The sequence below is a fragment of the Emys orbicularis genome, chromosome 10 (genome assembly GCF_028017835.1).
Source record: "Emys orbicularis isolate rEmyOrb1 chromosome 10, rEmyOrb1.hap1, whole genome shotgun sequence".
Classification (NCBI taxonomy): domain Eukaryota; kingdom Metazoa; phylum Chordata; order Testudines; family Emydidae; genus Emys; species Emys orbicularis.
Window position 1 is genome coordinate 29,609,162 of NC_088692.1, and position 72,089 is coordinate 29,681,250.

The window sequence follows — 72,089 nt, forward strand, 5'->3', positions numbered from 1 at the left end:
TAATGCCATCCTGGGATGCATAAACAGGGGAATCCCGAGTGGGAGTAAAGAGGTTATTTTTAATAGTGAGAGTAATTATTCATTGGAACAATTTACCAAGGGTTGTGGTGGATTCTCCATCACTGACAATTTTTAAATCACGATTTGATGTTTTTCTAATTGATCTGCTCTAGGGATTATTTTGAGGAAGTTCTATGGCCTGTGTGATACAGGAGGTCAGACTAGATCAGTGGTTCCCAAACTTGTTCCGCCACTTGTGCAGGGAAAGCCCCTGGCGGGCCAGGCTGGTTTGTTTACCTGCCATGTCTCCAGGTTCGGCTGATTGCGGCTCCCAGTGGCCGTGGTTTGCTGCTTCAGGCCAATGGGAGCTTCTGGAAGCGGCGAGGGATGTACTGGCTGTCGCTTCCAGCAGCTCCCATTGGCCTGGAACAGCGAACCGCGGCCACTGGGAGCCGCGATCGGCCGAACCTGCAGACGTGGCAGGTAAACAAACCGGCCCGGCCCACCAGAGGCTTTCCCTGCACAAGCGGCGGAACAAGTTTGGGAACCACTGGACTAGATGATCACAATAGTCCCTTGGCTTTGGAATCTATGAATGTCTGTACACACGCACAGACACCCACAAACCCAGGAGTGCAGGGAAGGCAGAGAGAAAGACATACACACACAGAGAAATATATAGATATATTAAGAGACTGAATAACATATGCATAGGCAGACATATAGATAATCCTGACATATATATTTAAGAAAGATATATAGAGTCAATGGAGATTGCTGCTCTATAAATACCTAGAATGGACGGATGGATGGATCCAATTTCATACAACTCTATTTATCTCATTGATTTCTGCTGACAATGTAAACTACAAAAGTAAGCCTTAAATGGTTTCTACATCTCAGCAGAAGGCTAAGATTATTAAAAAAAATACAGCTATGTTTTAGAGATGAGTGAACACTGCAAAAGAAAATATTTCTTTGAATGTAAAAGTTAAATTTGACAACCATATTCATAACCACACTGGGTCAATAATAGAAGATCATCAGTCTAACATTTCATTCAAAACTTGTGTGAAATTCCCTGAATAAATTATTGTGAAATATTGTCTAAGCACCATCATAGTTATTTACTAATTTATAAACGGTCCCCTTTTCATCAGCAACTTTACACTAATTAAAAACAATTACAAAATCAACAAAATTGGTTAAAATTAAAGGCCATAAAAAATGCAGAAGTCTATGTAGCTCCATGCAGACACAGCATATATAGGCCAGATGCTGTGTCTGCATGGAGCTACATTGACTTCTGCAGGATCAGGGTTCAAGATAGTAAATATTATAAATATCATGTAGGCTGCTTTGCAATGATATATATACATATGGATATGTATACATATACACACAGTAATGGGATATGCTCCTGCTGGATACCAATAAGAAACATAGACTTTAATGCAAACAAGAAGCAATGTATGTGGTTTAATTAAGGCACAACTTTATTCACTTAACATATTTGGGAATATCCAGCAACAAGTTACACAGTCCAGGTTATTATTATTTCCTTAATTGCTTTCACTTGTTGGGGCTGCTGTCAGCTCTCCATCTTCCCAACCTGGTCCCAAGCCTGTCGCTCGTAACTTACCACCCTCCCCCTCCTTTCAAGGGTGTTGTGATAATTGGGCCTACAAATTTACCCTAATTGTGAGCTCAACTCCGGGAAAGTGGATAAAAGTTTATTAAATGTTTCCATCACCTAGAACAACACAAAGCCTTCTGATATAACTCAAAGACTGCGTTAAGATTATGCCTGGTAAAGAAGAAAAGTGTGGGACAGGAAATCAGTGCACCAAAACTGCTGTGTTGGACACCAGGCCTGGTTGGTGGACAAAATAATGAGATGGGATACTCTATCCATCACATCATTTGGGGATTCTTAAAAGAAAAGAGAGTTTGGGAGAAAATATGGACAGACAGATGTGAATCCTGGCTGACTGAAAGACAAGAGAAAGGGAAGAAGCAGATGTCTCAGTCAAGGCTGCCATCCCCATCATCTCCTGAGACCCAGCATGACACTACTATGTATTCTTCATACTAATCTTGAGAGATGTCCTAACCAGACTGGGTCAAAGCCAGGGACTCAAATGACATTGGCTCTGGCTAACCCCCCCCAAACCACCTCAGATGTGACACTTTGTCTTCTCTTGTCCCCCACCTTTTCATAGAATCATAGAATATCAGGGTTAGATGGGACCTCAGGAGGTCATCTAGTCCAACCTCCTGCTCAAAGCAGGACCAATCCCCAGACAGATTTTTACCCCAGATCCCTAAATGGCCCCCTCAAGGACTGAGCTCACAACGCTGGGTTTAGCAGGCCAATGCTCAACCCACTGAGCTATCCCCCCCGCTTTTCCTTTCTTACCTTATTTCTTCTCTTTCCTATCCCTCTCTTTTTAACTTCTGCCTAATAGAAGTCTGGTTCAGTTGGCCAAGGCTGTATATTTTGAAACACTGCTGTAAGCCTGTGACTAGAAAGGCTATAAAAAGCAATGCCCTAGACAGCCCAATGCTGGTACAAGTTTTTCAGATCTTAGAGCATATGTCTACACTGAAATAAAAAACCTGTGACTGGCCTGTGTCAGCTGACTCAGGCTTGCGGGGTATGGGCTACTGGGCTGTATAATTGTGGTGGAGATGCTTGGGCTTGAGTCTGGGAGTGCATTGTCTTGTTTTGTCTTCTGGAAAACGGGATCAGACTAACAACAACAACAAAAAAAAGGATAGTTATTTCCATATAAATATCAGAGAGACACAAGGTGGGTAAGGTAATATTGTTTACTGGACCAACTTCTGTTGGTGAGAGAGACAAGCTTTCAAGCTTACACAGAGCTCCGTGTGGCTTGAAAGCTTGTCTCTCGCACCAACAAAAGTAGGTCCAATAAAAGATATTACCACACCTATCTTGTCTCTCTAATACCCTCAGACCAACAGGGTTACAACACTGCATTTATATATTAATACTGTCAACCCTACTCCTCTTTTTTGTCCTATCACTGCAAAGACATTAACAGGCTACTTCACTTTGAATGGTCTCTTACAATATGTGTTAACTGCTTATGCTATACAATTTGTTTCATCTTGCATTTAGCTGTGACCCTTGAGTACCTTGCCCAGAACTGAAGAAAAACTCCAAGTAGCTCAAAAGCTTGTTTCTCCCACCAACAGAAGTAGGTCCAATAAAAGATATTACCTCACCCATCTTGTCTCTCTAACGTACTGGGACCAACATGCCTACAACGGCACTGCAAACAAAGGCTTTTCCTTCTAAAAACTCTTCCCAGCTAAAGGGAAAGGAATGTTCTTCAAATTACCAGTTTTACTTAATACTTTACATTTCAAATGCATTAACCTTTTTTCCTCCCCCACCCCTGTATCTTTAAAAAAAGGTTTAAATTATTTTTAATGGTGTGTTTGCCATGGTACTAAGCAAGCAGAGCTTTTTGGTGGGATGTTTACACAACAAAGAAAAATCCGTGGCTGACCTGTGCCAGCCAACTCAGGCTGTTTTACTGCTGTGTAGACTTCCGGGTGCAGGCTGGAGCCCATTCTCTGGGACCCTCCCACCTTGCAGGGTCCTAGAGCCTGGGCTCCAGGAAGAGCCCAGAGGTCTACACAGCAGCCCGAATCAGCTGGCATGGGCCAGGCATGGGTTTCTCTTTGCTGTGTATACATAACTTCTATGCCAAACCCTGAACCTTGTTTAATAGTCTTTAATGTTGGACTGTGACAGGGCCACACTGACACCTTTGACACTTTGGGTCCATATATTCCATCTAAATTAATACAACAGGAGGTGGAGGCTTGTTGTGAATGGGGGGCCAGGGGGTGGAAGGATCAGAGAGTGAGTGAGGGGAGATACTGAGACTTGGGGGCTGGCTCAAGGCTGGGAAAGGGGTCATGGCAGAGCTTATCTACTCGCTGACCAAATTCCAGATGACATGGTGGTGGCTGCAAGTCCTGCTCTCAATTCTGCCCCCCTGAGAAAAATCCCACCCCACCTTGGCCAACATGCAGCAAAAAACACAAGGCTGTAAAACTCTGTAGGGCTATAATATATTTGCATATAAGGTGTATTTACAAATCCGAACGCTACCTGCTTACGTTTTCCTTTATACTAAGGGGCTTCTTTTGAACACTTCTCACTTCAGCAACCTCATCTGAGTCAGTCAGTTCAAGGGGTCTTGGAAAAGGAACCTCTTAAGATTTTTCTGTGGGAAGCTGTGGAGGAGGCTGTAGCAGGTGTCTAAAGACTTTTCACTTCTGAGAGCAGCAGGGTTAGACTCCGTTTCAAGCATCAGAGTTTTTGTTTTGTTTTGTTTTTTAAACTGCTTTCTGAGTCAATAAGACCCACAGAGAGAAGTATCTCTGACCCATTCTGGGCATGTCAGCCGATGTCCTAGATTTTAATTAGAGGTGAGCCAGTCAGTTTGGCTACTGCGTAACATTCTAGAAACTGTGGACACTTGACTGCATGCTGTGATTACATCCCATCTGTCCCTGAATTGTTTCCACTGGCAAAACAATTGCATTAATGGGTAACTTCCCATACAACTGAATCTCTGTATAGTCTTCTAACTTTCTACTAGCACAGTCTTTAGACACAGTCGCTATGTAACAATGTGAAGCACGGAAAGGCAAAATATTGACCCCATAGTGGCCAGAGAAGATAGCTTAGTGGCCTAAGCATCAGGTTTGTCCTAACTAGACTCTATAGATTTAAATCTCAGCAGGGTGGACTCAGTTCTTTAACCTCTGAAACAGATATTAGCTACAAACTCAAATAGTTAGAAGTAGAATTTGTTGCATTCTTTGTTTGAATATATTCATTCATAAATTTAGCCATGATGCTATTCACAAATCATTCAAGAACCATCCTGATTTCTTTCAATATGTTAGCTATTCCAAATATTCTATAGCTGATGCTAACAAATGTGTGTGTACTGTTTACTCCAGTATTTGTTGTTTATTATTCATTGTTCATAGTGTATGATCTGATGGCTGAAATTTTTAAAACTGAAGAACAACACGTGATAAATAGCCATCGATGAATAATGAACAGCACAGTCCTTAATACAAATTTTCAGAGGATCAAGTCTTGCTGAAACTAAAGAAATGTTAAAGACTTGTGAACATTTTCATGCATAAACTGGTGGCTATCCAAATATGCATGAATGACAAATAACAGCATAGGAAACTCACCACACTTATTCATGAAACATTTGTGACTGTCCCATCGTACTGTTCACCCAGATCTGGTTAGCAGTGTCCTGCGCTATCCAGTCACATACTATACTTACCAATACAAATATCACAGATCAAAAGTGATGTTTGGTTTATTTAGCTCTTTGGATTGGCTCCCTCCCCACACCTTCCATGTAGTATTTCCATTAAGGGTATGTCTACCCTGCAATTAAAAACCTGTGAGGATCAGGCTAAGGGGCTGTTTAATTGCAGTGTAGACATTTTGGCTTGGGCTGGAGCCTGGGATTTAGGATTGTGAGGTGGGAAATTTCCAAATCTCGGGCTGTAACCTGAGCCCAAGGTCTACATAGCAATTAAACAGCCCCTTAGCCTGAGCCCCGTGATCCCGAGTCAGCTGGCATGGGCCAGTTACAGGTGTCTAATTGCAGTATAGACATAGCCTATGCGATGACACTCAATAGGTGGCCCACAGAGGGAATGAACAGGTAATTATCAAGTGATCCATCCCCTGTCGCTCATTCCCAGCTTCTGGCAAACAGAGGCTAGGGACACCATTCCTGCCCATCAGACTCTAAGGGTTGGGAATTTAATCCCTTAGAGTCAACAACAGATTATTTTAGTCCAGCAGCAGTGGCTCAAACATGCCTGTGTGCCAGCCTCATAGATGGCAGAGTACCTCTATAGTAGGAAAATTAGGATGCATTAACTGGCCATAATTGTCCTACACACATGCACCAACGTTGCAAAATCCCATGGATGGGAGAAAAATATGATCATAGTCATCAATTGCTGCATAATCTAAACTTTCATCACACATAAGAGCTTGATTACCATTTACACTAATGCTACATCCTGCTCGTAAAAAGGGACCAGGAAGTGTGTAAATGCCCACTTTAAGGACCACTTATACTGGTAGAATTGTGGAAAGGGGCCTTAGTGTAAATGAGAATCAGCCTCAGTACTGTTTTATAGTAAAGGGTATTTTTGTCTGGCCTGGTAAATGTTCTGGACAGCTTTGCAAGGCTGACATATTATGTGTGTAACTGTTTACACCACATCACAGATGTGATGACCATTTGGATTTGCATGAGGGAAAGATGTGATTGGTTCACAAGTTACCTTTCCACTACTAAAAATGCAAAATGAACTAGCAGAAACTGAATATTCGCTGATAGATTTCCTTCTGCCAGTCACAGGTTAAATACAAATGTCAACAATAGGATTCCAGCCTGTCTTCAATTTCATTTTCATCACAAAATGGTCAGCACAAACCACTGACTCAAAAGATAAATATTTAAAATAAAAAATAGGATTGTCAGTCCTGAAGAATGTGTACTTTGTAAAACCAATTAAATAAAATCCCCAGTACAGATTTTACAGCTATGATATACCAGTAGCATTTCTTGTACACTTCTGTATTAAATCAAATCCTTATAGGAATTTGCTCATAACTGATTTTTGAGAGATGTAAGCAATGCACAATAGGATAAGCACAAAATTTCATCTTTCTCCATGAACAAAGTAGTATGAAAAGCAATTACTTGAGGTTAGACAATGACAGAACAATAATCTTAACACTTTGAGAAGAATAGTGATAACCTCATTGTCCTTGAAAGAAATAAAAGATCCGTAGTGTGGGTGTATTGTACTTTATGTGGATACAATATTGTACCATCAGGGCCGGCTCCAGGCACCAGCCCAGCAAGCAGGTGCTTGGGGAGGCCAAGGGGAAGGGGCGGCACGTCAGGCTCTTTGGCAGCAATTCGGCGGCGGGTCCCTCGGTCCCTCTCAGAGGGAAGGACCTGCTGCCAAAGAAGAAGCAGCGCGGTGGAGCTGCTGCCAATCGCGATCACAGCTTTTTTTTTTTTTTTTTTTCTTCGCCGCTTGGGGTGGCAAAATCCCTGGAGCCGGCCCTGCTCAAATAGCATAATGCATGTTGCACTTTTCCTCCAATTCTGTTCATTCATTCAGTGATGGCTCTGTCTTTTCCCCTCCTCTTTTTCTGTCTCATAGAATGTGTGTGTGTGTATGTGTGTGTAAATGTATACATATAAACTAGTTCCACAACATCAAAAATGGACAGAACAGTAACCTGAAAAATCTGTGCAAACAAGGCTAAAGGAACCATCTACCTTCCATTGACACCAGTACATCTATTGTGTGACTAATGCTATTCCCATCATAACCTAAACAACATAACTAAGTACACATCTTTATATTTATTACCATGGTATATGCAGTGTATGCCTATGTGTTTAGCATAAGCATGCCCCACACTAGCAGAAATTTTCATAACATCCTATTTCCTACAACTGACAGCACGTGATACATACTTTCTGCAGAAGGTGTAGTGCATCAGTTATCGAAATCATACGCCCTGGTTAGCACCTATAGGATTTAGATTAAAGTCATTCCAGAATATTTCAACCCTTGAGGGAGATATTTGTGTATAAAAAAAATCAAACACTTTGGTCCTCAGCGCCTACACTGATCAGATGAACCCATTTGCAATCCTAGACATGTGGAATAAACATTCAAAGTTATGTGTCAAAAGTGATTTGGAAACAGTTGAGATCGATGGATTTAACAGTAGTCAATATTTTCTAAGAATTTTAACAAAACTCTACCAGTGTATAGATAAAACATGTCCTAATTACATGATAAACCATGATAGAATAGCTCTCAGATTGTTCTGGTCTACTTAGTACATGACATCCATAATTAACAAGTGGTTAATTACATGTGTACCTGAAAGCAGTTATGATCTCTCAGGCTATAAGGCTGTTTATTCTCATTTACAAATTTGAAATGACTTGGCTTGCCTTTTTTTTTTAATAGGAAAAGAATCTTGTAACAAAAGGTTATAAAACATGTATTATTTAACCAAGAAAAGGAACAGCTCTGAAAGTAAATAGGTACTTAAAGCCACATCTCTGTGCAGTGTATTCAGAGTAGAGCTCAATTCAGTGAACTGACAAACAAAACTAATTTTGTCAACTAGATAAAAATAATGTATCTATTTCTAGTTTTGTAGGCATATAAAACAGGAGAAACCTGTAGCATGGATAATTTTGTTGTGTCAACATTCTATCCTTTGTTATTTCTTTAATTAGGCTCATTTCTTCATGCACTGCACAGAGATTTTAGTTTAATTATCATTATAGTTTTGAAATGTTTACTTTTTGCTATCTATTTATGTATCTATTTATATCTGACCACCTTAAAACACTGTAATCGGGTAATTAGCAAGGGTCTCTGCTCCTATCTCTGCTTTCTCCTACTGTTACTTTTGAAATTTTAATGTCTTTATTTTAAATTTTGTGGACGCTAACTCAAGAACTAAATGTGGCATTCTGTTCAAAAGGTAACTCTAATCTGGAGGGAGGAAATTCCATAATCGTGGGCCGAATGCTCTGTCTCCCACATTATCATGACTGACAGTCCCACTGTACCAAGAGAATGAAGCCATCATGGAAGGTCATTATTACCTGAGAAACTGCTTCATACTCTGAGTGATCTGGGTCAATCCCAGGGACAATTTAGGAGATATGGACTGAAAGTTTAAACTTGATTCAGTGGTAAAGAATGATGTAGTGAGCAGAACACTGGGGTTATTTTTGTTGCTTATTACAAAAGAAAGCTACTGCATTCTGGATCTATTAAAATTTTGTCACGCTTAGGTATGGTGCATTGCACAAATCAAGCATGGAGATCATGGATGCATGGGCCATTATGTATAGACTCCTAATGACCTAGGGGTGGAGTGGGGTTATTTTTAGTAGTTGTACCTGTTTAGCTTTCTATTAGCAAAAGGGCCCTGAGGCTGTAGAGCTTCTTGATAGCTGGAGGGGAAATGCCTGCAATGGAAGGTGATATTTTGGGGTGGTGAGATCTTTCAAGTTCTTTTTCTGTCTTCCCACCATATTTTCTGTGTTTAGCTCTAGCCAAGTGCTATTCATCTAGGCCCTGATCTCTCCCAAGCACTAGGAGAGCAGTAAGACAGTGTTTTTAGCTGATGTAAAGGAGAAGTAGAGGTAGGTCAAATGGGTGTTGCTGGCACTTGAGTTCATGTTGCTTCATTATCTCCACCATGAGCGTCACGTACTAGATGAATGCACAGAAACTCCACATGCAAGACTTCTGGAGACAGAGAAGCTATGGACACATCCAATGAGTACAGTATTGCTAATATGAATTTTATCTTGTACATTTTGCTACGAAATATGTTTTACAAAATGTGATAAAAATTTTGTTAGGATTTAAATTAAGTCAGTGATGCTAAGTTACTTAGGTGCTTTTGAAAGTTTCACCCATGGAAGCCTAAGTCCCAGAGCCTTCAATGATACTTAGGGCTTGTCTATATGAACAGCTAATGAGCGGCAAATTGGGGTGTAATTCTATTTGACACTAGCCTACCGCACACTAACTGTCTGCATGGATCCTGCTACCATGCACTAAAAGTTTTACAGAACACTTTGAACTATCCTGATTTGAAACGGGAGTAGATGAAAGCATGCTATGGACAGGGCCGGCTCCAGGGTTTTGGCCGCCCCAAGCAGCCAAAAAAAAACCCCAAAAAACAAAAAACGCCGCAATCGCGATCTGCGGCGGCAATTTGGCGGGAGGTCCTTCGCTCCGAGGCGGAGTGAGGGACTGTCCGCCGAATTGCCGCCGACTAGCTGGACGTGCCGCCCCTGTCCGGAGCGGCCGCCCCAAGCATCTGTTTGCCAGGCTGGTGCCTGGAGTCGGCCCTGGCTATGGAACCTGCGCCTGTTAGCAGGGTCCACACAGACAGTTAACATGTGACAGGCTAGTATGAGGTGGATTTACATCCCAGCTTGTCACGCACTAACTCTTTGTATAGACGAGCCCTTAGGTTTAAGTGCCTAAATCACTTTTGAAAATGGGCCTTAGACTCCTAATTCATTAAGGCACTGTTGAAAATGTTACCTCAAATCAATTGTTATTCTCCAAGATAAGTGTGAAAAGTTAAAGAAACAGCAAAAATGCTGAAAAGCACATTATTATTTTTTTTAAATCAATTCTTTCTATTTTAAATAGCTAAGGTGCTATTAACAACACAGGAAATTATGACATTTACTTTTGAAAATTGTATGACTTTTAACCTGACAGTGTGCCTTGTCCCGGTGCTGCCAAAGTCTCTTACTGCTGCCTACAGAAATGTGAACCAAAGTGTGGTTCAATCCTATATCCCTGACAATATATTTAACAATGTTCTACGATATGCTAGCTGACAAGTTTATACGTTGATGAATATTACCCTACGAAAAAAACACTATCAAACTGAATTACTGTGCTAACATGAGCAAATAAAATTTATTTAGAGAGGGAACCCTTAGTGGGATTATCTAATTAAAATTATTCAAACTTGCCTTGCAGTATAAATATTTTTGAAGAATGACACTGGGTAGTGCAGTATCTAGTCAGTGTGAATTTATTAGCTCTGAGCTTTAACCCTAGAACTGTCAGCCATGATTGGAAAAATAATGTTCAAGGTTTTTCAGTAAGAAGTGATTAAGTGCATTAACAAAGTGAGGACATCAGTTCCCAAGCTACCTAACATCAATTAAAGGAGGCCAAATTAAATCGATGTTCTAATTCCACAAAATTAATGGTAACTTTTTTTTTTAATAGATGTTACAACATTTCCCTGAGGTCCTGTAATAAATTCTTATTATAGCAACTCACATATAAATAAATGGTTACCTTTTGCCTGAAAATCCAAGGTTCAAAATCAGCCCTAGGAAACAGTTATATTTTGTTACTTAAAAACAAAAACTGAAGACAATATGGTACACAAGGATATTTTTATGTTGTTTTTGTTTTGGGAGAGATTCGGTAAAAACAAATACATAATAATAATAATACTAATAAAAAAAAAACCTACAACAGACCAACCCAACCAACCAACCACAAAAAACACCAAACAACCAGTCTACTAATGATACTCTCTTTTTAGCTTATTTCATTTTATTTCATTTTCAATAGAAAGCTCACCTAAACTCATGAGACTAAGAACCAATTAAAGGTACTAGCTGTTACTTTAGACCTGTTTTCATTTTACAAAATTTCACAAACAACATATTTTTCTGGAGAGGTTTCATGAAATAAACCAGAGATTTCACAATCTTTAACATGACCTCCACTACTCTATCAACCCTTTGATGCAACTCTAATTGAGGATGCCAGCACAGGTTGTAGAATTAGGAAGTGCATATGGTATTCGTTTGTGTGAAGCCTGCCATCTAAGCTCTGCCAACAAAACAGATTTGGATGGATTAGTATGTGTGTGCATGTATTTGTTTCTTGTTAGACAGTACATGTGTGTGTATGTGTGTGTGTGGCCTTCCTGCTTATTGTTTCCTGCCCCCTTTTCGTTTTCTGGTTTCTGCTCCCTCAACTCAGTGTTTCAGTTCCTGTTCCCGTGTGTACGTGCATAGCTTTGGATGTTTGCAGTTACTCATGGCCTAGTGCTACATACCTGCTATTTGGACTGTTATTATATTTTGTTCAGACTGTTGCTGACTTAATTGGTTCATGGTTATTACATATTTTGATTTATCACTTACCCACACATCTTGCTTCAATTTCCTTGTTTTGGGATTGTTGTTCTGGGGTGCATCAGAGTGTAACATCCTCACAAGTAAAAACACGTAGGTGTGGCCCCAAGTCAAGAAAATTAAGCCTGTAACCAGGTTTAAAAGTAACAGCTAGCACCTTTAAATGGTTCTTAGTCTCATGAGTTTAGGTGAGCTTTCTACTGAAAATGAAATAAAAGAGAATATCTTTAGTGGTGTGGTTGGTTGGTGTTTGTTTTATTGATTGATTGTTGTTGTGGTTGGTTGGGTGTTCTGTTGTTATTGGTTTGTTTTTCTTTTTGTGTTTGTTTTTTCACAAGCTCTCTCAAAACAAAGAATTCAGCTACCATGGATGACTTTTTGAAGCATCGTCCTTAGTGGGCTACTATGCTATGCTATCTGGCCAGCTAATAGTTCAGTTGCCTAAAATATATTGTAATATTTCTGGGTTTTTTTATATTTTATTATTGTGATACTAGTTTGCATAGCAATTTTCATCCTGAAGAATCCTTAAGACATTTACATATATGTACACATAGGAACTACTTCACCCACCACTGATATGTCACTGACTCATCTTGAGGAGTGGGAGATGTGATTGGACTGCTGTGAAGTAGACAGTCCCAGAAGGAATGGGGAGTGCAGGCGTGTGAATGCATGGATGGGGCCCATCTCCTTTAGAGGCTCTTCACTTCCCACTGGCCAACCAGCTGGAGAAGAGAACTGACTGGCCCCTCACTCTCTGCTCATTAATTTTAAACCCTTGGATAGTCTTGTGGTACACCCCCTGTACTTGTGGTACAGGGACTATATTTTTAAGGATGCTGTGGGTCTGACTTATTGCCTGTTTTGGGGGTCAGGAAGGAATTTTTCCCATTCGGATCACATTGGCAGAGGTCTGGAGGGTTTTTATTTATTTATTTATTTGTTTGTTTGTTTATTTTTGCCTTCCTCATAGCGTTGTGGATGCACAGTTAAGGTAAGCAGGAATAGGACTTAGAAATTAATATTAATAATGTGTTGAAATGTTGAGTTAATTACAAACAAAGATCAATATAGCATCTAATGAAATATAAGGGGGAAATTGGGTAATCTGATCCAAAAGATAGTACCTCCAACAGCCGAATGCCCCCTGACGACATGCTGAGCTGACTTGGAAGGAATGAGTGCCCCTTACTGAGTCACCAACACTATCTCCTACAGCACTTACATTAGAGTTTTTCTTTGGAGGCTTCCCAACCAACTTCCTTCCAGGTGTGGTGAGTTAGGGCTGATGACTAGGTCACAGCTTTAAGTGGTACGCCCAGAGGAACTATCATCTCCCCAATCACAAAGTAAACAAAACCTTGCAAGCCGCCATAATTGCGAAAGTGTGGGGTAAGGGATGCACACAGCTAGATATTCTGCTAATTTTAACAAGAAATATTACTCATCTTTATGTAAAATACCTGGTTAGAATAAATGCCTATTGGTAAAATAATTTTTCTTCTTCTCAGCGTATACACTGTCAAGCTAAACATCTTATAACACATGCCATCAATGCTTTCATCACTACTTTCAGGCACTGAAACCAACTGACAGAACAGAGCTTCTGCAGCATCATAGATGGTACACAAAAGCCTTGTCCTCACTAGGATATTTTTCTTAAAATCAGCCATCCTTGACAATAGCAACAGTGGGAATGTTTGTGCAGACAAGAATTGGTGGCCTCTGGCTTTGAACCACCTCATTGTCTAGGCCTGAACTTAGCATGGTTAGATGAGACAATGCTTACTGTGCTGGTGGTTTCCTATGGCCCTGCCTACACTGGTACTTTCATGATTCTAACATCAATAGATCTGAACTGGTAGAAGAAAGGGTGGGAAATTTTAGGGAAGAAGTCCTGGGAGAAGTTCTTCCAAACTGTTCGGGGAGTCAGGAGCACAAATCCTGTTGATTTCTCTGGGACTTGTGCTGCTTAAACCTTGGGTGTTTGAAAAATCTCCCTCCGATATAGAGACAGAAAGAAAGAAATCCTGAGTCCTGGTCTACTCAACGTTTTGTATTGGTATAACTATTCCAGTTAGGTTTTTTTTTTTTTTTTTTTTAAACCAGTAGAGATATACCGGTGCAACTGTAATCCACACACCTTCTGGGTGTGGTGTTCTGTCCCATCTAGTGGCACCAAGACCACTTAGAGAGATTAATTAGTCTGCTCTACAGCCTTAGCTAACAGCCATATGGCTTTTAGTTCATGCAGTAGAGGCTGATGCACTAAGCTCCAGAGGCCCCAGGTTCAATCCCGCCTGCCGATGACCGGGGTCTGTTGGCATTACACAATCCCTAGTGTAGACACACTTATAAAGGTACCTTATAGCATTGTATCTTATTTGGATAATAAGCTATACACATATAAAGCACCTTTTTACAGGTATAACCGAGTCCACATTAGAAGGTGATACTAGTTTAATTATATTGGCATAGTTAAAGCGATACAACTTTTGTACATAGGCAAGGCCTTAGTATATAATGATATTAACAACTGTGAAAGAAACGCTAATAATACAATTGGAAACGGCACTGTAGCATATTAAATGTCATTTCATTAGATGATGCATAGTAATGCAGATCACTCTGATTTTCTGTGAAGTACCACAGTGGAGGGGTAATCCATTTCAGCAGTCTCCATGTAAATCAGAGATACATAAGACTGATATCCATGGAAGATTCTAATTTCTTGTAGAGAACTGAATAATTTACAGCAACAGACTGATTAAACCAAATGTATCTACATTCTATACCCCACTATTTCTCTGGAAATTTTATACAAACCTTAATGGCAATACAATAAAGATAAATCAAATATAAAAATCTCACATAAATATGAATCATCAGAGTCCCTCGCTGGTGATAACTTAATAATATCTGTGATGAATATTTGAGTTTAAATACAAAACCAAAATGGAAATACGCCTGAATCCATCACACACAAATACCTTCAAAGGTAAATTAAAACAGACTATCTAGAGTGAATATCCATTATGTTTGCAGGACTGAGTTACACCAATGACACATTTATATCAAATCTATCAATCTTTTATTTTCAGAGAATAGGAAACAATTTCTTCTGAACCACAGAATCAAAGACATTATTGGTCGAAATGACTTTCTTGGTCATCTAGGCTACCCTCCTGACAATACAAGTTTGCTCCCTATAATGTATTTGAAAAAGTACTTTGTTCAGTTAAATTTTAAATTATCAAGGAATGGAGCTTCCTCCATTTCTGTTGGGGATGTATCATAATTTATAGGCCTCATTGTCAGAAGTTTTTCCTGATACCCAGTGTGAACTCCCTCTCCCGCATCTAGGTACATTCAGAATATCACCCTATTATCAAATGTAAATTTCCTGGTACAACCACTTATGGGAAATGTGCATTTCTATATTTTAACAAAATTACCCTGAGGAGTTCCTTACTTTTCACTGATGCTCAGTTGTTAAGAGAGTTACCAATTTTTTTGAAATGACAAAGAGCTAAACATTTAAGAGCACATCTAGAGACAGAATTTACACTATAAAACTAGAGATGGGTCCAAACCAAATCCTCAGACCTTAACATCACAAATCTTTGGGACATTCATGTATGAATCCAAACTTTGCAAATGCAAATTTAAGCCTACCTCTCTATGAAACAAACCACTTTGTATAACTGGCATTATCATCCAATTTGTATTATAATTACAAAATCTCAACCACAAAACCTCTTCTACTTACAGGTTTCAGTAGGGAGTACCCAAGACCCAGGTCCATCAACATGTATGAACCTACCATATGCACCTGGGCGGAGTTTCAATCAAACCTACTTCTTCTACAGGCTCCAGTGACATATTTTGGGCAGTGGTGAGCTGGAGCCGGTTTGCACCGGTTCACAAGAACCGGTTGTTAAATTTAGAAGCCGGTGTAGAACCGGTTGTTAAAGGGGCCGGCAGGTGGGCAAACTCCGGTCCGCGGGCCACATCCGGCCCGTGGGACCGTCCTGTCCGGCCCGCCGGAGCTCCCAGCTGGGGAGGCTCCCCCAGCCCCTCCCCTGCTTCCCCCCCCTTGCAGAGCAGCATGGTAAGGGGGCCGGGGCTGGGAGGAGGGGTTGGATAAGAGGCAGGGAGAGGTTGGAGGGGGCAGAGGTTCGGGGCGGGGAACGGGGGGAGGGGGTTGGGTAGGCGTGGGAGTTCCGGGGATCTGTCGGGGTGGTGGTGGATGGGGTCGGGGCAGTCAGGGGACAGGAAACGGGGTGAGTTGGGTAGGGGGTGGGGTCCTGGGGGGCAGTTAGGGTGGGGGGGTCTCAGGAGGGGGTGGTCAGGGGACAAGGAGCGGGGGGGTTGATAGGTTTCAGGTTCTGAGGGGGGCAGTCGGGGGCAGGAAGTGGGTTAGGGTCGGATGGGGGGGAGACAGGCACGTGGGGCTTCGGTGGCACTTTGGTGGCGGGGGGGGGGTCTTCACTCGCTCCAGGTGAAGGACCCGCCACCGAAATATGCCGCCGAAAACCCGGAGCGAGTGAAGCCCCTCCCCGTCCCCCCCCTCCCCTGCTGCCGAAGTGCCGCCGAGGACCTGGTAGGGAACCGGTTATTAGGATTTTGGGGGTTGTGTGAAGCCAGGCTAAACTGAGCAGATTGCATTGGTTTAACTGTAATAGTTTTGCTTTCAGTTTTTGGATTAATTTTAAGTTAAAGTAAAATTCAGGAGATTCTGATCCAGGTGAACTAAAGCAACCTTTCCTCTTTCTCCCGGCCACCCCACTGAATCACATCACATATGGTGAAATAGATTTTCAATAACTTCTCACTATATTAGACTTGGTTGTCTGGATGGGAGCCAAGGGCTGGAATGCCTAAAGGGGACTGTGTTTAGCTTCTGGTTAACCAGTTGGCTTGGTGACTCTAATTATAGAATAAACCACCAATTTTGGGGTTGTCTCCCCTATTTCTTGCAGTCTGCCCTGAATGTGACGTGCTCAGTGTGGTCCATCCCAGGCACACTCTGACTCTGTTGGGCTCTGGGTCAGCTTCCAACATGCTATCTCTGTGTCTCCCCATCAGCTTCCCACTGAGCTGACCACTTCCCCCATCCGTCTCTGCCAGGTGCACCTTTAAGCAGATCAGGGTCTTTTGATCTCTCTCTTCTCAGCCTTGGCCAAATAGCCCTGTCACCATACTTGAGGCTGAGGATCCCTCTTCATGGCGATAAACTTGGCTATTGTGTCTGAAGAGATGTTCTTTACTTGGGCCATTGTTTTATCCTTCTCCTGGCTGGTTCCTTAACAATCCAACTTTCACAGCCTTGTTTGATCGGACTAAATGCATTCAATACCCAACTAAATGGGGAACCAGGGTCGTGCATAATATTAATAGGAAATAATACAGACATTTTCCCAATTTATCACAATCAGCATTTATCATTACAATGCTTTTCTGAAATCACAAATCTGAACTATTTGCGAGGAACCTCTAAAATCTCTCTGTATTATGACCCCCCAATCCTGGCCACTGTTTGTTTGCACAAACTGTTAAACTGTTGTCCTTGTATAGATTTCTACAGTGGGACTTTCAAAAGTGCTATGGGTTGGCCTAAATCTGTGTCCACTGGAGTCAATGGTAAAATTCCCAGTGACTTCAAAAGTAGCAGACTTAGGCCAACACCAGAAAATGATTGAATTCTTAGGGCTAGTCTACACTCCACGACGGGCATAGCTATCAGTGCTGGGAGAGCGGCTCCCAGCGCTGGTGCACTGTCTACACTGGCGCTTTACTGCGCTGAAACTTGCTGTGCTCCGGGGGGTGTTTTTTCACACCCCTGAGCGAGAAAATTGCAGTGCTGTAAATTGCCAGTGTAGACAAGCCCTTAGATAGGAAATGCAAACCCACAGAGGTTTAATGTGTGTGCATAATTTTTATGAAAGTTAATGGGAGTTGCACACATACATGAAGGGAAAAAGAGAACCCAAAATAGGCTATAACCTTCTTAGGCTTTAATGACCCTTGTTTCATGTAACATAAGCAGGGGAAGATTTTCAAAGGCACAGAGGCTCAATAGGTGCTAAACTCCCTTTGGCGTTCAATTGGAATTGTGTACTTAACTTCCCTGTGTGCCTCTAGAAATATCACCTGCAGTGTGTTAGTATATCTCTGGACAAAAATCACAATAACTGAAGAGTGACAGGGCTGGAGGAGGAATATGATTAACACTCACCAAATCAACATGTAAAAAGTGTTGGATGTTTACTTAAAAAAAATTAATAGTTTTACAAATTTATTACATTAAAATGACAATGCTTGAACATTGTTGAACTATTTCAGTCATTTTGTTTATGCTTTGTATTATTCAAGCATTTGTATACATTACAACCCTAGCTGCTATTTTTGATTGCATTTTGACAAAGAAATCTAAGAGGAATACCTGGTATATGATACTTCACAGCTGTTATCTTTTATTCAGAGCCAAATAGAGGAATCCAGACTAGTACTAACTGCTTCTAATTGTTATTCTAAGGAAATATGTTGAATATCAGCTTTGAGTCAAGCTACATTAAAGCTCTATTTCCCCCCCTTTCCCGCCATATTGCATTTTAATCACTTGCCATGATAGAGGTGGGTTTTTGTGTGTGTGTGTGTGTGTGTGTGGATGTCTACTGTATGTTTCACTCATCAGCAAAGATGGCAATAAGGTTCCAAACTTCAGGTGCTTCACATAATCATCCACATGGCCATTACTGTGCTATGTTTCCTTTGTCAAATAATTCAGGCTTGGACTTGTAAGTACAGTTACAAATTGCAATCTTCACCATCAGCCATGCATGTGCTAATGCAGCCCTTCAAATGTGTGTGTGTTGGAAACTCAGGGGAGCCAGAGCATATGCTATGAAGGAGACTGGGGGAATGCAAGGAGCTTGTCCAAGCAGTTTGACATTCATCAAGCTAAAGTGAACCTCTGCTCTATCTGAAGTTGCTTGCTATACATTGCAGACTAGTTCAGGAGGAGTTTTCCTGGTATAAAGGGTGGCATAGAAATATCGTATATACTCGATCACAAGCCGGTTCATTTATAAGCCGACCCCCCCAAGTTGGATAAGCCGACCCTATAATTCAGGGGTCAGCAAACTTTGGCTCCTGGGCCATCAGGATAAGCCACTGGTGGGCCGAGATGGTTTGTTTACCTCGAGCGTCCGCAGGCACGGAGGTAAACCTAAGTAAACAAAGAGACCCGGAGAGCCAGCTGCTTACCCTGATGGGCTGGGACAGCAACTGGTAGGGGAATTTTTTGGGGGGGAGAAGCTGGGGGTCAGGGGAGTAACCCCTATGACCACCCACCACATGACCCCACCCCTAGCCCAGGACCCCCATACTCTCCCCATCCCATCCCTTCCCACCTTATCTGGGGAGGGCCAGGGGAGGATGTCTCTGGCCCAGCTGGAGCTGCTCCGTCAGGCTGGGTGGCGCGGCCGCAGGCTGCTCGGGGGGGCGGGGCCAAGCGGCACGGCTGCAGCTGTTTCGGAGGTTGGGGGGAAGAGCAGCGTGGCCAGAAGTGGAGAGACTCTGGCCCCGCCTCTTCCCTTCTGTCTCTGCTGGCTGTGCTGCCTCTCCTTGCTCCCTCTGTTGGGGGGAGGGGCTGTGTCCCACCTCTCCCTCTCTATACCTGTTCATAAGCCGACCCCCTTCTCTTTTTACTAAAAAAAATCAGCTTATGAACGAGTATATACGGTAAGTACAAATGAGGTTGTGGGACAAGTGTATATTGAGGCTGGTGTATCATTGCTAATCTTTCACATGCTATCCACTCTCAAACAACAGATCTGTCTTATGCTCTATATGCCTTCTTGCATCTTTGGTCTTGTGGGTCCTAGTTTCTTGAATGCTTTACCACACCGATCTTGCAAGTTTTTGTAATTCAATCTAAATCTACTCTTGAAAAATATTTGTTCCTGTGGTTTTTTTCTTGTAACACTAATGTAATTTGGTTTTTATGCCTCCTCTGGTATCTTCACATCCTCCCTAAATGGCTTGTGAAATGATTCACTCTATGAAAGATATTATATCCAATAACATTTGCTTCCTCATTGTAAGTTTAGCGTAGCTGGGCATACAAATTGCTTTTTGTTTGTTTGATGTTAATATTGATGCAACGCCCACTTGGTACGGCACTTTGTCCCTCTCCAGTGGCGGGTCGGACACAGAGGTTGATAAGCCTGGTATGACCTTGGCTAACAGAGTTCGGTCTTTTAACTCAGACAGTAGAGGCTAATGCATTAAGATCCAGAGATTGATTTCTACTGCCAGTGACACACCCAGGGGTGTTGGCATTACACTGAGATAGGCCCTAACCTAACAAACTCGGTCTCAGGAGATCCACCTCTGAACTTTGGGTCTCTAAGTCAATGTACAGTCTGGCCATATGAGCTAACTCAGTGCAAGACAATAGTAATCAACATATTGGCTATGTCTCCTAAAACATTGCCATTTTCATAAGATTCAGTATTGCTCTGAATTTAGAAAACTGTTATATAATGTAGGCTTTGTATGGTTTACAGCTGCCACATTCCATCATCTCAGACTGTCTCCCCCCCCAGTGAAATCTTTGGATCACTTACCCATAGTGTAGATTTCTTTGTTTTTCTGGTAGTTGCCAGCATAAACCACCTACACCTCAAACTCTATGATGTTCTTTTTGTTTGTTTGTTTGTTTTTAAATTCATTCCATGCTATAAAGAGGTGTTCAGCTGAGAGGCACTTAGCTTCACCTGATGATCCCCAGGAAGGCTAAAGCATAAACATTGCCTGAACTCCAAACAGAAAAAAAAATTGCATAGTTGTGCTTGGAGCCTGATTTGAGAGCCTGCTAGCAAAGTAACTGAGTTTAATAAATTGAATGCAATGAGTTTTATTCGATAGCTGGTGTCTACCCTAAGCTTCTGAGAAACTCCATCCACCTCAGCTGTCCAGCAAGATAAAATAGTACCATATACTCTCAACTAGCAAAAAAAACAAGATAAAGCAGGAATTTTAGATACAGCAACTCTAATTTGCAGGTCAGACCATGATGGCAGTAAATGATTTCTAGATGTTTGTGGAAGCAGCAATATTCAGAACTGGTTGAATATTATTAAATTGAACACACTCACACAAAAGGGAGTGTTTTCTTTGGTGAACAAATCATTTGTAAATCATTCCTAATTTCTGAAAATGCATTTGTTATTCATAAGTATTCACCAAGCGCTTTGAATGAATAATTTGCAGACTATGGGTAGTTTGTAACCTGTTTGCAAACTGTTCATTACAACCCCTAAATTGAGCCCCTGCTGCAATGGCAAAGAAACGCAGAATCAATGGGGCCTAAAAATGCCTCAAGAACTTGCCTTGTAGTGACCTCTGGGACAGGGTCTTTTCTGGAGTGGATGGGAGGGGATACACAGCTGGCTTTATGTAGCCTGCTGAAGGCTTCTAACACCTGTGATAGTCCCCTTGGAGGGGGCTGCATGTGCATTATGGGTTCTTTGGATGGGATCCCAATAAGAAAAAGTGCAACAACAGTAATGAATTGACCTAGCACAGAGACTGGGTTCTTCATTTGGGGGATCAGTTTCCAGCTAAATTCAAGTGGCAGTTGCTTCTGCCACAGGTTGAGTATTTTAATTCTGTCAGCCAATAAGAGTCCAGTGAGACTAATGTCCCTCTGCCAGGAAGGGAGAGCAGTGTGGCTTCTGTCAGCTGTGTAACAGCAAGAGGAGGAGCAGAGAACTCAGTGTTTGGATCAGTGTCTGGCCTCCTGAGCTGAGCAATGCCAACTCTTCTCTGAAATTATTATTATTGAGAAGAGGAAAGAAGGTGCATGTCACCTGTGACTTTCCCAAATGTAAAAACCTGCTGATGGGGGGATAACAAGCACTCCTCTCAAATCCCTCCATACCTTTCCTATATGTCTGTGTGGGATTGGGGGGGAGGGAGATTCCCCCTTACCTACTCTCCCTAACTGCTTCAAATTTCTGGGGATGGGAGGGATGCTCTCACCCTTCTTGGGGATGCAGGCTAAGGGGAACAAGGGCACCTTGCCCCCCTCCACTGCTGTCATAGGGCTACCAGCAGCCTCTTCCTATGCAGAAGCAGTCTCTTCAGACAGCAACTGCTGCTTCATCTGGCCCCAGTCCCTGCAATGGAGCACAAGTCTATCTGAGTGGGGGTAAGATGAGCTGTGTTAGACTTGTAAACAGAAAGAGGAAGGAGAGGGCTTTAAATGTACCAATAAAAAGGAGAACAAGTCTGGCCATTTACCACCTTGACATTTACCTTCACAACAAGTGGTGCCAATGAGGAAAATTGCACTTTAAAGTATGGTGTGTATAAAGCCTGCTGCAGAAGAAAGACAACATTCCTGACCTTCCTTTAGAAAGCAGAAAGAAAGAAGCTCCTTTCTGCTTCAAAAATTCACCTGCAAATTAGCTCATAGAAAACTTGCTTTTTATAAAGCAAAAAACCTCCCAGACAACCCAAATGCAAAACTTTACAGTCTTTATTTTTGCAATCAATTTTTGGTACTATTGGAAAATCACTTTGAAGAATCCACTGAAGAAAATGTTCAAGAAATTGATGCAATAGTGTTAGGTTATAATATGGCATTTTCCTTGTGATTCTACTATAATGTTTACCTCCACTTAGAAAGGTTTTAGGTGCCTGATTTAGATTTTTAAAGAGACAGTTAAGATTATGAGCTTTTATAGTCTTCACTACTTTGCTATAGATATCATATTACAATTTGATCTCTGTTTCCACTGAAAATATTTTATGGAGCAGTGGGTTGGATTCTGCTGTAGTGTTATTTTTTGCACCTTAAAATAGTTGTTCATCTTTCGACACTTCCCCAAATTTGTATCCAGTAGTTTAGCTGGTGGCTGCTGTAATACTTAGTAACCCCCCAACAGTCAGACTGATTGGAGAGAAGGCATAGCATGTTTAATAACTGCATGAGGCTCAACTAAGACTCAGTCTGCTCATGCTTCAGATATATACAGTTCTCACAGGGAATGAACTTTAACATAGGATTTAGTAGTCACTCCCATACTAATAATGTGATAGGTTTTTCACTGAAGCATGCTACATTTTTTCTTTGCACACCATAGGATATGTCTCAGTTTAAGCATCAATTGAAACTACACTTTTTCTATGCATGTACATTGACCGTGACTGGCATAACTGACTATTGTTTCAACTAAGACATACATACTAAAGACTTAGTGAGTGTATCTAGAGAGCAGCTATCTATAACATCTTTATCCTCAGTTTGCACTGAATGAATCTTGCAGTTAGGTTGAGATGGTTGATCTCATTAACATTAGTGGCGATCAAATCTAAAAGTATTAGAGTTAACTGCAATCTATTGCTAAGCACCTAGTTGTGCCTAGAGTGAAAGATCTTTGCAGAAATAAATGACTGAAGGAATGCTTAGGAGCTGAAATCAGCGCAGTGTAGCCATTTCTTCTGTTTATTACATGATTAGATGTATTAAAGTTGTGCAACTGAATCCTTGCCTGTCAAAACTCTGCTTAAAATATTTTTGGACCAAATTCATAACACTGTAAGCTGATGGTTTTTGCATGGTTAACAATGTAGAAATTGGGCTGATCATTCAAAAATAAGACCTTTTATTCCTAGGCTTCCTCCACCTTCCCCCCAAATTAGATAAGTAGGGCCAAATTCTATGTTGGTGTCAATTGGCACAGGTCCATCAAAGTCAATGATGCTTTACACCAGCAAAGAATCCAGCCTGTGATACTTTTAGATGCAGTGCTTTTACTTGTAAAGACTAGACTTCAGATTGGTATTAACCCATCCTTTTACATGTTATACACCTGAAATTGTTTCCTTTATTCAGAGTATCACTGTGGTGCATTTTACTCATTGTTTTCTACATGCTTTTATTGATTTTTATTTAAATAGTGTCTAGAAATTTTTTACATTACAAAGTCCCTATACATTATTTTAAATTGTATTCATGAAATTATGCACTTTAGTGATCAGAAATATCACTGCTATACATTAATTTTGAAAAGAATAAAATAGCACTTCTTTGCTCAATATCAATGGATCTGAGAGACACTGTAATAGCTATGGATGCAAATAACCAAACAAAAACAAAGACCGAAAAATAAAACCAACCCAAAACCCCACCCCACAGTAACAAAAAAACACTATATTCACTAATGAAAGTAACTTCACAACAACTACATTTCTAATGCAAGTTCTCCAGTGTATTAATCAATGATATTTAGATTGTGATTGATATTCTCAATGTGTTACCATCTGGCAGATTAGTCACTGGCCAACTGGGTCCGTGCCCAGGGGCCCCGGCCTATTGGAGAGGCCCCCAGAAAAATGTGTGCCGCCGGGCTCTGACCAGTTCTGCCTGCTGGCCTGGCGTTCCTGCCAGGGAGTGGGGTCGGGGCGTGTGGTCTTGTCCTGCTCTGCCCGCCGGCCCGGCGCTCCTGCCAGGGAGCAAGGGAAGCCTCAACCCCACACCCCGGCAGGGGTGCGGGGGGCAGGCATGGGGGGGATTGCAGGCAGAAGGGGTTGGGAGAGGCCTTCACTTGCTCTGGCCCAGGGCCCCACAAACCCCTAATCCGTCCCTGCTTGTGAAACAGACAAAGCTACTGTGCATTTGATACCCTGGCATTAGACTAATTAGACAAAGGCCCAAATCTTGTGGCGTACTCTACTACTTTTGTGCTACTCTGGTGGCACTGGGAATCAGAGATTGGGTGTATTTCCTTTGCTGAGGATTCTCCCAGTCTTGGGGAGTTGCCAGTAGGTGTTGAGCCAGCATAGCTGCCTTCTACACCCCCTATCTCAGCAGCCCCTGGCATAAGGAGGTGACATTGCTGGTGCACACACTACTCTGGCAATCCAAAGGTGGTGAACTGTCTCCTGGGAACTATAATCAGCAGATGAGTTTCAAACAGCCCTTATGAGGCTCTAAATTTCACTGAGGCTGAGGATGGTACAAAGATCACATCAGAATAAAAAAGCCATTACTGAGTTCCTGACATCCCACCTCCTAAAATTTTAAATTATAAAAACTGAATACCACTATATTTTGTATTAAAATCTCTTTTGAGCTTCACAGTGGATAACACTTTGTTTGCTAAATGTGGACTTTTAAAATATGACAGTAAGTAAATCATTGTTGACAATGGATTGTTCACAGCATATGGCCAAAAGATGCATGTGATTTTAATAAGGAGAGTACACCTTCTTAATGTTAATCCTTGCAGAAGGAAGAGGTCTATCTCCAAACCAAGATCTGCTCAAAGATGTGTATGACAGCTGAGAAATTTATCTCCAAATTCCCTCAGCTTGTCGTGTGCCACATGATGACTTTTCCCATGGTAGCAGGCAAGAAACAAATTAAGATGTCATATATATAATATGGAAATAAAAATAACCCCCATGTCCACATGATGAACAGAATGAGAGGTCAGCATACATATTTGCACATTAATTGGAATTGCATGATTCTGTCTTGTTCTATCAAGTCACTACTGTATGTTCTTTAGGAAATGTCTCCCTTGCAATGATTAAGCCAGCTTTATCACACAAACATATATACACTTTCCCCTAATTATCTTCTTCCCTTGGTTTGCCAAAATAGAAAGTGCTACCTGTGTGTATCATGTGACTGAAAAGGTATACACATGAATGTTTATATCTTACTAGTTTATGTTAACTTGAAGATAATCTGCAATGAATACCAACTTTTATTGTAATAATCACAGAACAAAGGAGCTTGATCAACTTTGTAGACTGTATATTTTTAGGACATACTCTCTTTTCCTGGGAGAATTTTAATTTTTGCCTCACAGTTATAGTTTCCTTTTTATCACAAAGATCAATATGACATAGATCCACAGTTCTGACAGCTTGATACTCTTGAAATTCATAACAAAATGACTGTGAATGATTTATATGGCAGCTTTAAAACCCTTCTCAACACATGTTAAAATTGCTCTATAGGCAGCAAAACCTCACAACATTTAGAAAGCAAACATAAAACTAATCAAGGAAATAAACAACAAAGAGAATACATTTACAATATAATGTTTCATTAAAGTCAATGATTTGATACCAGTCTGAGGTCAGTTTATTCTCACTGCTGTGCCACCTTCCTCTTTTAACCTGGTTAGATATTTGAGTACTGTATGTGCAGAATCTGGTGATGCTGATCAAATTTGCTCAAGGGCCAGGTCTATGTAGGTGTAGACCTGTTTCAAATGACAGAATGATATTGGATAGACCTAAGTAATCAGTACTCCATGCCCACTTACTAATGGTATCCATTCTCACAAGCTTGTATGGCCCCTCAAGTCCAGCCCTCACTTCAGCTGCCTAACTTACTGGTAAATCTTTAGCCCTGCAAGCAGGTACATGAGAGTTGCTCACAAGGGTAGATCAATAACAAAAGTGGACTTTTGAGGAAAATCGCCTTGCCCTGGTTGCAGAAAAAAGCCAAAAAAGAAAGAAAGATGACTGTCACACAGCAATCGCGGTCCAACCCTGTGTTCCAACACCACCTGCAATGTCTGCCAATGAGCCTGTGGCTCAAGGATCGGATCCTCAGCCACCTAAGGACCCATGAAAAATATAACCTGTGAAAGAGATCATCCTCGACCCCGAGGGATCGCTGATAAGATGAGATCAATAACATTTTCTTTCTTTGATTATCAATATTTTGGAAGAAAGTTTAACTTCAGAATTTTTGGAGCATATCAGGTCTAAGCAGTACTGAGACGTTTGTCAGACCAGTTCTACAGAACTGGATAAGGACACTTCCTCGTGGACAGAATGTTTTATGAAGTCTGGTTAAAGGAACAATCAAAACTGCCATCATAGCCTGTGTTCTGTGATTAGACACCTGACCATAGGTACAGGGATTTTTAGCAGTCCAAATGTGTGTGTTGCCAGCAGGGCAGAACAACATTGAAGAGTCAGAAGGACAAACAGGAAGAGGAATAGGAAAAGAGCAAAAAGCGGAACTTTAGGGAGTCACAAAGGGGGAGCGAGTCCTGTAAAATCCAAAGAGACCCAAACTTTGCCATAGTATTAAAGCAAGTAATAAGAGGATTGTTTTTCAAGAACAAGTAACAGATTCTATTAGGGTAGAATGCTTCCAATAGCCCTTAACTGAGACAAATTTGGATAACTGCCACTGGTAAGTGATCCATTTTCTCATGAAAGCTACAAAGCTGTTGGTGTGAAAGTTATAGCAGTTCTAGTTGTAGGCTATTATAATTAAACACTCAACTACTACAGTAATTAAGACCATATAAGACCCTAACTAGTACCAGATTGTGATGTAACTAAGGTCCTAAACTCAGAAAGGCTAAGGCCCCAATTCTGCACTTGTGCACATACTTAACTTTAAGCACTTGATTAGTCCCACTGACATGAGTAAAGTGAGTACTGATATGAGAAAAGTGATGAAAAACTATTGGACTTTGCAGGATCAGGGCCTTGATCATCAGGGCTACTCATGTGAATAAAGATTACCCATGTGAATAAAGCTTTGCAGAACCGGGCGTAAACCATAGGTCACAATTCTAATGCTATTCTTTAGGAAAGTAAAGAATATTATATAAAACAAATGGTTGATTTCAAATTATATCCCTTGTAAAAATTCCATTTAAAATAATTTACATCAATAAACTATTGGTTAGCTGAACACATCCAGCTGAAGAGGCTGAAAGACATTTCTAACACTTCCTTTTATGAAGGTAAAGTTTTATAATTTACATCCATTTTATTGTCAAACTATTTGCTTTTCTATGTTATAAGCTTTTATTAGTGCTGTACTTCTATCAGTAAACCAATCCACAAACCATAAATTATTTCCTACAGTTTTGACTTCATTTATTTTCATAGCATTATACATGCCAACCTTTTGACTACTTGAGATCGAAAGAGTTGCTCTCCAGGCTCATATTTCACTACAGCTCTCATATTTTATATGGCAAATTAGACTTTACAGTAGCAGCTACAACACGATTTTGTCTCTAATGTTGCATAGCTCTAAATGATTGCGGAGGTTTTCAGTACATATTCCCCTCAACTCAAGGGGCCTAATCTTGTACACCCATATCCACGCAAGGACTACTGTCGTGAGAAAGGGTTTATAGACTCAGACCCTCTCAAAAAACCCAGATGAGTTGGGAAACTATGTTTGCAAGCAATGTGCATTTTAAACAACTAAAATTTGTGGAGCACTCAGAATTCAAACTCCAACTAACATAACCCTATGCAGAATAGGTAATGCTGGGACAGGAAACAGAGACTTTGTCAGCAAAGATAGGGATTTTAAAATGAGTTTAAAGGAGTTAGGCACCCAAATTATGCTGTTTAATATATAATTCCTATATGCTCCTCTGAATGTATTTTCAGCCCATGTTTAGAAGATGCCCCATTAGCTCATTTGTGATGTTATTTGCTGCAGCTGGAAAGTCCAGTTCTTGCATTTATAGTCATTAGCAGTTTAGGGAGAGATTTAGAAGGGTATTTAAACACCCAAAGATGAAGACAGGTGCCTGGTGGAATTTACAAAGGCTGTTAAATGAGTTAGGCACCTAACTCCCATGCAAGTCAATGTGAGTTAGGTGCATAGCCTGCACAGGCACTTTTGTAAATTCCACTAGATGTCTAAATACCCTTGTGAATTTGACCGTACTAATTAATTCCTAACTCTTCTTCAAACGCATAGGAGTTATTTAGAGCTATACCCAACCTCTGTTCTGGGCAGATATTCATAATATGTCCCCTCTGCTGAGTGCAGAAAGAAAAAAGAAAAAAGAATCTATAAGACTACGTGTAACAGTGTCCCCTCTGCTGAGTGCAGAAAGAAAAAAGAATCTATAAGACTACGTGTAACAGTGCCAACGAGTGCAGCAAGAAAAAGAATCTATAAGACTACGTGTAACAGTGCCAACCGGTGACACCTGCCATAACAGTAATATTAAAACAATATGACACCACAGTCTCAGAAACATAAACTCTTCTAAATTTCAATGAATCTGTTACAAAGCTCTCTAACCAATCCTACTCTACTACTCAACCTTCCATCAAGAAAAGCTAGGGAGGACAAATTTGCCTTGCAACAAAAGGTCAATACATTAACAGTGGAAGGGCAGTTTTAGTTTCTGACTGTAGCTTCACAGGATCTCCATCATTAGAGGCTGGATAGGGGAAGTACTGAATCAGCATATTCCCCAGTCATGCTGCCTTCCCATTTTAAAAAGTATATGTTTATTGTTTTATTATTTATAAAACTATCCAAAAGTTTATGAATTGATCTAACAAAATACAAGGCGCTTTTTTTTTTCTTTTTGAACAGCAACAGTATTTGAATGAGCTAAGGAAAGCAACAAAAGGGAGAGAAGAAGAGGGGGGAATAAAAGAAAGACAAGAAAAATGTAGAGGAGAGGGGCAAATTGATAAAGTAGGTTTTTGCATAAGAGAACATTCAAAACGGAGACAAGGTAGGTGAGGTAATATCTTTTATAGGACCAACTTCTGGTGAAATCTATAAGCTTTTGAGCTTCACAGAGCTCTTCTACAGGTCTGGGGAAGGCATCTGTTTGTACCTTCCACCAACAGACATTAGTCCAATAAAAGATATTACTTCACCTACCTTGTCTCTCTGATCTCCTGTGACCAATACAGCTACAACACTGCAGACAGCATTCAAATTGCAGTCATTGGCAATGGTATTTTGAGCAAAGACATGGCTTCAGAGTACAGAAACAGAGTAACATAAGTACAAAACTCATTGCAGAGTGGTCACAGAAAAAGAAAGAGAAAAATAAGGGAAAAACCTTCCCTGCTTTTGGGGTACACTGGTGCCCAACTGTTCCCCTGGCAGAGAGGAGCATACAGTTGCCAGGGGCAGAGCACCCTACTGTCTGCATGAAGAAAATTAATTAAATAAGTATAGGCCAAAACTGCACCTTTCCATTATGCTGAAAGTTGGTCTCACTTTTTCAAATAAATGTGTTTTTATACATATATATGTACACACACACACAATCTGCATTTTTATCGATGTGTTCTGAGTTATAAAGTAGCATCCCAGTCAAAAGCACAGTCAGGCACAGTCTGGTGGAAAGGACACAGGTCTGAAGCTCAGAATACCTGGGTTCTATTTCTGGCTCTGCTGTGTGACTTTGGGCAGGTTACTTTGCCTCTTCCCTGCCCCACCACCTTTTGTTTATCTTTACTTAGATTGTAAGCCCTTTGAAATATGGACTATTTTAATATGTGCCTGTACAGTGCCGAGCATGATGAGAACATTACTGTAATACAAATAAATAATATCAGCAAGAACAAGTGCTCTGAATGGCCTCTCTACCATTTATTAGTGTTTTAAGAAACCTTGCATATGCCACCACCATATTATTAATACAAATACATTTACACAGCACCATAAATGTACACCGTGCTTTACAAACATAAGTAAAAGCAGAAATGAAGCAGCTGTCAGTTCTGTCAGAGGATTTTTTAACACAGCAGCAAAAGGGTGACCAAAATGTAATACATTTGTTGGCCTTTTCAGAAACATGCTACCCACCAGGTCTGACCTATTCTTTCAGTGTAGGAAAGTGGGGAGAGGAGGAGAGTGGGAGGGGGGCTCACAATGACATTTCTTGATAATCAAGGACCTTGCTGATAGCAGCGTAAGTCCAGCCAGGGCTTTGTTGTATTTTGAGCCACACAAATATCTGAACTATTAAAGTCTAATTCAATAGCCTCCTTCTCTTTGAACTGATTTGGTTTTCTAGTAATTTTTGTTTTTTTAAGTTGAGGAGGTTATGACAACAAATTGGGGAAATTATCTCAACATTTTAGGGGTCTTTTCTGAATGAATGTAAAAGAAGGCTTCCTTTGCATTACTTGCATAATAGAGCTAGAAAGTAATACCTCATGATACTAAACTTGGGATATCTCCTCAAGGCGATCTCTGACATAGGTAGGTCCCAAGACCTCCTGAACTTGATCATATCATTTACTAAATGACAGAGACAGGAATGTGGACAACTTTCAGTTAATTTTTCAGTAGTTGCCAGAATGTTACAGTGAGAGGAGAGGAGATGCTGTTCTCCCCAGAGTATATGTTTGATTTTTCTGCAGTGCCATTCCATCTTTACTGTAGTGTAACTCCAGTGACTTCAATGGAGTTACACTGGCATACAATTAGTGTTAATGCAATAAAAAGCCAGGACCTGAAACAAGAAAAGTGGTGTAAGCTTAAGAACTCGATCTATTTGAACTTAGAGAAAACTACAAAATTCACAGGACGCTTTGGATTTTTAAAGGAAGAAAAGTTACACTTAACCAGATTTAGACTGGTGCTACATTTCGAAAGGCTCTGGTAATAACACAAAAGCAAAACACAAACTTTGTGTTTTTGGATTTTTGAAAAAAAGTAAAACAAGAGTTTTCTACTTCATGTACTTAAAAGTCACTGACGCAAAGAACCACAGACCAGAATATCCTCAGATGTCACTGTTGGATTCAACATGGGACAAATCTGAGAGAGACAGCTGCAGGAAACTGGTGCATGATGATTCAGAGGCATCAGTACAAGACAGGAGAATGATCCAGGACTGAGCAGAGCAGCAATGGAAATGGAGCAAACAATCCAAAAATCCCCAGACACTCTCGCCCCCAAAAGGATTTGGCCTAGTCTTAAGAGAACAGCTATAAAGTCCCAGAAAAAGCAGGCAGCATTTGCAGAAGGATGAACAAAATGGCATAATGTGGAAATTCGTTTCACCCTGAGCCAGAGACAAACCCTTTAAACAGATAAACCATTTCTATGATACACGTATAATGTTGGCTAACGTCTGCTAGGGATTAGAATGAAATCAAACCACTAGTTTCCATGTTCCCTTGTGAAAGTAGCATAATTTGAACACATCAGAGGTAAGAGACTAGAATACTAACTCATATGTCCAGTGAAAGACCGAGAAAGAGATTCTCTGGATTCTCATTTATTTTGTGCAAGTGTAAATAATTAACCTAGTCACGTGAGATCATAATCCTGAGTTTGTCTTCAGCTGCTAATGGTTGTGAACTGTGTCAGTCCTAGTAAACAGAAAGTCCTCTATTCTGAACATGTTGCTAGCAGCACACATTTTTTGAAGAACTTGCTATACATCTGAATTGAATACATTTGCTCAAAGATGGAGATACACCAACATAGCTAAATATAGGAAACAAGTCAAGAATCCACACAAATCAATTTTGGGTACAAAGCCAAAAAGTTAACAGAGCAAAGCAAGCTCCAAATCCAGTGTAAACTAGGACGCGCTCCTCTTAGTCTGTTGTTTTTCTCTCCACAATTAGACTTAACACATGGGGAACAAAACGGAGCCAGTCTATTTAAAGTATTTTAAATATGCATAAGAGGGAGTGTCTTCAACCTCAGACAATAGGTAAATGCATGTGCATCAACTCAACAAAAACAGAAACAGCTGCTGTTTCAGGTCCCCAAAAGTCACTGAAAAAATATTACCACAAACATCGATCAGGTGATTCACAACATCCAAGATTTGCATGGTAAATTGATACTGCATATCCCATCAGGCTTATGAACCAAAAGAACTACACAAAAGGAAACAGAAGAGAACTTGGCTATCTATTAAATGTCAGAAAATATTGAGTCAAATCTGTTTATTTCAAGAACACAACAGACATTAGAATTCCAAAGAAGTAGTAACAGAAAGGAATAATAAAAGAAACATTGACAAATGGTTCTTTATGCGGTATCTTCTTTATTGCTCTTGGATGCAGACTCTGAACTCTGTTCTAAAGTCTGTGCTTTTCACCTTCAAGGATCACTTCAAGGATGAAGTGAACCCCTGTAAATGGAGCATGTGAGACCCATTTTCTCTGATATCTGGTCAGGCTTGGTCCCAAAAAACCTCACATTTCACACAACAAAGCAGTTGTTTATATTCTGCTCCAATCATAAAAAATGGTTTTCTGGATTTTTATTTTTAACTAAATTATAGTTCATTTTAAGAGCAAAAAGAAGTTTATATTAGAGCTTAGAAATTGTTTCTCATGATAACATAAAAAAAAAAAAGATGTAGCCCATTTTGCAAGTCCTGTGCTCCCACAGGTGAACCCATGCCTCCACAGCCTCTTCCTCAAACCATTTTCACCCTGGAAAAACTGAACTTGTGGTATTTTTATAACATACTTTATAAAGACCAACAAGAATTTGAGAGTGAGACTGGCTATTGGGTTTTATCTGTTTTACCCTAAAGCCCTAACACTAATACTTTGGACTTTCATCTGTGCATCTATTAGTTAAGTCTCACAGTGAGGTAGCTGAAAGTAAGACTGTTGGACAGATAGGCAGAGAGAAGTGAACTAGCTTGTCCAAAGCCATATACAGTATAGAGTCAGTGTCAGATCCAGGAAGAGAACATATGAGTGTAGGTTCCCAGACACCTATAGAAGCAGAAGAATATTAGTGACCTTCACCTATGCAGGCAGAGAAACAACTTAGGTATGCCCTAAATATTTACCTTTAACAGGAATTTTGGAAAGGTACACAAATTTCTCCAAAGTCATGGTGGAAAAGGCCAAATGCTCTCTACATAAGAAAAGCCTGCATCAGGGACAGAAAACAAATGGAGTTTTCCTCTATTTTTTCCATCAAGGGAAGAAAGTTTGCCCTCTTGTGGAATGGACATAGGATTGGGGTTTCTAAACCTGTGTGTCTTGGATCACTCATAGGGTATGTCTGCATGGCAAAAAACAAACAAACAAACAAACAAACAAACAACAGAAACCTTGTATGGAGAGTGTCAAAGTCCAGATCTACAGACTCGGGCTTGTGGGGCTCATGCTATGGCACTAAAAATAGCCATGCAAACATTCAGGCTTGGGTTGGAGCTGAGGCTCTGAAGCCCAGTGAGGAGGGTGGGTTTCAGAGCCCGAGCCCAAGTGTCACATGACTGTTTCTAGTGCCTCAGCATGAGCCCCATGAGCCCAAGTCTGTAGGCCTGGGCTCTTAGATTCACTGCCGCGGGGGGAAAAGAGGTTTGCCATGTAGACTTACCCATAGAGGCGAAATGCCTCCACATGACTCATTTAAAGCAGCATAGTTGGCTCCAGCTGGCTGATGCAACAACAACCAGGGGTAAATGGTTAGTTACAGGTGATGGTGGCAGCAGCGGGGAAAGAGAGAAGGGAGAGGGATTCTGCCATGGATTTATTACTTCCCTTATTCTATTCCCTTACACCAGAAGCATCCTATCTGGCTCCCCTAATTTCAAAGTAGCACAGGGCACTGTTGGCTTCTCAAAAAATAATTTAGTCCAAGTAAACACATAAGTAAGACAAGTCTAACTTTATATAGTTTAAGAATAATACATTTTAAAATTGTACAATATAGTGGCATATTGTAAGGTTATGTAACTATGGGCCCACATTAATTTTTAAAATAATGTTCGTTCCTCTCAAAAAAGGTTAGCATAGTCCACGTACACTTTTTTTTGAATGAACATCTGTGAGTTCACAGATGTTCATTCTTATTATTCATTCATTAATTATTATTATTATTAGTTTGTCCAACAATACCTTCAGTAGCATTGAAACAGGACTGGGATGTAATATTTTACAGGAAGCATTTTTTTCAAATGCATTTGCTACCCAAAATGTACAGATTTGAGAAATTTCATTCCCGACACCGTATTGTAGTAATGAATTGTGAGGAAATCTGATTGCAAAATGCTGTATATTATTGTAATTTAGATAATAAATAGCTGCATTCTAGTCTGTTCTGAAGCCTGTGTTGTAATGACATTAACATGCCCCATTAAGTGCATTATTGTGGAAGAATGCTGAGCCATTTGTGATAAAAATCTTTTTATTAGAATATATATCCACAAGATTTTATTTGTAATTTGAATATTTACGAGGGTGGGACACTAAAAGCCAGTGTGGGCAAATTTAGAATTTATTCATGGAAGACTTCACTGCCTGAATGGTTGACTCTGTCAGTATTTGTTGCACTTCTGTGTTCAAATATGGAAGAAAGGTCTTTGGATTACTTGACAGCTCCTTCTACACATATTCATTTCTCTGCAATTGGGCTGTGGCAACTAGACTTTGAAAAAAAATTGTTTGCCTCATTCTTAAATATTAAACCAAGATGAAAACATGTTAGCTTTTTTCCTTTAGGTTTTTCTGGGTGTCATAGCCTTATAAAATCCAGTAAAGGAAAACAGCTAAATAAACCAGAGGCAAAAAATAGAACTAAACAAATCATAAGCCTGCATGGATGCACAGTTCAAGAACAGCAGCCAATAAACATTCATATAAATGAAGCCTTTAGAAAGGAAAATAATATGAAATCACTTTGCACAGGTTTAAGCTCCAGCTTTTAAGAACAGACAGTGGACCCAAGGAAACACACTATTACACAGTAACAAAGAATTAAGGAGACTGAATTAATTATTGCATGAACCTAGTGAAAAGACAAAAAAATCTGATATCCTTGTTTTATGCTCCTCCGCATTCTTCAGGGCTTACAAGATTTAAGTCAAAAAAGCAAATCATCATTAACAAGCAAAATAGAATGTGAACTTGCATCCAAAATCAAAATTGAACAAACCTATACTGTCAAATTTAGCAAAGTATCAATTTGTCATATATAAAAACCAGTGCTTACAACCAATTTTGTAAGACATTATAGGAAAGAGACGAGGTGGGTGGGGTAATATCTTTTATTAGACCAACTTTTGTTGGTGAGAGAGACAAGCTTTCAACCTTACACAGAGCTCTTCTTCAGGTTTGAGAAACTTACCCAACTCTCCAATGGACATTGGTCCAATAAATTCACCCACCTTGTCTCTCTAATATCCTGGGACTGACCTGTCTACAACAATATTTCATACATTATGCATAGTACACAGTCTATTATATAAACACAAAAGGTGAAATTTGCCATTTACTTCAACGGGGCCAGTATTTCACCCACACTTTCTACTGCACGCAGTTCAAAAGTTATGGACCCAATTTTGCAACCACTATTAATAGGTGTAGTAATTATCTGTGAGTAGTTCCAATGAATTCAATAGGACTACTCACAGTAAGAAATACTTTTGCCCTGATTCAAAAAAGCACTTAAGCATGCTTTGTCTTCAACGGGACTTTAGCACATAGAGGCTTAAGTGATTCCTAAATTGTAGCTATACTTTCCCATAATAAGTGTGCCCTGTTTGGTTAGTTTATTCATGAACTGAAGCACACAAAAATTGTTCATAAAGGTTTTTATTTAATGCAACTGCCAAATGTGCTAACCCTTTAAGATACAAGTTTTGAAACTGTTACCAAAGCGCCAACCAAGCAAACAGACAAGAGCAACTCAGGAGTCTGTAATGATGATAGAAGTTTGATCTACACAATCTAGATCAAGAGTCATTATTATAATGGGGAACATTTTCAAAATTAACAACAACAAAATAGACCATTTGCTCAAGGAACAAAACTGAAAATATTGCCTGCACAATGACAAATTTTTTAAAAAGGAAAAAAATTCAGAGACATTAATGTAAACCAGAGTGAGGGTTTGTTTCTATCTATCTATCTATCTATCTATCTATCTATCTATCTATCTATCTATCTATCTATCTATCTATCTATCACTGCAGCCCCTTACTAATGACCAAAAATCAGGCAAATCCTCACATTACTCACTTGAAAGATTAGTATTCAGATGAGCAAGACAAGCAGGATCTATCCCGAATACAGTACCTTAAAGCTAAATAAGAACGATTTTGATTGTATTCATTCTTTTTAAAGCATGCAAGTGAACTTGTGTCCTTGTTCTTTAAGTTAACTAGTACAGCTTATCTATTCTCTTTAATAATGCAATTTAATTTACCTAAGGTTCACATTAAAAATTTATCTGACTGCAGCAGTTGGAGTCACCTAGACATTTTGTTGCAGTTAAACATTAGCTTTGGAGAACATCACAAATTCCCTACTGTGAGTCTAAGACCAGTTTCATACAGAAGCACTCTGCAAGCTTCCAATTGACATTACATTTGAATGAGTCAGTAACTGTGCACTGAATAAAAATATCAGTTGATTATTAAAAGCAGTGACAGATTCCAGAGCAATACAGAAATATATGTAAATACAGCTATAACATATAAGTGACTTGTCAAGAAGTGTTGTTTTTTTATAAGTTATCAATTACAGTGTAATTCCAGTTATCCAAATTCCCTTTATCCAAAAATCCTAGTTATCTGAATCCACGGTGTGTCCCCCATGTCAAATTGCAACTCAAAATACCATTTCCCTTAATCTATATACCTGGTATCTAAAGCTTTCAGATGTCGCCCAGACCATTCATATAAACAGGACTGCACTGTATTTAAACATCCAAATTATATTCCATTCGCTGTAAAACTTTAAATGTAAGAATACTGTTGAAGGATGTTTATTAACCATTTTGTTTAACACCTTTACTGAAGAGCAACAACCACCTCATAATTGTTATATGGCTGCTAACTGGGTTCAGTAATTATTTTATCCAATAAAATCCATGCAACTTTAATGAGTTGAATTTGCTTGCAATGTAGCTCTTCAGATTGCATATCTGATAAACAAAATCAATGTACAATTTCTCTCAGCTTAACTCCTAAATGTATACATAAAAGAGAATATCAAAAGTACTGATTCATTGAAAGTAAGACTTGAAAGCCCAGAATGGGACTTCTGGAGCTTTCATGTCCTTGGGTGGATAACTGGTATTCTATCTGGAATTTAAAAACAAAACCCCCTCTGAAATCCTTAGTAAGTCAGTGTTCTTATGAATGTAGCGTTAGATTCTAAAACAGAACAATATCAATTTTTAAATCTGAAGCTGAAAATGCTATTTCTGTAGCTAGGAGTTTTAGATAAAATCGGAAGAACATTTTCATGAATTCATGAAGCACAAAAGTTGAAGTTCAAAAAGTATTTTACCTTAAATTTGCACACTTCTCTCCAACTCAAATTAGACTTCCTAATCCTTTATATATAACAATATAGATTTAGAAGCAGTGAATAGTGAACTTAGTAATGCATCCTCTTAATAATATATCTAGGTAGTATAATAATAAAACTTTAAATTTTAGTGCAGATTTTAATTTGACATGTAGGTTGCTAGGAATTTATGCACTTTCCATTTGACTCCAATCCTGCCACAATGAGTATAGTAGTCCAATGTCATCTACCCATGAATGGAGAAACCAGGAAATCAGTGGGAAAAACATCAAGAAAAATCAGACTAAACTATGACAGTGAAAAGCATCTACTGTATAAATAGAGCCAATGTCTGCAACAAGTATTCTGTGAACAGTAGCAAAATGTAACACCACGGAAATGCCATCATTTAATTAAACTCATCTTTCGTGTCCTGTTGAAATCAAACATCAAGGATCCCAGGTCAAAGGCAGCTTGTCTCACACAAGTGTACTACTCCTGAGTGAGCTGAACTGGATTTGGACTTTGGGGAAGAAGGAGATGCCACTCAATCAAATGAAATATAGAGCATACTCAGTTCCCTTGCCATGTAAAATGCAGGGAAAAGTGGTTGGAGCAGGAAAAGGTTAGCAGCACAATACAGAGGCAGTTGAGAGAAAGTAATAAAGGGTGTTGGCCACTGTGCTCTAGAGACTATTGTTACAATGCTGTACTAGTATCCAGAGGAAGTCCCATAACTATAAATACTTTCCTGGAAGGAGGTTAAGTTATAATACTGTCAGGACAACTGCAAGGACAGGAACAGAACACAGATTTTAGAGACAGAAGAGGACCAGCTAGTGAAACATTCTGAAGCAGTATGTATGACCCCAAACTATGCAACCTGATAATTCCTTCACCCAAAATCCAAAACACTGCAAAGTCCAACATCACAACTTTTATCTACAATCCATCAGCATGTACCCATTGCGATCCATAGTCAGTTTTATTTTAAAAAGACACATTTACGTACATACTACTAGCATAAAACAGAATTTCCTACCTCAACTTTGCTGACAGCCAGTGTTGTCAATACCTGCAAATTATAGGAAAAATGCATTAGTATTGATTCAACAAACCAATAATGGGATTAATTGCCTTTTAAAATAACTGACATCAATTGTTTGTTATGGCTTGAGGGGATGAACAGTAGAGAGAGCTTTCTTTCATTGAACATGGTGATGTAACTGTTTATCTCTCATCCTGATTAGAAGGTGAAAGGGATTTAAATTAAAAATAAATTAATATTCCCCATTTAGAAGCAGCACAAAAATGAAATTAGGGAAGAGATTCTAGACCTTGACCATCTATGATACACGTTTCTAGACAGAAATGAAGATAAGTACATTAGGAACTCATTCTACTATTCAAAAGGATCATCCTCCCCCCTTTTTTTTAAACATTAGTGGTCATACAAGGTGGCAGATTGTGCATGTAATAGGTTATACATAGGCTCCAGCAATGCTAGATACTCTATACCTTTTGTACAATACACTCCTAGGGTCATCTCTAATGGTGAGACAGAAGGATTGACTTTTCAGGGCCATTGAAATCTCAGCCTCTCTGCTGCGACTGCCAAATCCATGCCAATTGTCATGGTAGATCACTAGGAACTGCACCGATCAACCAACTCACTTCACCATAGGCCATTCAACAGCCATGCCACAGCAATGACATTTTGCCACTACAGATCAGTAACTTGACTACGCTCAGAAGTCTAGAAGTAGAAAGATATGTAGCCCATTACTATAGCCTAGAATCAACCAGTCCCCTGGTTATTAAGAGTTTATTGCTGAAGTATACACACTTCCATAAGTTTCAATCCACACATTAGACATAATTCTCATTTACATTAAGGCTACTTTACACTATTCTAGACATGTGAAGAAGACAAAGTTTACTCCCATTTTAAGGCAACTTTACACAGCCAGAATGATGTAAAGTGACCTTAATGTGAGAGTCAGACCCATTATATTTACCTGCATCACATTTAAATTTGAATCATACTCTAGACAAACTGCAAGACATTTTTTTTTAGACCAGAGCGCCAAATTCTTTCCTCCCTTATATGCCTGGGCAGTGAAATGTAGTCAAATAGGGTTGCACTGGCATAAGTGGAAGAAGAATTTAACTCATTAAAATAAAACACAGTAGCCTGACATTGCACAGCTAATTAATATTAATAAATTAACAATCTGTGGCTATTTTGCAATAATATGGATGAAAGATTTGACAGATTCTGCAATGAATATAAAGAGTTGTTTGGTATTCTTTGTAAAAGATGTATTTTCTAAAGAAATTTTAAAAGAAAAAAGCTCAAGGACTGATTCTTGCTTATTGGTTTCAAGTGTCCTGAAGGAAGTAATGCTATGATGAAAACAAACTGTTTCGATGTGTTAATTATGGAAAATAGTCTTCTGAATAATGTAATACCAGTACCTGACTATAATGCTTTCTGCATGAAAATAATAAAAGTGTCTTTCTGTTTGGGTTAATAAATCCCTTTTTCTTTTTCAATGATGCCACTTTTGCTTGGCTTTTGGGACTGTAGTGTGTGTGGGGAAAGGGACCACCGAAGTCTGCAAGCATCACTCTGCTTGTAGAACGGTGTATGTGACCAAAAAAGACGGTCAAGCATGACTTTGAAAGCGGGAGTGAGGATGAAGATTTCTGAGTGTGAAACAACTGTTCTAAGAAATACCCATGCATGGCAGGAATACAGTCTCCCAGGCTGAATTCAATGCAACAACTCTCACAAATTAACTCTACTGCTCTGGAAGGTATCTATGAAAACGTAAAAATTAACTTATACATGAAGCACCAGGATCCATAATAATATACATGGCACAGCATATCATGTGGTAGAAATGGAGTCGTTCCGTTTAAATAATTCAACATTCTTCAAACTGATGTTTAATTAACAATCATAAATCATAGCTGCCATTAACATATTACAGATCTAACAACATACAGGAAACTAACAAGTTGATTATGGCTACATTGAGAGTAACTGTGTTTATATGAAAAAAAAAATCTTTTGCGAAACCTTACCTTTCCTAATGTGATCAATTACCACTTTGCCACCTTTCCCCCTTCCCTTTGCATTTGTGAGTTTGACTATCAGAATGTGAGCTCTCCAGGGAGCAGGTACTTATTTCATATTTGCAAAGTGCAAGAGACTGAAGACAGAAGAGTGGGACTGTGGACGGCTACTGAAAAACAGCATGCTTTTTGTAGGACACTCTCACTGTAATGGCTGGGGCTTAGGAAGCTGAGCCAGGGGTGACTGCTGGGCGGGGGTCAAAAGCAGGAATCGAGACTAGTTACCAAGCTCAGTCAGGATAAAGGTACCAAGGTCAATCTTTAATGCTGTCCTGAGCAGAGATGCTTTTGTGAATTGGGGTCTAAGGGAGAGGTGCAGTCCAAGCCCAGAGCCTCACGATTATATTTTATTCGATACTGCAAATAAAATAGTTATCACTTTAGTCTTTGTTCACAATACAATTGGATAATATGAAATATATAAAATAAAAGGTATCACCCTTTTATAGCAGCTCCTTGAAAATCCCTGACACTATGGGCCTGAATTCTTATTATATTTAAAAAATTCTTCCTTTAACTAAATTGTCAGTGTGAAGAAGTTCTTTTTTTTCTTAAACTGATTTTGTAACAGCTGCTGACTTCTGAGAACTAGCAGCAGCTACTTTGGCACCTGATGAGCTAATTGGTATAGCTAGATGAAAAATGAGGATCTCATTGTAGACATGTCTCTTATAGCTCCTTGATCTCACTGTTGAAGGCTGGTGTGTTCCTTTGCAGATTGTCTCACTTGCAGTACTTTATTGTTATCTCCTATGAGTTTCATGAGATATTAAATTCTTCTGCTCTGTCTTGCTGTGTCCCTGCTCTGTTATGTCTTATTTAAGGATGCAGTGACTTCATCAGGAGGATTCGCAGCTTGGGTTAGGGTTTCCTGTCCTAATCAAATGACACTGCTTTTGGGATACAAAGCCACATGCTCCTACATTAGTTTCCTAGGTAAGTTGTAACTAATTCATCTTTTTCGGTAGAAGCAATGTAGGAATTCAGGCTCCAGAATAAAGGGACTTGTTTACATGAGCTACAGCAGACCCTCCTTATAAACTGGACATTTGCCACCCATAATAGTTAAATTCACTGTGTAATTTTCCATTCTAAATATAGGGAATAACACAAATACAGAGGGAAATGTAGATACAGTGGTGCAGGAGCAATCCATGTTTAATGCAGCTGAACTTCATGGGATTTTAACATTGAAGGAAAGATCATCTTTAGGCACATGAATGAGAGTGTACAGGTAGAAATTTCCATTAGCCAGCATAAACTGGGAGATATATTATTTACTGCAGCCAGCCAAATCATGACTACATGATCCTGTATTTAAGACTAATATCATACTACAAACAAATAAAGGGCAGAATTAAAGCTGCACATGCAACCTGAATCATGGCAGTTCTTTAACATCTGACTGCTTCAACATGAAGCTCGAATTTTCACTTAACGTCATTTTTGAAAAAAAGTCTTTAAAATGCTCCTTTAAAAGAATAAAGGTAGAGAAAAAAACAAGACCAAAACAAAACATACAGAGACATTTCATGCGCTAGGACTCAAACTCTTTGCTTGCCAGAAATTATTTAACCATTTGGCTGGACATCACTGTAATATTCCGATTTATGCCACTTAAAAGAGCTGAAGTTTTCTGTGTAGCTTAGGAAATCTTTATGAGATAATTTGTCTTCTGTAAATCCTTGGAACTGGGAAGGCAAAGCTCTTAAAGGTTCCTTAGACTGGAACTCCCTCCTGCACATTTTGGAAAATGTACAGTTCTCCTCCCTGAGCTCTTTGCATCTTATTTGATTGACAGAGAATGAACCAAGGGCTCTGCCAGCTTTGGGTCCACTTTTAAAAGTGTGCATAAGTCCTCCCTAAATCATTTCAACCTTTAGCTAACACCTTTAATTACTTATCCAAGTTAGCCATGTATGCATACGCAGCACAGCCTTCCTTAGGTGTGTCCTTTAGAAACTTACTAAACATCATTGTGCAAAATGTGCTGCAAACACATTTGGTAAGGGCTCAAATTCAGTTCACGCCAAACCAAAGGCCTTTTCAACTCAATGAGTGGCTTTTTCCATGCCCAGTCATAACTTTCTAACTTCAGAGGTTTCAGATGTAAAACTTAGAGGTTGCAAGAATATTTATAGTGGGGGTAGCATACTGTAAATTTAAGAAAACAATCTACTGTACTTCAGGCATTTGCAGGCTATTTTGGTTTATTAGTGAGAAAGGATTCTGAGAACTGGCAAACTCCACAGAAAAAAAGGAAAAACAATTTATAAAGACCAGAATTGACGCTGACAATGTAATAGACAGGTTTGGTTGTTTCCCCCCGACCCCCCTCATCACTAATGCTAGTAAAGCAGCCTGAGAACTTTACCCCTCAACGGAGAGATGACAGGTGTTCTAGCAAATCAGTTTATTGGAATACAAGTTTTGATGTATGTGAGCCATGTCTCACCATTTTGGGGGCTCTACAAAACAACAAACAAAAAATGTGAATGATGCTGTTCTGTATGACTGAACTTTGGTGGCAGCAGCCAGAGTGGAATATTCAAAATCATCTAGACAAACTGGAGAAATAATCTGAAATGCAATAAGGGCAAATGCAAAGTACTACGCTTAGGAAGGAATAACCAATTGCACAAATACAAAATGGGAAATGACAGCATAGGAAGGAGTAATGCAGAAAAGGCTTCTGGGGTTATAGAGGATCACAAACTAGAAATGAGTTGACAAAGTAATACTGTTGCAAAAAAAAGTGAACATCATTCCGGGACGCATTGGCAGGGGTGTTGTAAGCAAGACATAAGAAGTAACTCTTCGGTTCTACACAGCACTGATAAGGCCTCAGCTGGAATATTGTGTCCAGTTCTGGGCACCACACTTGGGGAAAGATGCAGAGAAACTGGAGAAAGTCTAGCAGGGAACAACAAAAATTATTAAAGGTCTTGAAAATGAGGAAAGATTGAAAAAAATGGGTTGTTTAGTGTGGAGAAGAGAAGACTGAGGGGGGGACATGAGAACAGACTTTACGTACGTAAAAGGTCATCATAAATAAGAGGGCAAGCTGGTCAGAAGTGCAATACCTGACCAGAATAGGGGGATTCTGTGCTCTTATTCAGACAAGGGCAGATTATGCCACTTTTACACTGATTTCTTACCTCATGAGTAGTCCCATTGAAACAAGATCCAAAGAGAGCCAGCCCTGCAGCTACTTCAGCATAGATTTTTGTAAGATATTAATTAAGGTTTGCATGGAGGAGGATACTGAGACAGAATTTTGACAGGGTATGTGAATGGGTGGCTATTTATCTAAAGAAAACGGAACTTTAAAAAATAATTTGGTTCACAGAGGTTTGAATATTTTAAAAAATGCGTTCTGAACCTGCTTTTTTTAATCCTTAATTAACATCTGATAGTTGCTGTGCTACAGGATTTGCTAACATATGAATTTGCTTGTGTGCCAAAACTGATATGCAAGACTCTCAAACTTTTCTTTCTCATTCAGTTGCCTGGAGCAGACCCTTGTCTGGTGCCTCTAGGTACAGAATATACCTCTGATAGTGATTCACAGCCATTTCATCCATGCTGTTGAATAAAATGGACTGAGTTGTTGGAGCTATTTTGGAGACAGAATATGATAAAACTGGTGGTATACTGAATATTACTTACATTTTCTCAGTTTCATTATAAAAGAAATCACCTGCATTATCTCTGCTTCACTGTTATTAACTATAATAGCAGGAGGGTACTAATTATAGTAGTGGGACTGAAAAAATCTGTTGACTTTCTACTGCAATAAAATAATGCCTGACAATTAAGTCCATTGTTGACAAAATTACCAAAAAAACAACCGACCAGCCAAAAACTGTATGATAATACTCATCTAGAGCATTATGCTTATTTGAACTTAAATATGGTGCCTGGAATGTACTTAAATAATTCACATTAATTTAGGCTATGATTAAAAAGGAAATAATCTAAATTTGCTTTTTGGATGTGTTTAAATGCTTCCACAACATATACCTGTAAAAGTTGTTCTGAGAAACCTTCTTACTGACCAACTGAATTATGGTTAATCACTGTACTCTGACTTTCTTACTGTATTCTAAAGGTGACCCCTTGGCAGTGGAGATGAAGTTAGGTTTCACCCCACTCTCACTAGAACAGGAAAAGCAGCCACCGACCTCATCCTTATCTGGTGCCAACAAGAGCTGAGTTTCAGGAATGTTCACTCACATAGTTTGGTCACCTCAGCCATGTTTATACTAGCGTATTGATTAATGACAGAGCAAGACGGGTCATCAATCATTGCACCTACTTAACAAGAGACTCACTTTTATTTCCCCTCAACTGAGCCATAGCTCAAAACTTTATTGTGCTAAAATGGATTAAAAAAGCTAAAGACTTGGCTCTTCCCCCCCCCACCCAACACTAACCAGTATTACAAGTATAGATTATAAATTTATAAATTTCATGGTACTTTTGTTGTTTTTAATTTGTCAAATTAAGCAAATATAAGAATATTTTGGCCAATAAGATTTATTAAGCCTTGATGAAGAATTCTTAAACTCTGAATCCTCATTTTTTTTAAAAAGAACAATGGTCACAATTGGCCTAACTAACCTCAGAATTAATGCTAGTTCTGAAAACTTTTAAAGAGATCTTTTTATAGCAAAAATCCCCCCACTCAAAGCAAAAGAAATAGGCCATGTTTATACTTTGCAGAAAGAGAATTTTCAGCGTAATACCGACAAATAAGCATGTCTGAAAATTCCAGACTGTCACATCCTTTAAAATAAATTCCAGTTTAAAAAAAGCCAAAATTGCCTATGTAAATTAAGCCAGCCAGCAAAAGGAACAAGCAAAGATTCATGAACACATCTGACCAACTTTGCATTTGCATGAGATGGCCCAGGAAATTATCCAGCATGAGGATATCATCAAGAACATCTCTCTGTAGCTGAACTACCCCACTTTGACAGATGTGTAGGAAGTCAAAAGTCACAGACCTTAAACCACTGATCATTGCTCGATTGTAGTAAACTAACTATAAAACTGGCACCTAAGTGTTCATTAAAGGCAGACATTTCATATATATTTAAAAAATCATGAATTTTGACTAAATGGAAAACAGGTGAAATAAAGAGTTGTAAATTTCAGACACTAGAGCTGGAGGTGTAATTTCCAGCTTGGGCAAATGTATACATGCTAACTTTGATCGCGTTAGCGTGCTAAAAATAGTATAGCCACAGTGTTGCGGACAGCAGGATGGCCTAGCTGCCGAGAATGTACCTAGAGTCTTGGACAGGATAGTACTCATTTTGGCTAATCCAGCCCACTGCCAGCCTGCCACAGCTACACAACTATTTTTATCACACTAGCTTGATCAAAGCTAATGCATGTACATCTACGCAAAATGGAAATCACATCTCCAGCTCCAGTGTAGACATAAGTTAGAGAGAAGACTGTTGATAGAGGTTGCCACTGGAGGTGCTGTCTTTCAGATGAGACGAAATCAATGTTCTGATTATCTGAGGCCATTGCATATCCCAGTAGCACTTTCATAGGATCAGGAATGTTATCTGATTTTAAATCTGTTACCTTGCATTCGTTTTATTGCCAAATTTAGTTTATGGAAACTGAATATGGAAATTGAATTCTTTGTTCCACATTGTTTACTGAGGAAATCATGAAATTGGCTTTAAAAACAATTTTCAAATGAGTTTTCTTCTGGCTGTTGAGCTTTTGGGGTTCACATTTTCAAGTTTTCTCCACAAACATGAGGATTTATAAAATTGCTGTGATGAAGCAGAGTATCTGTCAGCCAGCACAGCAGGGTTTAAAGAGAATCTTTGGGCCCAGCTTGCCCTGCCATATTATACCTGCAGCCAATGTCAGGCCTGGAGCGGGGAGAAAAGTGGGGAGCCTGGCTCAGTTCGGGGCTGACTGGTGAAGGGGCTGGAGCTAGCCACATCACTAACTGAAAGGAAGAATCACTAACCTGCCTGCCAAGGCAGCCACCTGGGAGGAAGCATTGTCTCCCCAGCCATGGGAAACTCCGGAGGAGACCTAGGAGCCTCTGGCACTGGAAGCAACTGAGTGGGCGAAGTTCAGGGACATTGTGGGGGCTCAGCTTCACCAACTTGTGACTGCCCTGGCTGAAGGCACCTGGGACCATGACTAAGAGCCACTCAAGACTGACGACAGGACCCTATTGGAAGCAGGTTGCCCACCTAATTGGACTAGAGGGGATATGCCCCAAACTGAACAGACACTGGTAGGAAGCAGCCCATGGCAGCGGGTTTAAATTCCCTGCTAGGAGGGTTGCTGTTGCTCAGGGATTGACAAACACAGGGCCCTAGTCTGTGACTGAGGCCATGCAACCAAGCAAGGGGTCGGAAGCCATGCGCTCTAACTACTAGGCTGTCCGGCCCACCTGTTAAAATTGCTTTTTTAATGAAAACTGAGATCCTGATCATCTGACTCTAGGAGCTAGGGATTTAAGTAAAACACTAAATATCACCAGACTTTCAATAATATCACAAGAGTTGGCAATTCTGAGTGTGTCTTTTGGGGACATTACAAATCTTGTGGCCATAAAAATATTACAAACTTCCTGCAGAAAAAGTTTGAAGAGTCCTGGCAAAATCATCCCGTAAAATAAACAAAGACTTGGGAAATACAGGAACTTACTTCAAATCTGCCTTTACCCCCTCCTGACTCCACTGATGTAGACACTACTAAATGGTCTTTAAAGAGATTACAACAAACATCAAAACACTTAAAAAATAAGACCTGAGGGTATGTCTACATTACGAAATTAGGTCGAATTTATAGAAGTTGATTTTTAAGCGATTTTATACAGTTGATTGTGTGTGTCACCACTAAGCGCATTAAGTCGGCGGAGTGCGTCCACAGTACCGTGGCTAGCATTGACTTTCGGAGCGTTGCACTGTGGGTAGCTATCCCACAGTTCCCACAGTCTCCGCCGCCCATTGGAATTCTGGGTTGAGCTCCCAATGCCTGATGGGGCAAAAACATTGTCGCGGGTGGTTTTGGGTACATGTTGTCAGTCGCTCCTTCCTCCATGAAAGCAACGGCAGACAATCGTTTCGCGCCTTTTTCTGTGCGGGCGCCATACTGCTTTCAGCAGACAGTGCAGTAGGACTGCTAACCATCATCATCCAACCACCACTTCCGCTGCAACTCTGCTCTCCTGGTGCCATGAATCCACCTCGCAGGTCCTCTCGTCATTCTTTATAAATATCTATTCTCGTGGCATCCCGTCGTCATCCACCACTTCCGCTGCAACTCTGCTCTCCTGCTCTTGCCTCGATAGCGAATTTCTCCAGGTTGTCTGTCATGGACTCCTGGGAACGTGTGTTCTTCATCGGGAAATGTGCACGGTGCTAACCGTCATCATCCACCGCTTCCGCTGCAACTCTGCTCTCCTGCAGACTCCATACCACGGCAAGCATGGAGCCCGCTCAGCTCACCGCTGCTGTTGTGAGCATTGTAAACACCTTGCGCATTATCCTGCAGTATGTGCCGAGCCTGCAGAAGCAGGCGAGGAGGCGACGACAGCGCGATCACGATAGTGATGAGGACGTGGACATAGACTTCTCTCAAAGCACAGGCCCTGGCAATTTGGACATCATGGTGGTAATGGGGGGTTCATGACATGGAACGCCGATTCTGGGCCCAGGAAACAAGCACATACTGGTGGGACCGCATAGTGTTGCAGGTCTGGGATGATTCCCAGTGGCTGCAAAACTTTCGCATGCATAAGGGCACTTTCATGGAACTTTGTGACTTGCTTTCCCATGCCCTGAAGCGCAAGAATACCAAGATGAGAGCAGCCCTCACAGTTGAATTACCATTGGGGATGTTGAAATGCCTATAGTTATCCTTGAGGACCCAGCCTATCCCTTAGTGCCATGGCTCATGAAGCCATACACAGGCACCTTGGACAGTAGTAAGGAGCAGTTCAACTATAGGCTGAGCAAGTGCAGAATGGTGGTAGAATGTGCATTTGGACATTTAAAAGCTCACTGGCAGTTTACTGACTAGGTTAGACCACAGTGAAACCAATATTCCCATTGTTATTGCTGCTTGCTATGTGCTCCACAATATCTGTGAGAGTAAGGGGGAGATGTTTATGGTGGGATGGGAGGTTGAGGTGGACGATTACAGTGTGACAGTTCTGTTTGTTTCTCCTTGATGAAAACCCGCCCCCTTGGTTGACTCTACTTCCTTGTAAGCCAACCGACCTCCCCCTTCGATCACCGCTTTCAGAGGCAATAAAGTCATTATTGTTTCAAAATCATGCATTCTTTATTAATTCATCACACAAATAGGGGGAAAACTCGCAATGTAGCCTGGGAGGGGCGGATGAGGCGGGAAGCACTGGGTGGGGTGGTGGATGAGGGGAGGAAAGTGCCACACTACAGTTCAAAACTTATTGAATGCCAGCCTTCTGTTGCTTGGGCAATCCTCTGGGGTGGAGTGGCTGGGTGCCCGTAGCCCCCCCCCCGCATTCTTGGGCACCTGGGTGAGGAGGATATGGAACTTGGGGAGGAGGGCAGGCAGTTATACAGGGGCTGCAGCGGCGGTCTGTGCTCCTGCTGCCTTTCAAGCAGCTCCACCAGACGCCTGAGCATATCGGTTTGCTCCCACATTAGGCTCATTAGCCTCTGGAACGGAGATGATGGGGGAACGTAGAAACATTTGCAGCTGCGGAAGGAAAAAAAGGGAGCGTAGTATTTAAAAAGATACATTTTAGAGAACAAAGGGAAGACTATTTCACACTGAATCAAGCGATTCACATTATATAGCACATGTGCTTCACCCACATACTCCCCTCCGCCCCCACCGCATGGCTAGTATCAGGGAAGATCCCTCTTAGCCAAACGCGAACAGCTCAGCATGAATGGGCCTCCACTCACTGCGTGGCAAAGGCTTTTAGAGTACCTCCAGGAGAGCTTCATGGAGATGTCCCTGGAGGATTCCCGCTCCATCCCCAGACACGTTAACAGACTTTTCCAGTAGCTATACTGACCGCGAATGCATTCCAAGTCTTCAGGGCAAATTAAACATTAAACACACTTGCTTTTAAACCCTGTATTATATTTACAAAGGTACACTCACCAGAGGTGCCTTCTCCGGCTTCATGGTCCGGGAGCCCGCCTTGGGAGGGTTGGGAGGACATTGGCTCCAGGGTGATGAACAGTTCCTGGCTGCCGGGGAGAAGGGATTCTCCACTTGCCTGCTGTGCACTTGCCTGCTGCATGGATTCTTCTCCCCATATAGCGATCAGATCCAGTACCTCCTGTTCGGTCCATGCTGGAGCTCTTTTGCGATTCTGGGACTCCATGGTTACCTGTGCTGATCAGCTCGTCATGCTGGCCAAACAGGAAATGAAATTCAAAAGTTCCCGGGGCTTTTCCTGTCTACCTGGCCAGTGCATCTGAGTTGAGAGTGCTGTCCAGAGCAGTCACAATGGAGCACTCTGGGATAGCTCCCGGAGGCCAATAGCATCAAATTGTGTCCACACTATCCCAAATTTGACCCGGCGATGTCAATTTCAGTGCTAATCCCCTTGTCGGGGAGGAGTACAAAAATCGATTTTAAGAGCCCTTTAAGTCGACAAAAATGGCTTCGTCGTGTGGACGGGTGCAGGGTTAAATCGATCTAACGCTGCTAAATTCGATCTAAACTCATAGTGTAGACCAGGGCTGAGAAACCAGTTCTTTGGCTTCCTTCTTTGGGCAGGAGGGGAGAAAGGGGAAATTGAGTCCCTGATCCTGCCCTAGGTTTGGCCACCTCACTCTTTCTACTTCCTGCATACTCTCTAAATTACTGTGGAACTATTGGGAATCAAGATGCTGCAATATGAATGTAAAATTACTTCAGTAATGATAATGATAGTCAGTCATATCACAGGCAGACATTCTCCAGGGTTGCAGAGCTCTCCCAGCATAGCCTTGGTAGAGACCATAAAACTCATTTGAACCCAGGCCATCAGTCTGTTATTAAAGTAGGACCTAGAATCCTCAATCAAAACTGTGATTCCACAGCTAGACACTGTACACAGATGTAGACATGGTCCCTTGCCCCAAGTACATTTTGTATAGATTTAAACTTGGAATCAGTAATGGCCATCAACTGTTTGCCTGAGCACTCCTGCCAAGACACCCAGTTTGGTTGAGACAGTTTTAGGTTTTGAAAACACATCCTAGATAACTGGCACCCTAGAACTCTTGGCAGTGCATCTCTCAGACCAACAGGCTTCCTCTCTCAACTGCAGAAAGCCAGCTCCATCCCAATTCTGGGCCAAGTACCACTCCAGAGAGGCAGTTAGCAATAGGCTACTGAACAGTTGAAAGAGGCTTGTGATGATGTAAGCGAAGAGAAAATGTCAGGCTTGTCAATGTGAAACTAAGGGAGAACTGTGGGGACCCATGTATGTGGGGGTGGGGAAACAGGAGAGTCAGCAATGCTCCTTCAAATAAGTCTTGGGGACCACTGGAGAATTTTATATGCATTCTGGTGGAATTTATACTGCTTTGCTCTGCTTTCTCCCTCAGCCTCCTGGGAAGATAATAATCTAAAATTCACCAGACTATACACACAGGTTTCTGGTGGCATCCAGGCCCCAGTGTTATTCAGAAAATCAACCCTGGCAATACCTATCACATGCTGGCAACTCTGTAAGCGTACGGACCACTCTGGTGAGAAAGGGCTACTGTATAGGGAAATAGCTATGAAACAACGCCTTTACATTCCTACGTCGTAGCAGTACAGAAGCTTTGGGTAGCACTATCCATTTTGAACTGGAGCAATAAACTCAAATTGTTTGGAATGTCCACATTATGCCAGAATAATATAAAAATAGATGATGAATCCAACTAGTAGATAGATTTAGATCCAGCATCCTGCAATAGCTGCCATAATTGCACAGCTAGCTCATTATATACAGTCAGTCCCTTGAGCTTACAATGTCCCAGTTAAGCAACAGTAATAGAAAGCAGCTGTATGAGGACATTAGGTCAGCAGAATCATTAGCCCCTACAATTGCATCACTATCACTCCTTTTTGACAGCAAGGTTTCACACATCATCAGGCTCCTAAATGGGAGGTCAAATATGATGCTGAACTTGGCCCAGTAACTCCATTAACAATGAACTGTGGCTCAGAGCTCCAAGGAAGTCCACATCTCTGGAAACTTTCAGTAGTTTAATGAATTTCAATAGCATCCTCTTGCCCTCACCTCTCTGGGTACTGTGGAAATCAGGTTGCTAGTAAAGCTGATTAGCAAAAAACCAGTGCATAAGGGAATGCCTTTTAATTGTTTTGAAAATTATCTTTCAATTCTTTCCTTGAGGTTTGTGCCACCAATCTGGAGGGATACTGCATCAAACAGTGCAGTCCCCACTTAGAAAGCATATTTCTTTAGAAGGTGTTTTGGCAGTGATAATTCAGAGCCTCATGAGCCAAGAAAGGTAGGTAGGTCCTGAGAATAATGGCAGTCAAGTCAGCAGTTGACATGCATATTTATTTTTGATAAAGCCTGACAAATTCCTCATAGTCCAAAAGTAGGGTTTTTTGTTTGTTTGTTTATTTTTTAAGTGAACGACCCTTCTTTACTAAAAGCATTAGGAGTGAACCATTTAAAGTAAATGGCCTGTTTGCAACAGGCTCATCTGTTTTATGGACTTTGCAAAGGAGCAACAACTACAACAACATGTATTGGGTCAGATCTTCAGCTGGCGTAAATTAGCATAGCTGCACTGAAACCAATGGAGCTGCACTGATACCCCAGCTCAAGATCTGGCCTTTAATGTATACACTAGAATTTCCAGGGAGACTTCTTACCTTGTGTGTGATTTAAGCATTTGCACTTGGAATTTGTAAGGTATAGGAATGAAGACAAAGATCTTTGTCACTGCCTAGATGTGTTCTGATTAAATGTGAAGCCTGAAAACCTATTCAAGGTTTTCCTAAAGGCTACACACTCCATTCCACCTTCTACTGGGGTGAGTAGGGTGACCAGATAGCAAGTGTGAAAAATTAGGACACTTTTTTTCAGGGGCGGTGGGGGTTTTGGGTGGTATATAGTTGCATATATAAGACAAAGCCCCTAATATTGGGATGGTCCTGATAATATTGGGACGTCTGGTCACCGTAGAGGTGAGCAAAAACATCTTTTTACAGTACTTGCCAAACATTTTTACAGTACTTAGTCAAGGCAAGGAGCTCTCCTTTATTCTCTTGATGAATTTCAGTCAGCATAGCAACAACCCTTCTGTCAATGTCACAGACTAAATAAGTTTGACTATATGCTGATGTTCTTTAAATTGTTTCCACTAGCAATAGTTCTGGCTGGTTTGTTTTGGGGGAAAATTAATGATGATACACCAAGGTCATTGTACGTCTGCTGTACAGAACAGATGTTAACATATTATTGCCATGTGCAAGTGTTGTGCTAGACTAAAGCTACTTGCAGTTGTCATTGTGCAAACTGATGCAAAAAAGGCCAGTCTAACAAATTGTCTGAATCTTGTAATGCTTGAAGAAACAATAAAATTAAAAATAAAAAAACCCCTAAAATATTCCACAAGCCATTACCGTGTTATGTAAGAAAACTAGCCTTTAAAAAGTAAAAATGAAATAAGATATATCCTCCTACTTCTCAACATTCATCACTCTTTACTGTACACTAAAATGTGCTGCTATCAATAATGATGAAACTAGAGGTGGCAGTAACAAAGATATTTAAAACAGAACTTGCACTTTATTGGATACAAATAGAAAATAACATTAAGATGCTGTTAAAGGTCTTAGTCCTAAAAGAGCTAGGAAATTCAGAGTTGTAAGGCCTAAGGGCTTGCCTACACAGTTTTTTTAATCCAGTTTGAAAATGCTTGTGTACACATGACACAACCCATCACTGCACACTAACTCTGCATTTATCAGGAACTTTGGAGTCCTCTTGCAAAGTGGACTAGGTTTGCATCAAATTGAATTACTTTAGTCTGTTGTTCATGTACATACAATTGCTGCACACCACTTCTTGCATATTTCCAACAGCTATCCCACAGTGTTTTGCAGATCAATCATTACTGACCTCTCTGTTTACTTGTGGGCCCTCCTTGCCCTGGTGTCAGGTTTCCAGGATGACCTTTCCCCCTTTTAAAACATGGCACAGAGACAGATTTTGCTCATTTGCTTCTGGATCCCAGTGTATCATTATTCTGGTGATAGAACCACAGAAGCTCCACAACATGCCTGCTCAGCTACTTGGAGCCATGCTGAGCTCTTGTGTTTTATTGCCAACTGGAGAGAAGCATTGGTTCAAGAAGTTATTGTGACCAGCCACAGGAATAAGGTGTGGGTGGATATTGCAAAGCAGATCCGCAACAAGGATGTTGACCAGCTTCTTCAAAACTGGCATTTATTTTAAAGGATGTGACAGTCTGGAATTTTCAGATATGCATTTTTGTCCATTTGTCAGTATTATACTGAGGGGAAGTAAAAGGAAGACTTAGGATGAGATGTTTGCAGAACTCATTGCAAAGTCACAGAGGCAAACCAGACTGGCTGAGCGATGGGGGCTGAGTGATGGAGGACCCAGATGGAGAAGGAAATGTAGCTCTCCCAAGAGATTGTGGCAGTGGCCAAGGAAAGCATCTCAGTAGTCAGGGAAAGCATGTCTGTGGCCAAGAACAGCATCACTGTGGCGAAGGGCAGTATGGAAAAAGACAGAAAGCTTCAGAAGCAAGTCATGGACACTATCCTGAGCTAGAATGTCCTCCTGCAAAACATGCTTTTGCTAAGACAATAGACCCTGCATTCCTCAAATTTGGGACTCAACCATGTCCTTCAGCCCCTGGACAGTGCTTGCTATTTGGACCAGCGAGCAACTCCTAAATGCCGCATGCCTGCAGCAGTATTCCCAGTGGCTCCCATTCAGGTCTCAGATCCAATCTGGGCACTGACAACACTTGCACCTAGGAGCCCTGCAATGCTTCTAAGAATTTTGAGCTGAGGCACTCAACCACAGAACCCATTTGGACAAGAAGAGCCAGAGGCAAGGAACCGACACACCTTTACCTTTATGCACCTGCCCCCCAAACAGTTGTATTTGAAATGTTCTTACTGTTGCACTTCGAGTTTTGCCTCCACTGTTGCAGTAATTAAAGGGTTGGGGAAAGTTGATTATTTAAGAAGATTAGTTTGTTCAATGTATTTCCAAATACAGAGATATTATTTTTCCATTGGTTTTATTATAATCTTATTATTGTTTTTTATTATTTTCATAATAAAACTATTTACAACACATCCATTATGAGTCATCAGTGCATGTAACACAAAAAATCCTTTACATACAGCTGAAATAATTCATAGGTTTTACAAAAGCACATAGGGAATGCTAAACTCACCCACCCACACACAGTGCTTGCAATGTTTGCAGCCCAACATCCACTCCCTCCTCCGACATGGACTAACATGTTCAGGTATGTGATTCAAAATGCAAACACTAGGCATCCCTGACAGTATTCCCACGGGTGTTTGTGTTCTCTCTGGGACACCTTGCTGGCTACTTGAACCTCCGAGTAACTGTCCACATGCCAGCTTCCCATCTGCCAGTAATCATTCCCCGCTGCCCTCACAAATGCTGTGTAAATCACAATAATGATTGGGACTTTTTTTTTTTTTTTTTGCTGCTTCCAACCTATTCCATGAACAGTGCCATCTGGCTTTCAAACGGCCAAATGCACACTCCACTACCATTCTGCAACTACTCAGATGATAGTTGAAATGTTCCTTCCTTCTGTCCAACTGCACTGTGCATGGTTTCATTAGCCAAGGCATAAGGGGTAATCCGGGTCTCCCACACCATTAATGTCCACAGTGCTCCTGGGGGGCAAGCAGTCCTTTCTCCGTTAATTAAAACAGTACTGAGTTCTGAAAGATCCTAGTATCGTGGCCCCTCCCAGACCACCCTGCCAGGAGGGTCTACCATTCACTTGGAGCACCATGGAGAAACAGCCCTTTCTGTTTATAAATTCTGCACCCTCATAAGGAGGAGCGGGCAAATGACAGGCACAAGGGTTCCATCAATTGTCCTAGTATAGCTGGCTACCCCTTGTGTGCAAAGCCATCAATAATCTCCTGACCAGTCCCCATTTTCACAACCCGGTTTGATAGTACCTTCTCAATGGCATAGCAGACCTGCATGAAAATGGCCCCAACAGGTGATTTCCCCAGGCCAAATTTGTTGGCTACAGACCAGTGACATTCTGGAGTGGCCAGCTTCCAGATGGCAATGGCGACTTGTTTCTCCATAGGTATGGGGCATCACATGTTGGTATGATGTCTCTGAAACTCTGGGGTCAGTTCTGCACAGATCTCAAAAAGGTAACCTTCCCCATCCTGAAGTTCTCTTGCCACTGCTAGATGTTGCAGGTTTGCAGAACGATCCTCTACCAACATTCCTCGCTGGTTTCCTGGCCCAGAAAGGACACTGAATGTTGTGTAGGTGCATCCAGGAGTGATCCTCTTATTCCAAAAGCTTAACATCTCCCACCTCATCCTGCTGCCACTGCTGCAGAGAATCCCGCTACTGCTGCCATATAATATTCTCCTGGTCCTGCATCATCTGCTCATGTGACAGGCAAAGTCCAATGCAGAATTTGTCAAGCTCTGAGTGCTGTAATAGAGCCCAACCAGCCTGTGCATATTTGCATTTTTCGCTATAGGGGCGCAGAACATTGTTGGATCCATGCTAGCTGACAGCAATTTGAAAACGGCACTAGCCAGTTCAGCAAGGAAGTATGGGATGGAGACAGTGGAAACATGGGATGTTTTTTAAAAAATTGAACACACCTGGCTTCCCACAATTCACAGTGAAAACAATTGCAGGATGTACACGGCTCAGCAGCAAAGCATAGGACCATGGGATACCCCCGGAGAATGTTTTGCCCTAAATTCACAGCAAACAGCCAGCATGTGTTCACATAATGCAAATTGAAAATGGAACAGACATTCCATGTGCGCGCTATTGATGCAACTCATGTACTACAAATTAACTGACACATTAAAAAGCTTTGAATTTACCCTGCTGTAGACACACCCTTAGTGCAATTGAGAATCAGGCCTCTTTTTATCTCACTCTAGCTATATAAAGACCTTATAGTAGATGCAATGTTAAAACCCCTTTATGCTGCCAGAGGGCTGTAAAAGAACCTTAGCATAAGTTAGAATTCAGGCCAAATATTCTTACCTTTTTCTGAGCTCTTGCTGTCCTATCTTGAATATTGTTGCACATATAAAATAGAACAGCAAGATCACTTTGTGCCTTCAGACACCTACCTAAAAGCATTTCAAAATCCTTAGCTCTGAATTTCTCGTCATTAGTGGGTTTATACCTGACTCTCAGTTGTATGTATAATACCCTTGGGCTTTATTTTCTGAGAACTGTGACAGTCAATGGGCTTGAAATTTGAGATCCTAAAGGCTCCCTCAGAGCAGTTAAATTCTCAATGCCAATGTGTGAGCTTAGAATATCCTTAGCAAACCTTGAAACTCTGAAGCATGTTCTGCCACTTCAAAAATATCCCACTGACCATTATCCACAGATCACTGACACCACTGAGTTATTATAGTCTTTCAAATGATGCATATTAAAAGAGCTTTAATCCTTAGAGTGATAGACCATAACGGATGTTTATCATTTCCTATGACAGTAAAAATAATACACTGAGTTATGCACATTCCTGTAAATATATGCACATTACTGAGAAGCCTTACAAAAACCACTCATTCACTATGTCTAAGAGCCACTTTTCAAACCGTGATATCATTCTCAGCCAAATTAAAGATGATATTCTATAAATTTCAGAATATAAATCTAAGCAACGTAGATGTTCCAGGCACATAAAAGCATTTGATTCTGGTAATTCTGATGCGGCAATGTCTACACTGCAATCAAAGCTGCGATTTGCAGCTCGGGTAGGCATACCCGTGCTAGCTTTAATTTATCTATCTCACTAAAAATAGCAGTGAAGATGCAGCAGCACAGGCTTCAGTGTGTACAAACAATGGCTAACTTCCCCCCCCCACACTGTTTGTACAGCACAATGGCGCCTGGTTCATGCCTGGGCTTCTAAGTAAATTAGAGCTATCTTGTAGTGCCCTAACTTGCACCAAATTTGGGCAGCTGAATTCCCAGGAAAATATTGTCCATTCATTTTTTTTTGAAATTAGGCAATCAAACTATATAAAGGGGAACTTTTTATAACCCCTACTGACATACGGAGCTCCATTTTCCAATGCAACCCTTAAGTCTGCATTCTGTGTGCCTATCTATTGTGCACCTCACATTTTAAATGGTGGTTTAAAAGGTATGGCTGCACATGCTAATTCAGAGGCTTGTTTGATTCTGGATGAAAATTTGACCTGAGAGTTCCTTCCTGGAAACTCTTTGGCACCAAAAGATAGTGAAGAAAAGTAAATTATAGTTGGGGTAATTACTGGTTATATTCTGCATACCTAAAATCCTAAAACTGAATTGCTTCCTATTCCAAATGTTTCTCTTATTCATTTGTTTGTGAAATAGCTGCCATGGTTCACCCATAGGTGACTGCACTTTACTGGTAGCTTACATATTTTGTACATACATATTTGCCTAGAGGGAGTACCAATAGTATCCACTGTAATTAAGATTGAGCTCCAACTTCTATTCTATCCCACACTTGCAATTGCTCCTAAATATTTAAATACCATTTAGACTGAAATTGTCTATGGATTTACCTAATTATCTCAAACAAAATTTGGGGGGATATTTTAATAAATTTGTAGACCCATTTTTGAGTTGAGAGTGGATCAACTTTCCTCCAATCAGAAGTGTTACACTGAATACTCAAAAAACAGTGAAGCTGGAGGGCCTTATTCCCCACTACCTCGAAACATGTGTACAACTGTGTAAAATAATTCTAAAGTCAGTGTAAAATGCTACAGTTCTGACATAGCAGCAATTTACACCCAGAAATTTCAAACTGAATTCTTTCACAGGTTTCAGTGAGAATTTAAGAGCAAGAGAAGTCTGATGAAAACCTATTTATTGTTTTCAAAGTTATGAATGTACAATGGTCACCATTTTTGATTTACTGTTTTACCACTTGCCTTATTAACACTACTGTAGAGGAAACACTAGGAACATGATGGCAATGCTACTTATTTGAAAATGATAATTCTAAATATCGAATGGAAGCCACTTTAAAGATAATGTGTTTCAACAATTTTTACTCTCTCTCTCTAAACTGATTTCTAGAATGTATTTCTTAAATATGCCCTACTGTCTTAGATCTGTAAGCTGAGTATATGTGGTTCAATGAACTTAAAAGGTCAGTTAAGGCTGACTGTGCTAGAACTACTGAGTCAGGAAACCTACAACATTAATAGGCTGGAGCAGTGTTTCCCAAACTTGGGACGCCGCTTGTGTAGGGAAAGCCCCTGGCGGGCCGGGCCGGTTTGTTTACCTGCCACGTCTGCAGGTCTGGCCGATCATGGCTCCCACTGGCTGCGGTTCGCTGCTCCAGGCCAATGGGAGCTGCTGGAAGCAGCGCGGGCCGAGGGATGTGCTGGCCGCCGCTTCCAGCAGCTCCCATTGGCCTGCAGCAGTGAACCGCGGCCAGTGGGAGCCGCGATCAGCTGAACCTGCGGACACGGCAGGTAAACAAACCGGCCAGGACTGCCAGGGGCTTTCCCTAGACAAGCGGCATCCCAAGTTTGGGAAACACTGTGCTGGAGGAAAAGCAACTGGGCGAGGTTTATGACCTCTCTGAGCCAAATAGCTCCAGATTTTTTTTTCTGTCTTTTTCTCTTTTTGTCCATTTTTAAAATTAGTGAAAATAAATGCAAAAAGTCAGCACTTAAAATGCAGGGAATTCCCATTCCCAAAGATAATGTTACTCCTACATCATTAACATTGCCTGCTATTTATAGTACATACTATTAGCTTTCCTTGTTAATGGTAATGTTTAATTTATTATTTATTACTTATATATTTACTATCTCTACTTTTTTTTTTTTTTTACTGTGCACCATATTAAGAGATGTAATGTGGCTGATTCAAAGAAGTACTGTAGGAATAACTTTATCTTTTGGACTTCTTTGAATCTACATGTTTATTTTCAATTGTAACTCTACTGAAGTCAATGGAGTTATACTGGTGGAAAGTGAATTCAGAACTAGGACTCTCTTTTTGGCTGTCTGCATCAGATTCTACAGTGCAAAAATAACCAATGTACTGTGAGCAAACATTTAAAATATTTAAATTATATTTTAAAAAAATCACAGCTGAGCTCTTTGAAAATTTTTCTCTCTCAAAGAGCACTCTTGAGCGCATCCATCTCATCTTAACTTTACCCTTTTCAGGACTACCTGAAGTTCAGCTTCCTTAAGGTATCTTAATTCTACAGACTATTTAAACAGCCTGACTACAACCTCCAACTTTTACCTCTGATCTAATATTAAAGCAAAGCCTTACTTGAAAACACCTGCCAACTCTGGAAAGAGCAGAGTGCTCAGCTGCCTCCAGGTCTTTCGTTCTGAGAAAATGAAGGGTCATGGGACAACAATTTTAGAAATAAAGCACCTTTTTTTTTTTTGACAAACAAAACAAAACAAAACAAAAATGCCTTGAAGAAATTGGAGCACCCTGAGGAACTTGCTAGATAGTATATATATTTTTTAAAAAGTTCCAAATGGTTTCCTTGTTTAACTAGGCTGGCTGAGCCAGCCGTTAGGGATCAACCTCACAGGTGCTGCAGGGCCTAGCTTAGCAAAGATAGAAACCTACTAAGTAAGAGAAACTTATCTTTCCCAACAGGCTGTACAAGCTCTAGGAGAGCTTGGGCAAAATTCTTTAATCCTGGACCTTTGTCTCCCACTGAAGGGATAAAAACTCTGCATAAATATTGAAGAATAACGCCTTACTTTTCCTCCCGAAAGACTGTGAATCCACACTGCTAAACAAAGCAGACAAAAGGGAATCATTTAACCTCTTCCAAAATCCCACAAAGTCACAAAAATAAGTTGCCTGGCTAGCTAAAAATGTAAATAAATTTAAAAGCATAAGCTGTACAAATGCAGAGGTAAGCTAAGTCAGAATCCTTCGTTCTAACTGGGAAGCATAGTGGCCTAGCAGATAGAGTGGACAGAATTCAGGAGACTGGATTCTATTCCCAACTCTGCCATTGGCCTTCTGGGTAATCTTGAGGATGTGACCTCACCATCACCTTGTGCCTCAGTATTCCCATCTGTAAAATGGGGATCATGATACTGACCTCTTTTGTAGGGTGCTTTGAGATCTAAGGAAGAAAAGCTCTATATAAGAGCCTGGCCTTATTTTTTTTATTATTTTCTCATTTAGGCCTCAGTCCTGTAGGAGACTATGTGTGGACAGACATGCTGCATCCAAGAGGAGCCCCATAAACGTACACAAAACTAGTGTCATATATTTCAATGGGCTTTGGATTATGCCCTGAGTATCCATTTAGACAGAAGGGGCATTTGCACTCATTCCAAGATGCTAAGCCAGCCTAGGGTTGCCAACTCTCTGATTGCAGAAAACCGAACACCCTTGCCCCACCCCTTCCCCGAGGCCCATCCCCCCTCCCTCCATCACTCACTCTCCCCCACCTTGCTCATTTTCACCAGGCTGGGGCAAGGGTGCAGGGTGTGGGAGGGAGCTCAGGGCTGGGGCAGAGGGGTTCGGAGTGCAGGAAGGGGTCAGGGCTCCGGGGTGGGGCCAGAAATGAGGGGTTCAGGGTGTGGGAGAGGGCTCTGGGCTGAGGTAGGGGGTTGGGGTTCAGGGGGTGAGGGCTCTGGGGAGGGGCTGGGGATGATCTGGAGGATGGTGTGGATTGCACCCTCAGCATGTTTGCAGATGACACTAAACTGGGAGGAGTGGTAGATACGCTGGAGGGTAGGGATAGGATACAGCAGGACCTAGACAAATTAGAGGATTGGGTCAAAAGAAATTTGATGAGGTTCAACAAAGACAAGTGCAGAGTCCTGCACTTAGGACGGAAGAATTCCATGCATTGCTACAGACTAGGGACCGAGTGGCTAGGCAGCAGTTCTGCAGAAAAGGACCTAGGGGTTATAGTGGACGAGAAGTTGGTTATGAGTCAACAGTGTGCCCTTGTTGCCAAGAAGGCTAATGGCATTTTGGGCTGTATAAGTAGGAGCATTGCCAGCAGATCGAGGAACATGATCATTCCCCTCTATTCGGCATTGGTGAGGCCTCACCTGCAGTACTGTGTCCAGTTTTGAGCCCCACACTACAAGTAATATGTGGAAAAATTGGAAAGAGTCCAGCGGAGCGCAACAAAAATGATTAGGGGGCTGGAGCACATGACTTATGAGGAGAGGCTGAGGGAACTGGGATTATTTAGTCTGCAGAAGAGAAGAATGAGGGGGGATTTGATAGATGCTTTCAACTACCTGAAAGGGGGTTCCCAAAGAGGATGGATCTAGACTGTTCTCAGTGGTACCAGATGATAGAACAAGGAGTAATGGTCTCAAGTTGCAGTGGGGGAGGTTTAGGTTGGATCTTAGGACAAAAATTTTCACTAGGAGGGTGGTGAAGCACTGGAATGGTTTACCTAGGGAGGTGGTGGTGTTACCCGGGGTTCTTTCAACTCAAAGCTCTTGGTAACTTTTACTCTGTGCGAGGAGGTGTCAGGAAATAAATCAGGGGAGACACGGCTGTCCGACCGATAGATGGCTGGCACAAACAGGACAACACAAGAGTGCTTTCACTTAAAGCTACACTTTACTTAGTCTCAAGCACTTACACACATCCGCAACAAGATTAGTAAAACACCCCCAACCCTCAATAATTACCAAAGCTGAGTGTGGCTCTCGAGTGGCACAGTGGCAGCCTGTCTGCCGGTGGGGAACACAAGATACATCCAGAGGGAGAGACCAGTCCCGAAGAGTCCCCCCCATTTCAAGCTTTTTCCCCTTATTTATACATTAGTAATAGAATGACATATCCCTTAAAAAAACCTTGTTAAGTAAGCAGTTTCAATGATCAAGCAAGAGGTTCCTTCTGATTATTGATTAACCAGGTGTGGGTTTTTCCAGAGCTTGCAGCCTTGAGACCCCAATAGACGTTCCTGGGGCATATCCTACTCTTTTAAAATGCATGTATCAGCAACTTCAACACAATTCTTATCAGGAAGGACACGGGGTCAAGTTACCCTTTCTGTGGCACCCAAAACCCCCTCCCCTCCTGCCTTAGTCAAGCTGAGACTTGCTGAATGGCCAATTTATAGCTTGCTGACTAGGCCGCCTTTTTAACAATAAGCCATAGTGGTTTCAAGCACCTTACTGGTTTGCAAAGTCTCCCCGTACAGTGGAATCTCCTTCCTTAGAGGTTTTTAAGGTCAGGCTTGACAAAGCCCTGGCTGGGATGATTTAGTTGGGGATTGGTCCTGCTTTGAGCAGGGGGTTGGACTAGATGACCTCCTGAGGTCCCTTCCAACCCTATAATTCTATGATGAGGAGTTTGGCGTGTGGGAGGGGGCTCCAGCCTGGGGCCAAGGGCTTGGAGTGCGGGAGGGGGTGCAAGCTCTGGGAGGGAGTTTGGTTGCGGGAGGAGGCTCAGGGCTGGGGCACCGGGTTGGGGTGTGGGAGGGGGTGTGGGAGGGGGTGCGGGGTGCAGGCTCTGGGAGGGAGTTTGGGTGCAGGATGGGGCTCAGGGCTGGTGAAGGGGGTTGGGGTGCCAGATGGGGTTTGAGGTGGAGGCTCTGGGTGGCGCTTACTTCAGGCGGCTCCCAGAAGTGGATGGTATGTCCCCGTGGTCCCTAGGCGCAGGGGAAGTCAGGAAGATCTGCGCGCTGCCCTCACCTGCAGGTGCCATCCCCACAGCTCCCATTGGTCAGGAACCATGGCCAATGGGAACTGCGGAGCCGGCACTGAGAGTAGGGGCAGTGCGCGGAGCCCCTATGGCCATCCCTGTGCCTAGGACCTGGACATGCTGGACGCTTCCTGGAGCTGCATGGAGCCAAGGTAGACAGGGAGCCTGCCTTAGTCCTGCTGTGTCGCCGACCGGATTTTAACAGCCTGGTCAGCCGTGCTCACTGGAACCACCAGGGTCCCTTTTCGACCAGGTGTTCCAGTCAAAAACCGGAGGCCTGGCAACTCTAAGCGAGCCTCTGTCAGTATAGCTCCTGCAGAAGGCCCCAGAGGCAGAAATTCTACTAGAGAGGTAGGGAAAGAGTTGCAACAGTGAACTGGCTGCAAGATCTCCTCCGCTGATGGGATTCCAGAGTGGCCAAACACAAATAGAGAATGAGAAGCCTGGGCTGGGGAAGCAATGTGGCCAGGGCAGCAGGGAATGCACTGTTTTGGTAACATGCAGGTGATATGCACGAGTCCCATGTCAGCTAATAGTTAGAAAACACTACCACTGACTTAGAAAGTGTAGTTTTCTGGAATATTCTGCTACTTGGCCTGCCAGTGGGCGGAGTAATGTATTCTAGGCATACAGGCTTTTTTGATTCTCTTTATACTTTTTTTCTGCAATATTCATTTTATTTTGAGGAAGGCTGGTTTTGGTTGAAATGATGACCAGGATGATAGAGGATATTTTAGGAACCAAAAAACCAAACCAAACAAAAATAAACTCAAAACCAAAAACAAATCCCTCAAAACAAACTCCGCCCCTCAAAAACCAACAACAAAAAAAAGAGAGATGGAACCCAGGAAACAAAATACAATAGTCTGCAAAATGCTGCTAATGCTACTCCCCATCCTGGCATTACAGGCAATTTTCACTTTAGCTGTTACTAAGAAGCAGACCGCATGAGAGTTCTATTTTTCACTTGTGTTCATCTGAATAATCATCATCATTATTCCACAGTCTAATAAAATGAGGTTGTCACCTACGATTTGATTTCAGCGATTTCAGACTGTTTGTTATCCCTGCAGTGTTGTGGATGCCAATTTCAGCCGATATACCCAGGCATCCTTATATCCTACAAAGTCAAACTCAGGTAATTGGATTCCTTACTCAGATGGGGGGGATCAACAAGGGAGAAGAGTGGCTATTAGGGCCACCTGTCTAATGTTTCTCTAAAAAGGCATCCTGACACTACCTGGTAGAGGTAAGTGTATCTCAAATTTTAATCTGAATCTCATTTCCATGGCTGAGGGATGTTTAGACACTCTAAATGACTAGAGTCTAACAAAACCGGAAACCTGACAAAATGGTAAACCAGCTACTGGACGGTACATAAGTAAACATTGTTTATTCTGAAGAGTCATTGTCGAACCCTGTAACTGGGGGGGGGGGGGGGCGGAGGAGGGACGAGGGGAAATCATTCCCTGATAGGAATCCTGTAGCATTAAATGTTACCCTGAGATTCTTTGAACTGACAGCTCCGTTACATCATGATTGTTTTAAAACTGACTTGGCTCTATATACCAACATTCCTATCAGTTCATATTGTTAATTTTTTATCCCTCAATCAAGAATTCATGGAGGTTAGTGTGACATTGCTGCAAGTATCCTAACAGCCTAGGAATGTAAATAATGAATAGGACTCCAGAAGCACCAACCAGTACTCTCATTGCCTTGGGAAACTTAAATTGTGGCTGCCTGAAGTCATCCACAGGTAAACAAAAAGACTTCTTGCTGCAGTGCAGTAAATTCCTCACCTTTCATGAAAGTTAAATGCATCACTGAAACAATAGCAGTTTTGGTAATCTCATATGGACAATTAACTGCACCAAAGCTTGTTAGAGATGTTACTATCACCAATAATGTTTTATTGTCAATTTTTAAAAACCCATGAATAATTGTACAAAACATTTACAATGCAAATATTTCCAGAGACCCTGATTCAGTAAGTTTAAAATACAATCTGTGCATTTCCCTTCAGACCTTGGTAGACCACATATTTTCCTCACTAATTTCATGTATGATTGATACATTTATTTTAAAACCCAATAATAACATTTATCATTGTAGTGGCTAGAAATGAGCATTTGTGCTTTTTATTTTTTTATTTAACCACAATGATCTTTGTTTTCTATCTTTCCATGAAAAGTATTCCTCTATCACCACCAACACAATAGTTAATTACCTACCTCACACTTACAAACCAACTATATTTTCTATGGATTTTTTTTAAAGGAATTTACATTCCTAACCCATCTGTGCCCCTTATATTCTTTATAAGTAATGAGCAAGCATTCTCATTTAGCTGTCACTGTTAGAAGTGAAATGTTTACATGCATTCTTTGGAAATTCTGGCAGCTTGGATTCTAAGAATAATTTTATTTATGACAGTAAGCATTGCCCTAAATTTATCTTCTATATGATTTTAAAAAAAAGAGTGGCTTGAAAAATTCTTGAACTTCGCTTGTCCTTGGTAGTGGTATATTAAGAAAGGCTAATTTAGATCTAGCACACTGAAGATCAGTGTCCTGTGACTGTTAGAATTTGCTAGTTAGTATCTCAGAAGAAATTATTGAGAAAATATTCTCAATCTAACAGAACATGTCATTTTGCCAAATTCTTGAGTGGGTTAAAGAGAGAGACAATTCAAACATTTGTTCTTTTCTATTCTATATAGGTTTTTATTCCACAGTCTTCACGGTAGGATCTATGACTACACATTTGTCACATGTTCTTGGTTCTCTCATCCTCTCCACAAAGGGATGTGCAATGTATTATTTTGGTAGTGTTGTTTTTTTGGGGGGGTTTCTGGACCTGAGGCACAGATATCTGGGAAAGCATCATTGTGAAGGAAGAGTGCTTAAGAATGTGCTTAGCTTTCAGCATGGGTTTAAGTGTTTTCCTGGATTGGGGCCTGAGTGTGTTTCTGAAACTTTTCGTCATTGCGATGCTATCAAAAATTGTTTCAATCTATATTTCATACCAATTAGTATATTGATCTTAGAAACGCAAACAATTACTTTAAAAGATCTGTTTTTCTCTCTTGAATCAATATCAGATTCTGATTAACAATGAGATTATTACTGGTATAAATTTCAAGATTGTCACTCTGTCTGTGGCTATGTCTACACTATGAGAAAGGGATGCAATTCCCAGCTTGTGTACACATATTTGTGCTAGCTTGATAAGAATAAGCATGAGGATAAACAGTAGTGTAGACATGGTAGCACTGGCAGGGTGGTATAGCTTAGCCATGCTGGGTACAAACCCATCTGAACCCTGTTGGTACGTATTTGGCACATCTAGAATCTCTGTTCAGTCAATTTACAGTGTTGGAAGCACTACAAGTATGGTTGAGGGCTCTTTTTGTTTAGACTATCACCAATTTGAATAAACACTGGGTATTGTGGTCTGTTACCTTCCAATTGTTAGGTTGTGAGCCAATTTGACCTTACAAATTACTCCCATGTGACAGCATGGGCTTTCAGCCATGCATGTATCTATGCCATGCCAAGAGTTCTAGACCACTGTGATATTAGAGGTAATACAACCAATCAACACCCTTACTCTACCGCTAATTTGCATGCAACCATTTCATTGGTTGTATGAGGCAGACTGCATGGCTGGTGGATTACTTGGCCCAGCTGCCATAGTTCTTCAAAATTAACCACACAACACCACGCACCCTAACCCCAAATACATAAACCCCCTCACTGCAGCACACACATTTCATTTGCCACCTGCAAAAATCAACACAAATCTCCCAGCACAAAACAACCCACACACAACTCTCCCAGCATAGCACACACATTGGCCCATCATTCCTCATACTTACCATAAAACCATAGCAACGAGTCATCACTAGTTACTATTCTAAATCTCCATTAAAAGGTATTTGGAAGTCTATATTTTCCTCTGTAAAAAACGTATAGAATTTTTATTTCCTTTATTTAGTGAAGTTCAATGAAGACTAAGAATAGATATTAAAAACTAGACTGGTGAAAAACATTAAAAAACATATGATAGGGAGCAATTCTAAACTAGCAGAAAGACAGACAAGGACCAGGTACTAGAAACTTTTGCTGGTATAGTAAGCTTAGGGGTGTGATTTTTGTGATATTTCTATGCTAGCAAAAGGCCTAGTGTAGATGCAATTATCCTGGCACAGAAATGCTTTTGCTGCTATAATTTATTTTGCTTGGAGAATCAGTATAAGATACATCAGCAAAAGGACTTTTTTGCCAGTCTAAACTGCATCTACATTTAGGACGGTTTGCCAGTATAGCTGTACTGATATAGCTATACCAGCAACATTTTCTAGTTTAGACCTGGCCTAGATAATCCACCAGGACATTTTCACCCTTAATTTCTATGTACCAGACTTTAATACCCTTACTCACGTTGAATAGCATATTCCTGCACAAATAATCCAACTGACTTCAATAGGATTACTTGCCGAATAAGGTATTTTCCAGAGTGAACAAACGACATCAGAACCTTGCCCAAACAATAAACAAACAGTATTTCCCAATCTGAAGTTAAAATCAAGCAAATGGTGGACATAAATAAGAAGACTATTAGCGTAATCTCTACCCCCAATGATGTTTTCAGTGTTTTATCACAGGTAATACTGCAATTTATAATAGTCTTAGCTAACAACTGGCCAAACGACCTTTTGATTTCCTTATTAACTCACAGTCTTAAGTGAATCTCATGTATTTAAACTGACGGTAGCAACCACAAAGTTACAGTATTTTCCCCAGTAACGTTGTTTTGCTCTCTTTTGTTCTTTAACATATTGTATAGCAAATGGAAAAATACTTTCAGAATAGCTATCAGCATCAGAAGATGAGAGAAGGAGGATGGGAAGTTCTCTGTTATGTAGCATCCTCTAAACTTCTAAAGGTTAAATACTATGCAACTAATGTGCAGCAAGGGAAAGCAGGAGGCAATTTTTTGTGATAGAATATGATATATAGTATTTATTTGTGTAAACCTAATGTCCCTCTCCCTGTTGTGGAACACAATTTAGAGTAATTATAGTAACAGCCAGGAGACAAATTATTATAATAGATTCTGGTACAAGTGTTGGGTCTTCAGAAGCACCATTAAGGACTCCAACAGATATGACAAAAGCATACAGAGCAAGCAAGTAGCTAGAACTAGCAGGAGATTCAATACAACTGCGAAAGGTCATATGAGGCAATCAGCTATTGTCTTCAGCCTCAGGTTCTGAGGATCATGTTCTTTATTTGCTTACATTTCAGAACTGGATGCATCACATCTTGTAAGTTATGAAGACAAATAAGTATATTTTTCACACCAAAAAATGTCCTAATCCAGTAAGAAAAGTAGTTAGCAAAATGCAGTCTAGAGGGCACGGGTCAGATTCAAACCTGTATCAGTAAAGCAATGGACCGCCACATTATGTCTGGATTAGGCCTCATACAGTTTTACCCTTGAAACACATCTTCTCTTATCTGAGTCTGTGAGGATCAGTTAAGTCTGTTCCATGGCAAATCAGAGCACTGCCAGTATGCCAGAGATAGGCCACAATGGCATGAGTCACTTGTAAGTGGTGTCACAGCACATGAGAGAAGGCAAACTGCATAACAGAAAACCAGAGAAACAATCTGGAGTGTCTGTTTTGACAAGCAATTTCAATTTAAAAAGTCCAGTATAGAGGCTTGCTCCTGTTCTCATTCCAATCGCTGGGGATTTTTACTGGAGATGAACGTGGGAGCCTGACTATTGAACAAGTTACCAGAGAAAATTAGACTAATCTGATTTCTAACCACTTTTAGAACATACTACGAAGCTGCTGCTTTCTAAAGAAAATATAATTCTCACTGTAACTGGAATGATCAAAATCTCCCACATCCCAGTGATGGGAGTCATAAAAAACCCCACGTATTTATTTTCCTGTCACCTTAAAGACCAATCCCGGGATCCTGCTCTTGTGAGTGGTCCCAATGACTCCTAATGCGATATTGAACACAAATATAAAGCTCAAACCAATCCACTCACCCCTGTTTTCCTTGTTCTCCTCAGCGGGAGGGATACTACCACTCCTATGTCAGGAAATAGAGTGCATCCAATGTTAACGGACACAGAGGTAAACATATATTATGGATTTCTCTGTTCTCCTTACTGGTGACAAGGCATATTCAATTTTTCCTTCCAGAGTGGGAAATCATCACTGACAGCTATTATCACATTACAGGAAAGGGAGGTAGCAGACTGTCTCTATACAAGTCCACTGTGATCACACCTAAAATATTATATTCTGTTTATAGGCACCCCATAAAAGGCCTCCTAATGATAAGCAATGTCATTTGCACCAAGGTGCTGTTACTCAAGTTGTCTCAGTTTGGCTAGAGGTACATCTACACTTCTAGCTGGGGCTGCAGTTCCCAGCTCCAGGGGACATACCTGTGCTGGCTAGGATCAAGCTACTGTGCTAAAAATAGAGTGTAGCCATGGTGGTGCCATGGGTGGAAGGGTCTAGCTGCGCCAAATATGTGCTTAGTGTCCTGGATGGATATGTACTCAGGGCAACTTATCTCTCCTACCATTACACTTTATTATTCAAAGTAACTTCTTACTGGCCATGGAGTTTGCACTTTTTCAAATAGTTGTAGGCTGTATCCAATAGCAGTAACTCAGCCATGCTGTATATATATATATTGCCATGCTAATACTTCTTCATAAGTCATCCCCCCTACTCATTTTTGTTTCTCTTCATGGAATTTCCTTCACATTTTTAATGTCTATCTGGTAACAACGCTGCCCAGAAGTTAACAGAGAAATCCGGGTAGAGTAGCAGCAGAACTGAATATAGAAAAGGGGAGCATGCAGTCCCAAGTTGCACTGGTCTTGTTTGCTAACCTATCACATTGCAACCCCATATCTAATCTGTTGCCCCTATCACTTCTATGTTTATCTCAGCATTATGGGTTCCTGGATTTCTCTGACCCATTGTGTGTGTTTTGGGTTATTTTCCCCCAGATGCATTAGCTTGCATGTTATACTTTTCCTATGTTATACTTCTTTCTTTACATCCGAGACAATAACTTAAATGCATATAGCCGCTGTTGCAATAAATGTCCATGTACTTCATACCTTGTATTTGTGAAATATTTTTCAAGGAAATGAAATTGGAAGAAGTTGTCCTAGTCCTGAAAATGAAAAAGTGGGGAGAAATGGGGAAGATGGGCTTTCCACCACACACAGTTTCAAAACCTTTGCATAAATAATTGTCTTAGGCATAACATGTTTTTCAGTTAGATGAAAGGAAAGTCATGCTTAGTGCTGGCTGAATACTGCACATTTCTTTCCCATCAATACACATTCATTTTTTAAAACAAACTCACTTTCACTGCATTTTTGTCCCTTGTGTATTTGGTTTCCAGGAATGGTCTAGCAAACAAGGTTACTGTCAGGAATGGTTAGCAAAATGATTGATTTTAAGATATTATTGGTTGCCTGCCACTTGTCCTGTTCTGACCAGGTCAGTTATGGCTTTTTTAGTGTTGTCTTGATTTCAAAAGTACCTATCTATAATTTTTTGCTGGCATAAGGATGAGACTTCAGATACCAGTATGGAAAGTTGCCTTATATCATTCTTCAGGCCTTACATCCTCTGTCATTAGAGTTCAGAAGTGATTGTGAACCAAGCCCAACATAACATAATTTGCTATATGAATTATAGAACCATAGGATTAGAAGGGGCCGCAGGGGTCATCTAGTCTAGCCTGCAGACAAGACTATGGATTTGTTGAGTCTAAACCATATGCGACAGATAGCTATCCAGCCTCTTTTTCAAAACCTCTAATGAAGGAGTGTCCATGACTTCCCTAGGCAGTCTCTTCCATTTTCCTACCGTTCTTACAGTTAGGACATTTTCCCTGACATTTAATCTAAATCTGCTATGCTGTAGTTTGAATCCATTGGCTCTTGTCCAGCCCTCTGTGGCAAGAAAGAACAACTTTTCTCTATCTTTTTTATGGCAGCCTTTCAAGTATTTGAAGACTGCTATCATGGCCCCTTAATCTCCTCTTTTC